Genomic DNA, 70,104 nt, shown 5'->3' with positions numbered 1-70,104 from the left:
ATGCTCGCAAGGCTCGTTATTTCGTTAACTTTATTGAGAGTACTAACCTTCTGGATTTGCAGTTTATTGGTCCTAGATTCACTTGGTGTAATAAGAAAGCTGGTACTGCTCGACGCTGGGCTCGGTTGGATAGAGGGTTGATCAATTTAGAGTGGTCTTCTCGTTGTCGCTCAACCAGATTTCAGCACCTCCCGAAGGTTTTTTCCGATCATGCTCCCCTTTTGGTGACTGTTAATCTTTCTAATAGTCATATTCGTAGTCCCTTTCGCTTTAATAATTATTGGTTGGATTATGTTGGTTGTCATAGTGTTGTTCGCAGGGCTTGGGCTTTCTCCCCTAATGGTACCCCTATGCATGCTTTTACTCACTTGCTTTTTAGATTGCGTGCTAATATTCTTAATTGGTGTAAAGAGGGTTTGACTAATCTTGATATGGATATTAAGAATACTGAATCCATTATTTCTTCTCTAGAAATGTTTGTTGCCTTTGATGATGGTACGCAGGGTCTTCTAGAGGAGATGTATGCCAAATATGCAATGTTGGAAAAGCAAAACACCAACAAATGGGCCCAGCGTGCACACTTGGCCTGGGTTTGCGACGGGGACACCAATTCTAAATTTTTCCATAATGCTACTCGTATTCGCAGGCACATCAACCAGATCACTCAGGTAAAGGATGTTGGTGGTAATTTATTTACTGAGAGGTCGGGTATTGAGAATGCTTTTTTGAATTTTTATTCTCGATTGTGGACTGGTTCAACTACTGATTCCTTTGCTGATATTATGAGTGATATCCCTAATGATCTTCCACAGCTCTCGGATATGGATTGTGATTTCCTCATTCGTGAGGTTACCCGTGAGGAAGTTAGATTGTCTGTTTTTGAGCTTCCTTTGGGTAAATGTCCTGGTCCGGATGCCTTTAATGCTGAGTTTTATCGTTTTTTCTGGGCTGATATTGAAGATAGTTTGTTTGAGGCTGTTAATTTTTTCTTCACCAATTCTATTATGCCTAATTCTTGGGGGAAATCCTATATAGCCCTGATTCCCAAGAAAGACAGTCCTATGTCTGTTACTGATTACAGACCAATATCTCTGTGCAATGTGTGTTTTAAGATTATTTCTAAAATCTTGGCCAATCGTTTGAAGCTTGTTCTCCCTAATCTTATTGGTAGTGAACAAGCGGGCTTTGTTTCGGGTCGTTGTCCCTTCGATAATATTATTGCTTTGCAAGAAGTTGCCCATACGATTGAAACTGATTGTAGAAACCCCCCTAGGATGTTAATCAAAATAGATATCGTGAAGGCCTATGATACAATCCATTAGAGTGCAATTCTTGCTACTCTTTCCAAAATGAATTTCCCTCCTATTTGGATCTCTTGGATAGAAGCTTGTATTTCGTCCACCTCATTTTCCTTTCTTATCAATGGGCAGCCTACCCCTTGGATTAGATCTTCCAGGGGTATCAGACAGGGTGATCCTATCTCTTCTTATCTTTTCATTCTTGTTTCTCAAAATCTCACCACTATCCTGAATTTTGCTTTAGTTAATGACTTTGTCCCAGGTTTTGATATGCGGCTTCGCAGTAATTTTAATCATCTTATGTTTGCTGATGATTTAGTCATTATTACCCAAATGTCACGTAAGGCAGCTAGATCTATCAAGATTTGTCTAGACTTTTATGGCAAAATTTCTGGACAGGTCGCTAATGTTTCTAAATCTGCTATCTATTATCCAACCTGGGCTAGTAAGCGGGTGGCTAGTCGTATTTGTTCTATCCTTAACTTCTCGGCTGCTACTTTTCCATTTAGATATCTAGGGATTCTTATCTCTCCCAAGCGCTTGGCTAAATCCACTTTTGCTGCTCTTATTGATAACATTAAAAACCGCTGCTCTCGGTGGGTTCACTCTAAATTGTCACCTGCAGCCAAGACAGTGCTCATCAATACCTCACTTCTGTCCCTTCCTATCTACTATATGTCTGTTTATCCGATATATGACTCTATCCTATTGGAGATCCATAGGATTGTTAGGAGGTTCTTTTGGAGTAAGAGTAGCAATGGAAAGGGCATCCATGTTGTTGCTTGGAATGATCTTACTATTTCTAAGACTGAGGGGGGTCTTGCAATCAGAAATCTTACTCTTGCTAAGCATTCCTTGATGGCTAAAAATGTTTTTAAGTATCTTAATTGTGACGATTGTCTTTGGGTTGATATTCTGCTCCTTAAATAATGCATGCTTAACTTATGGAGGGACTCCATCCCTTCTGGTTGCTCCTGGTTCTTTAGGGGGCTCTGCTATATAGTCATCAAAGTTAATCCTAGCTTAAGAATTAACTCTGTTAATCCTGATCATACCTCTCTTTACAATCATCCCTGGTGCTCTGAGGTTCCTCTCTCGTTGTGTCCTACCTATTTCAATGTTAATTTAAATTTGGACTCTCTTGGAGTCTCTGATTTTTGTAGTAATGGGTCCTGGGATTTAGACAAGCTTGGGCTGTTATTTGGTGATTGGTTGGACTGCTTTATTCCTAAGCTGGGTGTCATTGATTCTAATGGCAATAATCATTGGGTTTGGTCCTCTAAATCAGTGAATCAAAGCACCTCAGCTATTGTATATCATTATCTTAATAGCTCATCTTGTTGGATTGATGGTTGGCCGGGTTGGAAGAGGATCTGGCATTTAAATGTGGCTCCTCGGGTCCAACATTTCTTGTGGCTAGCTTTTAAGGGAAGAGTTAGTACTTATGATTATCTTTATTCCATTAATCTGAGTCCCAGGAATTTTTGTGCCATGTGTAATTTAATGCATGAATCAATTGAGCATCTCTTATACTCATGCAATTTGGCTCAAGCTGTTTGGGGTCATGTTTGCACTAAGCTTAATATTCCAAATCCCTTTTCTGGGGGTTTTTGTTTTGGCGAATGGCTCATCTGTGATTTACTTTCTCCATTCGCTAAGGCAGTCATTGCTTCTGCAACTTGGTTTTTGTGGAAGAATAGATGTGACAAAATTTTCAGGAGCTTTTCTGTCTCTAGCTTGGTCATTGTCTCCCGGGCTTTCTCCCATGCAAGGGACTTCTCCTTTGCCCATGCTGATAAATTTGGATCCCGGTTGATTCTTAACAATTTTTCTTTCAGGGATGGACTTTTCCTTTTCGTGGTCAGCCAATGGATTGAGGCATCAGAGGTAGAGAATGTGGGTTTTTACTGTGTCTCTTCTAATCTCTCTGTGGTGTTGGCAGGTGCTGGTCCAGTACATGCAAGGAGTGCTGAGGAAGCTGATCTACAGGCGATCATCATTGTTCTTTAGGTTTCTGTGGATGCTGGTTTATCTCTCACGCACTGCTTCATCATGAGCCCAGGTTCCAGCAGGATTATTTCGCAGAACTCTACACCTGACTACAGGCTTCAGACTTGGATTAATAGCATCAACTCCATACTTCAAGGGGCTAACTGTCCTTCCATACATCTCATTCCCAAGTCTTGGGCTTCACCCGCTTACAAGCTTGCATCCTTGGCCTCCAATTTGCATTTGCTCACTTTATTTTTCCAGGGTCGTGAATTGCCGCGTAGGGTTATGAAGGCTTTTTGCAGCGAGGGTTTTATTTTTTAAGCTTTTGTTGTTTTGGTTGAGTCCTTGTATTTCTTTTGAGTATTGTTTTATTTTGTTTTGGTTTTGGTTGTACTAATGAACTCTTTGTAATTTTTTCCCCCTATTAATAAAATAAGCTCACCGAGCTCTTCTCTAAAAAGCCACAAGAGGATTACCAAGCTCTAAAAATTAGCCTTACCTCAATAAACAAGGGTCTTACCTTGCTTTAATGAGATCAAGCCAGAACAAGAGTTCTTTACACCTTCACTCTTTCCACTCTCCAAATACAAGAGAGCTCACCCTCTCTATCTTTCTCTCTTTTCTCTCCTTACACAACACCCAACAAACATAACACTATATAAAAAAATAGAGCAATCTAGACCGTTGGATTTAAAGATATCAAGATTTTGGCTTCATCACAAGGATATCAAGCCAATATTTAACAATCAGTATACCAATATGTATGAGATTAAAATCATATATATCTTGGCCCATCATGTATCAGATTAGTTCTGTGAAAATCTTGGTGTATCACTTGTATAAGAACATTATTGATAATATAAAAAACCTAATGAGGAAAATTCCTCACTAAAACCATATTCTTCATCTACAATTATAAGTTGAGGGCCTTTGATTTGGAGAAGCAAGAATATTTTGTCTATTGGTCCTGGAAACACACTGTGCATGTGGAATTCAATAGATGGTTAGACCTCTGAGCTTACAACAGTTGATGAAGACTATAACCCTGTGACCAGTGTATGCATTAAAGTTCCCTAACTTATAGATGAAACAATGGGACTGTTTGGTTTTATAAAGCTATTTTTTCTGTATTAAGAGCCTGGTTGGTTCCAGTGTGACATCTGCAGGTTGCAGCAGTGGATGAAACACTCAGATTCTGGAATGTGTTTGGAACTGCCCAAGCTCCAAAACCTGGGAAGAAGACAGCTCTTTGCTGAGCCTTTCTTAAGCTTCAATCACAGTACATGTGGCATGAAGACTTGCTTCTCAAAGTACTTATAGGAAGACATCACTGAAAGCAGAATCAATGTTAAACATCTGTTTGTTACTAACTCTGAGCTATATGATGTTCTCAAGATAAACAGACTTCATCAAGATTGGAGAGCTGATCAAGGGTTGAAGATGCTTCAGAGCCTTCTTGTGATTGCTGGGAGTCCTAAAATCCAAATTATTCCTCACAAATGGGGTGGCATTGCATTTAATTTGGTTGTTCATGGAGCTAGCATGCATGACCTAACTCTTTTTCACCAAGGCAGGGACCTTCCAAGATGGATTATGAAATATATTACAAACCTTGGTTTTCATTTGTAGTTTGTTTTCACTGTTTTATTTTCTTTTTCTTTTTGCTGTGTTGTAATTTGGTAGCTTGTTTTTCTTCTGTTTTCTGTATCTGTTCCTTGTTTTGGTTCTTGTTTCTTTTCTATTTGAATAAATAGCTTTTGAGCTCTTTATATATATATATATATATATATATATATATATATATATAAGTACTTACAGGAAGACAACAACAGTGTTTTGATTACAATGCTTTAAGGGAATAATTCATTCATTTCCTGCTACTTCAAATTAAGAAGATTGAAGCCATTGATCAATTGATTTGAATCTTTTTTTGCATATCAAAATTAAAGTTGAGGGTCCATCTTGTATTTAGCTGATTTACCAATTAACCTTGATTGGAGTAATCTTCTTTGTGTTGAAGCATCAAACAAGTCTCACATATGGGTATGTTTTGGCTTTCTTTGTTTTTCAAATGCAATATTCTGGATGCAAATGATTTAAAAAAATTGTATATATTTTCCATGTGTCACATGAATCAAATGATCTACGAAAATGTATACTAGAAATTTTTACTAATCCACTATTGATTTTGATAAAGTCGATATGAACTCGAAATCTCTTGTATTTTGTTTTGCCTTGCTATTTGATTAAGTTCTTTTCTTTTATATCTAGAAGTTGATTGAGGTGATCACATGTTTGTGCAGGTTTCTAATCTCCATCAAACTAATCTTCATAATGTTGACATATGGACCTCAATCTTCACCAAAAAATGATGTGAAGCTGCTCCCTGTTGCATTTGACTTCATAATTTTGTGATTTATATTAGAGGTATTTTGAAACATGTTTTATATGTTAAAGAGTATTTGTTTCATGTCCATTTTCTGTGGGGTCAAGAGAGTTAAAATCAAAATGAGACATGGATTTCAGGTCTTCGTTTTAGGTAAGCAAATTTACAACAATTAGATTGAGACCTTATTTTCAATTGCTTGGGGAACACTTTTTGGTAGTTAATAACTTGAAGCCAATTGCAGAATCCTATCTTGATGTTCTTGTTATTGTGTTCTAGAAAAGTAGTACTTTGAAGTTTGAACAACTACTCAATTAAGTACATTGAACCATATACACAGTCATAAATTATGCTAATATTTTAAATAACATGATGTGTGATTGTCACCTAAACATTGAGACCAGGAATTATTGAATGTTTGTGATTTAAAAATGCTTTCAGATATTGATTAACTATAACTTGCTCTTATGAGTATGATTAAGCAGTCCTCACCAACAAATGTTGTGCTGTTTCAGCCTTTCAGGTGCTTCAACATCAGCTAACTTTCTCACCTGAACCCTAGAGAAGACATGCTTTTGGTTAAACTATTTCTTCCTCTCTTTTTTTTTTTTTATTTTTAATTTTCACATATTAAAATTATTGTTGTTATTCTTATAAAACTTTACAATTTTTATATATATAAAATAAATAAAATATAATTTATTAAATAATGGAAACAAAAAAATAATAGTCTAAGAGTAAATAGAGCTCAACACAACAGTATAGAAAAAAAAAAAAAGCCTACTAGTCATGAAATACATTAAATAACACAAAAAAAATTTAAACTAAAATGCATTCTAAAGAGTCCTGCTTCCCTAGATGGTCCAACAGAATACGGAACTTTTGCTTCTTAATCATTCAAGCAATAATTTTACACAATTAAATGCTTTGAATTTATTTTTTAATACTCTTTTTAATTATTTTTGAGAAACGTGAACCAGAAGTTTTGACCAATGTTACTTGTTGCAGAAACCCTCTGATGTGGAGACTGTTTGTGTTTAATTTCAAACTTCATTTTCAAACCATATTTGAAGGGTGGGTTTAACATTGCACGTGTTAAGCTTGTAAACAGAACTTAATTAACTTTGTTATTAAGTTTAAATAAATAAAATATAAAAATTAAAATTGAAATTTCAGAAAGTTTTTATTATTCACTTAAGACCATCATATAATTTTTATTAGTGAGAATTAATAATCAGTTAACCCAGTATATATTTTTTAAATAAATATATAATTAAATATATATATTAAATATTCCTTTCATTTTTTTTATTTGTTATGGTTAATCGAATCTCACAATTTAATTATTGTATATTTTTTATAAAAAATTCGATATCTTTTTAAAATTATCCCTAATTTATATTTTCATATTTTTCTTTCATATTTAATTTCAAAAAATAATTTTAAAAAAAATAATAAATATTTTTAAATATAAAAATATGACAGAAAAAAAAAACATAAATTTATGATAAATAAAAAGAAACGAACGGACATAAATGTATATACATACAGCCCTCATCAGTCAAATAAAAAAAATAAATAATAAATAACAAAACTAATACTAAACCAACCACTACCCAAGAACCAAACCACCAACAACCCCACTGACGACCAAAACCCGCCAAAATAACGACCCAAAACCCAAGCCCAACCCCAACCCTGCGTCACTAGTATCCATCTGCTGCACCGTCGTCGCCGGCGCCACTCCGGTGTAGTTCGGGTTCTTTCCGTACAAATTCTGGATCCCCACCACGTCGTCCTCCGCAAGCTCCACCTTCTTCGTCTTCGTCTTGATGGTCGGATACATGATCGCACTCTCCACCGACGTGTGCCCCAGCCCCAGCAAGTGCCCGATCTCATGCACCGCCACCGACTCCAAATCTATCGCCGCGTCCGAGCTCGCCGTCGTCACATCCCCCTCCGCCACCCACTGCTCCGCCGCATCCAGATGAAACCTCCCATCCGTCGGTGAGAACGCATGCGCCAGCGTTCCCAAAACCCCATCAAACGGTTCTCCATCACCGTGGTCCCCGGAGTAGAATCCAATGGTGATGTCAGGGTCGGACTCGGATCCAACCTCGGTGAAAGTTAAGGTCGTTGTTGCCGCCCAGCGAGAGAAGGCACGAGAGATGACAGTGCTGAGAGTGGAGGTGGAGATAGACACGGAGGAGGTGGCGGTGAAGGCGTAGGTGAGCTGGGATTTGGACGAAGGCCAGCGAGGATTGCCGGTGAAGTAGGTGTAAAGTTTGCGGCCGTGGAGTGATAAGGCCATGGTTGAGGTGCCATTGATGATGTCCGGCATGCCGCAGCGTGGGAGTGTCATTTGGTTGATCGTGGATGGGTCGAGGAAGCCGGTGATGTTGAGTTTGAAGTTTTTTTGGTATGTTTTAATTGCGGCTTCAAGATCGTCATCGAAGGAGTCTGTGAAGTTGGTGGGGGGTGGGTTGGAGATATACCCGAAGTCGTGGAGGTATTGCTTGAGGTTGGAGATGCCGGGGACTTTGTCGCCCGGGTGGCAGCCGGAGAGGTTTTGGAAGCCTTCCCATGGATTGGTGAATGATGGGATTGGTGGGAATGAAGGTAATGGTGGGAAGGCAAAAACGGAATTAGTGTATGTGAATGGCAAGACAAGAAAAGCAAAGAAAATGAAGGGCATCATTGTGAGATACAAGAAAGGAGATGAAAAATGATGAAAATGAGATTGGGGTTGGTTTTATTGGAATGAGAGGGAGGGAGAAGAGTTCAAAGATTGATAGCCGGCAGAGTTCGGCAGGAATGTGCCTAAGACTTTGGGGAAGAGGAAAAAGAAAAATTGTGCTTTGGAAACTTCTGATGTTTGAAGTTGGAGTAATTGATTGATAATTTTATTGTAATGATGATGTGATGTTGTTGAATGTTTCGTTTGGATTGGTGTGCAAGGGGGATGACAGTTTCTATAGTCAATTGTGATGATTTTGAGGATGAAAACTTGGGAGAGTTCGTCAAAGTTCAGATTTTTTGCTGTTGATTAAGGCAGCTTCTTATGTTGTTTCTGATCTTAATTTGTTGTTTATATGGATTAGTAATTTGTTTTTATAGTAATTTAGTTATTAAAATGTAAAATTAGTGACCTATATATAATTAATTTTTATGAAAGAAGGTTGACCTTGAGGATGATCAGAAAGCGTGTCTGCAAATTAATGAGGGAAAGAGAGGACTTTGAAAACTAGCAGAAGTGAATTTACTGTTTACTGTAGTAGTTGTCTTTCATTCCCTTGTTAGATTTGGTATGAGAGTAAAATCTACAAGACTATGATTTATTTCATGCATTCAAATCCCTCATTTATACAGCCATGATGTAGTCCCTCCTTGAGGAATTAATTGCAAATATAAATGATATTTAACATAATTATCAGAAATATGTGGCTTCTAGATTAACTTAATTAAAACAAAATTTGTCTTAATTTATTGGGTTACGTGAGGGAGTCAATCTGTTGCTTCTTCTACTCTTGCTGAAATTATATTATGTCATGACTCATGAATGGGCCATATTTTCAGGGAAGGAAAGATTTCTACGGTAGAAATAGACTTTGGATTTTTTTTAAAAAAATAAAAAAATTATAATTTTATTAAATTAATAACAGAGCAAGGAAAAATATTTTTATTTTTATTTTTAATTATGAGCATAATTAGACCAAATCAACACCTACTTGTAAATTTGAAATATTAAAGTGTTTTAAAGAATGAGAACCATGGGATGACAACAACAATTTTTTTTTCAAGAAATATGAAAAAGAGTAACCTCGTTGTAAAAAAGAGTCAATATAATTAAAAATTAATGCTTTATCTATTTTGCTAGTAAGTGGATAAGCCATTTTTAAAAGAGTACGAGTGTTTTAAATCTACCACGTGTTCCCACTCTATGAGCAAAAGATTTCAAATCATTTGTGCACAGACCAAGTTTGGTATGTGTTGAATGGAAATTCAACGCGCAAACCCCTATACCCCTATAGAGAAACTTAATCATTAGGTCAATCCAACATTGGTACTCATTACATTTCATATTAATTGTCACATTTGAGTTTTTACATTTTATATTAATTGTCACATTTGAGTTTTGCACAAATACTAAAGTTGTCATTAAAGTTTTTAAAATTAAAAAAAATTATGATAAAACACTTTACTATTGTTAGACTTATTTAGTCATATTAATGCATACATTTTTTTAAGAAGAAAAATATTAAAATTTTAAAAAAATTAACTTGTATATAACTCTTAAATGTAATAAATAATTATTTTTTTAAAAAAATAAGATAATTAATATGCAACGGAGGGATGAGGTTCCTTGGTGGCGCTCGTGAGGGTTATGGTGGCTATCGGCAAGTTCACGGTGGCGCTCGCGGTGGTTATCGCAACAGCTCTCGCAGAGGAACTCTGGGAGGACTGCATCACAACTTCACCCTCTCTCGTCATGCTCGTCCGTCGTCAACTTCCTCTCCGCTTCCATCTTCCTCTACACAGCTGAGGTCCGTGTTTTGTGTATCTCCCCGGTGAAAGATGGTGTATCCTTTGCCGAAGCGGTTAGAAGCTCTCCACCTCTTAGTCATCTCCAGTCCTTGTCGTCCACTAAGCCGTTCTCTTCTGTCAAACGCCGCCGATCTCCGAACAGCGGAGAGGTTTGTAAGCGGTGCCTGCATCCAGGCCATGACGTGGGAGACTATAGACATCAACTCGCATGTAGAAGATGCTCAGGTATTGGTTATTTCGCTGTCCATTGCCCTCTCCGTACACCATCCCCGAGCCTGTCCTTCTTTTGTGAAGGTTGCTCCCAACACCAAGAAGCATTCTTTCACTAAAGATAAACCTCTGAAACCTCTCCTTCATGTGCATGTTCACCCTTCCTCCTCATCATTAATACAATCAAAAGATGACCTTAAAAGAATGATCATCAGTAAAGTTCTCTCTGGTAATGCAAGTGTTAAATCACTACATGACTTTCTTCCTCAACACTTGAAAACAGATCAATGTGAGCATATAACCCCTTACGGAGATGATTTCATCCTCACATTATTTTCAGCTAAGGCAATAGCTTTCATTGTTAAGAAAAGCCCGATTTCTTTACAAACAAACCTTGGACAGTGCTCTCTTAAACTATCACACTGGACACCTCAATTCGGATCCCATGCTATTGCGGCTGGCAACTACAATTGGATAAGGATGTCGAACCTTCCTCTTCATTGCTGGAACTGGAATTCTATCGTGGAAGTTCTTCGACCAATTGGTGACCTGATCTTTGTTCAAAAGAAGGAGGATGTCTTGAACATCTAAGGGCATTGGTGAGGCTTAAAGAAATTATCAATTTTCCTTTAAACATGATTGTGGATGTTGGAGTTAGGAGCTTCAAGGTTTGTCTTGAAGATGATGGAATCCCGGTTCTTCATTCCAAAGTTGTTCAAAGATCCAACTCTCAACCAACACAGACGAAGATCGCTATTAATCTGGATTCTTCTAAAGACTGCTCTCAGTCTAATGTCTCTAAGCTAGCTATACTAGCCCCTACTACCCACAGCACACACTAGATTCCTTCGTCAGCAAAAGGAAAGCAAGTCCTCGCATCTCTTTCCAGAGTCGATACTCACGATGAGACCGTTGAGCTTGTCTCCGGTCTTAACCTCTCAATGGGAACGAGGAAGTTGGTAACCTAACTAATCGAAATACACCGCCGGAAACGACAAATATCGTTGGCGAAATGCTGCTAGATGATCTGAACCGGAGCTCCGGTGATAAACCAGTCGAGGCTCCCCAGATTCCTCCAGTCTCTCACAAGAGAAACGAGGAAGGGGACAGACTATTGCCCAACAGGGCCGACATGAAGCATGGTTGCTCATCAACCTTTGAATTGCCTTGAGATGGTAATTCTAATTCTTTATTTGGAGCCATGCACACGTCCCATTCGCCTCGTGATAAGGCTACTGAAGATTCTTTGACCAACGAATTTCAAATTCCTTTGAATCACCCAAAATCGTTGATCAACTCAATAAGCAGCCCTTTGAAGAGAAATTCACCTCGGGATAAGAACTCAGATGATGGACTCATAAGGGTTCATTAGACTTTCCCTCTGATGATGAACTTGTTGACTGGGGAGAAGATGATGACTTTTTAACTGAGGAGATAGCGGAGGATGAGCACTTTCTTGAGGAAGATAATATCAATCCATCTGATACTGATCTTCACTCAGACGCTCTTCTTTTGGAACAACAGTTTGATCTACTTCCCAATCAAGATAGGATCGACAAGGATCACTTGGAGGCTGTTGCTCAGGATATCATCCATGATCAAACTTCTACCGATATTACAACAAGGCAAATTAAGAAGTGATCGAAACAAGAAACCTTCAGGCCGCTGGACTGAAGAAGCAGGGTTTGTTCCGCACCCTCCTAGGTCTACTAAGAAGAAAATTCCTGAAGTCCCCAGAGAAGGTATTCCTAACCCCTCTGATTCTGTCTTATCTGCTTGGACTGATACTCAATTTTTTAATTATAGCAATTCTTGTGGCATTAAATTCTTGGGTTCACCGAATCACAAATACAAATGCCTAGATAAAATTCGTTCTTTGGAAAAGGATATAGTTGCTAATTTCAAAAATTCATCAGACTCCATTCGGAGATCTGATAGCTAGACCATTACTGTTATTATGAAAATCCTTAGCTGGAATGTTAGAGGTCTTGGCAGACCCTATAAACATCATTTAGTTAAAGATGTCATTCTCAGTGCTAATGTAGATATTATCTGTTTACAAGAATCCAAACTTCAAGAAATTCATAGCTCTATTTGGAGATCCACTGGTGGCTTGTGATTTAATTCGTTCGATTACATACCTGCACAAGGCACAGCGGGGGGCATAATCATTGCTTGGGACCGTTCTCAGGTCTTAGGAACTATTATTCACAAAGGTTCATACTCCATTTCGATTACTTTCAAAAACATTCTTAACAATAATATTTAGACTTGTACAAATGTTTATGGACCGAATTCTAGAAACCTTAGATTGGATTTTTGGGACGAACTTCGTTTAGTGAGAATTCTTCACAATAATCCCTGGGTGATTTGTGGAGACTTTAACACTATTTTCACTCCCGAAGACAAAAATCTTGGAGATTTTAATATCAGAGATATTATTTTTGCTCAAAACTTCTTAAGTAATTTTAATCTCCTAGATCCTCCTTTACAAGGTCGTAGATTCACTTGGAGTCTACCGAGAATTGGTTCTGACCATTCTCCCATTTGTTTGGACTTTGGGGATCACCACTCTCAACCACGAAGATTTCGCTTTGAAAAATTTTGGTTTACCAATTCCCATTTACCAGATCTAATTGATGATTGCTGGACTGAAATCAACCCTGAAGGTTGTGGTGCCTTTATCTTTACCAAAAAATTGGCTTATCTGAAAGATAAGCTCCGCAACTGGGCGAAAATTACCTTTAGTAATACCAACCATCAAAAAAAGATTCTCTTGGCAGAACTTCATTCTCTAGATATCATTGGTGAAACTAGACCCTTTTCTGTTGATGAATCCTCTCGTTTTCACAGTATTCATCAAGAAATTTTTACTCTTTTAAACCAAGAAGAGATTTACAGGAAACAAAGATCTAGAATTACCTGGCTTAAGGAAGGGGACGCTAACACAAAGTTTTTTCATCAAATAGCCAATGGTAGAAGGAATAAGAATTTTATCTCTAGAATTTGTCATCAAGGACTTTGGATGGAAAGTGAAAAAGATATTGGGAAAATTTTCAATAATCACTTTCAATCTATTCTGGGCACTCCAATATCTAATAGATTCATGTTGGATTGGCAACTCTTATTTGGTTACAAAGTAAGAGTTGATCTTTCTCAACTTGAGCTACCATTCACCATGGAAGAAATTAGACTTGCTATTTTTAGCCTCCATGCAGACAAAGCTCTAGGTCTTGATGGTTTCCCTATGTTTTTCTTCCAAAAAAACTGGAGCATAGTTCAAGACACCATTGTTAATCTTTGTGATGATTTCTACAAAGGTACTATTAATTATGAACATTTGAACTGGGTACACATTGCTCTTATCGCTAAAAAATCTGCGTCCTCAGATGTTTCTGATTTTCACCCTATTAGCCTGATAAATTCCATCTGTAAAATTGTCTCCAAGATTTTTGCTTCTAGATTAAGCTTGGTGATCGGTGATTTGGTGGATGAATCACAATCTGGCTTCATTAAGGGCATGTATATAGCAGAAAATATCATTGTCGCCCAAGAAGTGATATTCAACCTTCAAAAATGGAAAATACTTGGTTATGCTTTTAAAGTGGACTTTGCTAAAGCATTTGATTCTTTGGACTGGGATTTCTTACTCGAAATCCTTGCAGCTAGGGGATTTGAATCCAGATGGATCTCGTGGATTCACATCATTCTTAAAACTACAAAAACTCAGATCATTATCAATGGAACCATTCAGGGTTATATTTGTTGTAAAAGAGGTCTTAGACAGGGAGATCCTCTGTCCTGTCTTCTCTTCGCTTTAGCTGCTGACGTTCTAAGTGCTATGTTTACCAATGCCCTTATATCCAGAACCCTAGTGTGAGTGCCCCTTGACCATTCAGATAGCATCTGCCACCTTCAATATGCAGATGATCTGATCATATTCTCTGCGGGAGGTCAGGAGGATCTTAACATCATTAAGTTACTTCTTTATCTTTTTGAAGGTTCTTCTGGACTTACCATTAATTACTCTAAAAGCTGTTTATACTCCACTAATTACGGCTTCCAACCCCACTTCACTTCTGCTATGATACTTAATTGCTCTAGAGACTGTCTTCTGTTGACCTATTTGGGGGTTCCTTTATCTGGTCGACGACCAAAAAACCATGACTGGTTTCATCTCATTGAAACTGTTCATGCCAGACTATCACCTTGGAAGGCCATTTACCTCTCTCTTGGTGGTCGATTAACACTTCTCAACTCTGTGCTTTCGACTATCCCAGTCTATTGGATGTCAGTGTTCAAACTTCCTGCTTGGGTGATTAAAAAAATTGACAAGATTCATAGGGATTTCCTTTGGAAAGGACCCGATTTGGGTCCCAAAGGCTTCAGGCTGGTTGCTTGGAAAAAGATTTGTAGACCACGAAACATGGGTCATTGGGGAATACTTAGTCTCCAGGATTTCAATTGTGCTCTTCTTGGAAAATGGTGGTGGAAAATTTATTCTAATCCTAATGGCTATTAGGTTAAAATTATTAAAGCTAACTATTTTCCCAGAAACCCTACATGTCCTCTTTTTCACCCACCTCCAAGAAATAAATCCTTTTTTTGGGCAGGGGTACTTTCTTCTCTGAATTCTTTTCACTCCTGCGTCTCAAAAACTATTAAAAATGGAGCCAATACCTACTTTTGGTATGATAGGTGGTACTCGAGAATTTCTCTGAAAGACCATTGGCCTCTTCTTTTTAATGATTGTATTTTCCCTTGGATCACGGTTCGTCAGGTTACCGAACAAATAAACTCCCCTGAAAATCTCTTCTTCAACTGTAATACCGATGAATTTTCTTCTCTTTTGGAGATGATCCCTGATTGCTTAAGTGGACTAGAAGACTTTTACACTTGGCCTCTGAATAAAAGTGGAACCTTCTCGGTAAAATCTTTTTACAAGTTTATTATCGATGGAGGAATTCGTTGTCCATTTTATAAGCAGTTTTGGAAAATTAGATGCCCAACAAAAATCACCTTATTCTGCTGGCTTGCTTGGGAAGATAAAATTCTCACCCCTACAAATCTCTTCAAAAAAAGCTGCAACTTACAAAATACAACTGATACTTGCGTACTTTGCCATAGAGCCTCTGAGACTGTATAACATCTTTTCATCGACTGCTCATATACTACACGTATCTAGTCCTTCTTCACACAAATTTTGGCAATACAGTCCATCCCCTCTTCCTTTTCGAAGATTTGGACCACTTGGATTACTTCCATGCAACCTCAATGCAACCTCTTTGGGACCTTTGTGTTAGAGCTATAATTTGGAATATTTGGCTTGAGCGTAACAATCTCATTTTTCAATTTTCTGCATTACCTACTCACTCTTTAATGTTTAAAATTGCTAATATGCTACTTTCCTGGTTTTCAGCGGCCGATATTAATCAACTACAGTCTCTGGCGGAGGTTTCTCAAAAAATCAAGCGCTCAATCAATTTCATCAGCACCAGGGGATCCAACAATTCTGGCGATTCTGATCCTAATCCTGCTCTGGAGTAGAGTTCTCCACTCCCAGCTTTGTTAACCTGTGCCCCATGTTGGTGGCTTTCGTCTTTAGAGCTGTTTTATCTTCTCGTTATTTGTTCCCCTTGTTATGTTTCTAGAAGTACTTGTGCCTCACCTCTAGTGAGAGTTTCTGTTCTTTCTTTTCTATCTGTTCTATGCTTGTGCGCTGTGTTTTATTTTCAATAAATCTGTGGTTTATCCACTTTTATCAAAAAAAAAAAAAAATGCAACGGAGAGAGTACTTAATTTGCTTATGCCTTTCATAAGTGCATGTATATACCAGTTATAGTGGCACTCCAATGTCAACAATTTGGTAAAGATTTTGGAAAGCTTCGTTGGCCTGGATTGGTGAACAACCAAAGTGTGCATGGACGTGGCGCTTTGAAGCCTGGGCCGGTACCGGTGCTGCTGTGTTTGGGCTTGTGGTGTGTTTTAGTGTATTTTTTCCTCATTTGGTACTAATAGTACAATGAATAATTAAATATCTCATATGAAGACTTCTTTGTCCATCCTGAACACTTGATGAATTACTTTTTAATTTCCACCTAAGCCACTATATAAATGTTATATAGATGGCTAATTGATAAAAATATTCCTTATTTATTTTGGTCATGCAAAATCCTCCTTTGGACAAATAGCACAGATATAAGCCTCTAATAGACAAAAATATCAGCATGCCGTGCTTTTTATTTTATTCTAGGCTTTGTTTAGCAATTTCAATAATTATATCTTAAATCACTACCGTACTTCTTGTGCATCAAAACAAATATCAATTCATACTGCATGCAGTCTAAAGAACCACTTCTTTCTCCCATGCATGCATCTTCTCTCTGCTGCCATCTTGAATATATAGCATATATTCAAACATAAAAAATATATATGGTGGATGGCTTGGCTGGAGAAGAACATATATACCCCTGGCAATTTACATACAGTCTGAAACCTTGGCTGGTAATAATCACCCGACTTTCCCCTCCCTCTATGCAACTTTCTGGATGGCCCCTTAGGGGCCCCCAAAACTTCCTTCCGTCTAGGACTGTCCTCTATTGTTACCTGGGATAACGTTGTTATCTCCGGACCTAAGCTGACCTTCAAGGCCACCCTCCTCATCTGAGAAGAGAACACTTTGAAAGAATTAAGAACTCTTCTATTGCTTCAATCACGATCGACAATGAACTATGGATGCAAGCCAAAAGAAGCATGTTATCATCTCTTTATGCTAAATTCCTGGGAAAGGCTCTCCCTCTAGACCAAGCTAACCTTGCCCTGGCTGATGCTTGGAGAGGGCTGGGAGCCTTCACTGTGGCAGATCTTCCTAATGGTTTCTACTATATTAAATGTGAATCTTTTGAAATGCAGGAGCGTTTGCTATGGAATGGCCTGTGGTCGGTTGCCAGACATATTTTGGAACTCTCCCCATGGTCGGAGAGTTTCAGCCTACATTTGAGAAGCTGTCGACTGCGGCTATTTGGATCCAAATATATCACCTGCCCATGGAGCCCTGGGGTGGGGAAATTCTTGAAATAATGGCCTCTCAGTTTGGCAGTGTTCTTAAAATTGATGAAGATACTTTTGATTGTTCACGAGCAAAATTTGCTCGTGTTTGTGTGGATTTAGATCTAGAGCAGCCATTGCAGCAAGGAACCTGGGTGAAGTATGGTGGTTTTTCTGTCTTAATTCTTGTGCTGTATGAAAAACTTCCAGTTTTCTGTTTCAGGTTAGGGAGGGTCGGTCACGGCAAAGCAAACTATTCTTTCACCGGTAGTCACCTACTCTCTGGTTTGCATGTGTCATCTTTTCTCGTTGAGACGAAGCAGGTGCAAGATGAAACGGAGATGCAGGTAAATGGGATCGACAAAGGATAGGAGGATATCGCCATTGACATAGATCCTCTGCAACAACCTTCTGAAAATGATAATGAGTTTGGTCCATGGCTGAAACCACATTGGCATCACGTTGCTTCCCGTGGTAGGGGAGGAGGCCGCGGTGGTAGTCACAGCGGTACTCATAACCCTAACCCCGGTGAGCACTGTAGGGATGACGAACCAGATCCTGACCCGTGGCCTCCTGCTTAGTCCTCCAAGCAACACGTGGCTGAAAACCCTCACATGCAAATACCATGTGGCATCTTCGCAAGGAGAGGTGGGAAGTTGCTCTCTCCTCCATGCTCATTGAATCATACAAAAGCTAATCCCGTGGCTTTTGTGACCATTGAAAATTAGCCCATTGGTCCCAATATTGGTGATAATGCCCTTGTTGGTCCCGAGGGGCTGCCGCCCACTATTCCTCCTATTAGCTATCCTATTGAACCATGTCTTAAGGCTTTGTCGTCCTTACTCAACTCTGACACTCATGCAGACATCCCCAAAAAGTACCTCTCGCTGGCTCCCGAAACTTCTCTGGGCGGTGGCATGGGGAAAAGTACCAGGTTTGAAATTAGAAATTCTTCCAAAGAGACTGACAACCCGATGGAACCGATGCTCATCTCTTCTGTTAACCTTCATCACTCCTCTCATAACCCCTCTCTTAAAGATAAACATCTAATGGCGGTGGAAAAAGTTGTTGATGCTCTTGCTGTTTCATCCCCAAGTGATTAGAGTATGGATAATTCCTCTTCCGATGATATGGGTTCAGTGCAAGATGTAGATGATGATATGATTCTAAGCCATTTCCAGATGGATGCCAAATCTGAAGCTCTTACTTGGAGAGCCCTTTCAAAGAGGGGCACGAAACCAAAGAAAGGGAGAAAATCTCCTTTAACCTGATCTTCTTTTCTTTCTTTTTCTCTCTTTTTGATTTTTTTTTTCTTTTTTACTCCTTTTCATGAACTTAAAAATTATTTCTTAGTACTTTAGGGGGCTTTCCAACCCACATACTGTGGATCAAATTCAAGATCTTATGAAAAATCGGAAGCCAGATTTCATCTATTTAGTTGACTAAATCTAATGTCCCTAGAATTCATCGTTTTTGAGCTATGCTTAACCGTCTCTGGGATTGGGCTGCCATACCTTCAAATGGTCTTCCTGGAGGTATTCTGGTCATCTGGAACCAATCGATTGGTAATGTCATAACTATTGTTGTATCTAGATGTGCCCTACACCTTGTAATTTCTTCAAACAGTGATTCTTAGATCTTGACTATAGTCTACAACTCTCTGGTGCTTTCTGAACTTAAGCGACTTTGGAAATCTCTTCCTAAAATTACTTCTTTAAACTCCTCTTGGCTTTTGAATGGCGATTTTAATGCCATTACTGGCCTTGAGGACCATAGGGGTAGAAATTTCAGGAATTATGCTTCAAAGTCAAACTTTATCTCTAACTTTATTTTTGAAAATAATCTCCATGATCTAAGTTTCTTGGGTCCTAGATTTACTTGGTGTAATGCTCAAAGAGGCCATGCTCGTAGATGGGCTAGACTTGATAGATTTCTTGCTAATACGAGCTGGCTTCTTAATTTCAAAGAATTTTCAAATCATCATCTCCCTCGCACTAACTCTGATCACTCCCCTTTGTTTTTGAATGCTCGGAATTCTTCCAATTTTTCTAATAAAATTTTCTGTTTTGAAAATATTTGGTTAGATTATGAAGGTTGTCATAATAGTGTTATTCGAGCCTGGTCCGATAATCCCTCTGCTTCCTCTATGCATTCCTTTAAGCATTCTATTACGCGTACTAAACATAACATTCTCAGGTGGAAAAGAAAAGGTCTTAGTCATATTGAGGAGGAAATTATTAATTTTCAGGCTGAAATCAAGAAAGTAGAGGAGGATGATGCTTCTACTCATGATGATTGGCATGCAACCTGGCTCAAAGCTTTGTGCAATTGACATAATGCTTTACTTTGGCAACAAAGTATTTTTCGGGGTCAACATGCAAAGCTTCATTGGAAGACAAATGGGGACAATAATACTCACTACTTCCATAATTTAGTTAAAGTTCGCCAACATAGAAACAGAGTAACAGAAATCAATGACTTTTCGGGTAATCTATTTTCAAACCAAAGTGATATTGAAAACTACTTTATGAATTTCTTTAAGAATCTCTGGTCTTCTTCTTCTGCTCATAATTCTGATTTCTAGTTTAATTCTTTACCGGATGATTTGCCCGTTCTTACTGACATGGAAGAGAGGTTCTGACTAGTCCCTTTCTCCAAAGATGAGATTTTCATAACTTTAATTTCTATGCCCCGTGGTAAGAGTCCTTGGCCAGATGGTCTTAATGTTGAATTTTATATCTACTACTGGAATCATATTGGTGATCATTTTTATAAAGTGGTTTCTCATTTCTTCAATACTGGCCATCTTCCTTTCTCTTGGGGTAAAACCTTTGTAGCCTTAATTCCTAAAAAAGTCAATCCTCTTTCTATAACTGATTTTAGGCCTATCTCTCTTTGTAATGTTTGCTATAAAATCATCATAACATTGCTTGCTAATCGCCTTAAATTAGTGATTCACACCCTTATTGGCCCGGAACCAATTGGGGTCATCCCTAGGCATGGCGCTTTTAATAACATTATCACAGCCCAGGAAATTGCTCATAGCCTAAAAATTGAGATTGGTATCCCTCCTAGGATGATTTGCAAAAGTGACATTGAAAAAGCCTTTGATACAGTTGAGTGGCTTGCCATTGTTACTACCCTTCGGAGAATGCTTTTCCCAGATGTTTAGATTAAGTGGATTCATGCTTGTCTCTTTTTTACCACTTTCTCTTTTATTGTTAATGGCCAACATACTTCTTGGTTCAAGAGTAGTAGAGGGGTCCGTTAAGGTGATCCAATTTCTCCTTTACTCTTCCTTCTTGTCTCCCAAAATCTCACAACAATTCTTAACAAAGCCCTCTCTCTTGATCTGGTCCATGGTTTCAACAACGATCTCCCCAGAAATTTCAATCACTTGATGTTTGTGAATGATCTAATTCTTGTTACCAAAGCCTCTAGGAGATCGGCCAGAAACTGTCAAATGTGTCTTAACCTTTATCAAACTCTAACTGGTAAAAATCCAAATTTGATGAAATCCGCCATATAAGTTCCTTCTTGGTGTGATCAGAAGTTGGCAAATGCTATTATATTTCCAAACAAATTGAAAAACATTATCCAAGCTTGGGTTCTTTTCCCTTTATTTATCTTGGAATTCCTATATCTCCTAGAAAGTTGATGGTTAACCAACTTTTGTTCATTCCTAACAAAGTGAAAAACATTATCCAAGCTTGGAACCACTCTTCTATTTCCATAGCCGGCAAAACTATTCTCCTGAATAGTACTGTTTTTTATATTCCTAATTATATTCTGTCAGTGATGAATTTGCTTGTCTCCATTTTGGACTACATATCCAAGCTTGCGAAGAATTTCCTCTGGGGTAGGACAAGCAACAGGCATGGTTTTCACTCTATAGGTTTGACAGTTACTACTCTTAGCAAACTTGAGGGGGGTCTTGGCATTCAAAATCTTAGGTCTATCAATCACTCTCTTATGGTGAAAAATATCTTTTCCATTCTAAATTCTGAAGACAAAATTAGGGTTGACATTTTCAAATTTAAATATAAAGACTGGCATTTTTGGAATCCGATTAAAATTTCCAACTCTTCTTGGTTTTATAAATCAATCTGCAACTCTGCTAATGTCTTGAAACCCAATCTTAATCTTCTGTCTTGTAATCCCACAAAGGTTGATTTTTGGCAAAATCCCTGTATTTTTGACCTCCCCATTTCTCAAAAGCCTACTTTTCTCAACATGACTCTTGATTCGGAAGATATCCATTTTTTTGATCTCCTGAATTCCAATGGTTTTTGTTCAAATACTCTAGAGACTATGTTTGGTTGCACTTTGGATTGGGAAGGGATTGGTAGGATCAAAATCAACAGTGAAGACTCTAATCTTTGGATTTGGAGCCACCATTCTAGCAAAGCTTCTATCTCCTCTGCAGTTTATGAGACTATTAATAGGGATATTTCTTTTCTTGATGCCTGAAATGGTTGGTTGGCTGGCTATTTGGAGACTTCCTGTAATGCCTCGTATTAAGATGCATATTTGGAAACTTCCTGTAATGGCTCGTATTAAGATGCATATTTGGAAACTGCCTCATGGGAAATTGCCAACTGGGAACTATCTTTATAATCTCAACATTGGCCGTAATAATCCTTGCCCTCTGTGTGGTTTGGAACCTGAAACGGCTAAACATCTTTTCTCGAATTGTTCAAAAAATTTAGGTTTTTGGCAAGAGCTATTTGTTAAACTTGGTCTTAATGCTAATCTGATTCCCTCTCTTAGCATAGGTTCTTGGCTCTTGGAGACTAATGACTCTTGGGCAAAAGCTTTAATTGCAATTGTGGCTGGCTTATTTGGAAGCAATGATGTAATGTAATCTTTAGAAATTGCACTTTTAATGCCAGACTGGTTATTCCCCAAGCTTGGTCTCTTTGCTTTCACTTCAACAAAAAGCTCTCAGGGAGTGTCTTAAACTCTGTTCTAACTCAAATATTATTACAATCTTTACTGACGCATCTTGGTGTGCAACCACAAATTCTGCTGGTTTAGATTCTTAATTCTCTTGAATCTGAATTGTGTTTTGATTGCACGAGCCCATGGCCTTTTGACTGATTCTCCCATCCAAGCCGAATTGGCAGCTGTCAATCTTGCTCTTCAAACTTGTTTATCGAATGGTTGGTCTCTGACTCGGCTCTTCTATGACTGCCCGGGGATTGCTTAACTCGTGAAGCACTACAATCCCTGCATTGCTTAGCACGTCAGCATTGATTATCAGAGTTTGAAGTCAAATCTGAACTTGTTCCCCAATACCTCCATGGAAACCATTCCCGTGAGGATAATACAATCGTTGATGCACTTGCAAATTTTGGAAAACTGAACCCTCAATTGTCCCTCTTCTATCCGGGGATGGACTACCCAAATTGGCTCGAAGATCTTTGTGCGCTGCACAATCTCAGTTTTTAATCTGTTGTTCTTTTTTTTCCTATCTTAGCTTTATAATCTTTTTGTAAAAAAAAAAAAACCACATGATGATAGGAGTCAAGAAGCAGTTATGGCGGCTATCACTGCCTTTCATTATTTCTGGGATAATTGAGAAACTATAACTCAGCTCATCTCCCACTCATTTGTTGGTCATCTTGGAAACCTTCCCTCTTTGCCGCTCATATATATGGCTATTTCTTTTGCTGCATGTCATTGATTATAACTTTGTTAATCACATATATATTAATGTATTAATAAAAGACAAAATGTCATATATGCGGATGCTTTTAGAGTTATTGCTATCTAAGGATATTTGATGATAACCGTTATCAAACAACCGCTATTGCTTATACAGGAACTATTATCTATTGTATATGACTATTGTTTAGCTATTAAACATTGTTCGATACTATGGATGAATTGATAGTAGTCGTTAGATGCAAATCTAACAGTTACCGTGACCTTATCCATGCAATTATGCACTCTTCAAAAGTAATTGCCTTCTTAATAAAAAGCTATATTAATAAAATGCTAAATGTCTCACTAAAGCTATTGAGTTAGTGAACACACCTCCACATATTCATATTAAACACACTAGAATGCCACAACTTGTTATACTTGAACTTTACATGTATGATGCTTTATATAGAGCTAGAAATCAAGTTCAGAGAAGATGACTGTAATCATATTTTAACTCAAATTAATTAATTTTAATTTTAATAACTAGATAATTCCTTCACCTTAAATTCCAACAGCTTTCACTGGTTTAAGTTTTTAGCATACCATTCGTTCTATTTCTTCTTATTACAATTAGACCAAATTTTAATGAGATTTCATTAAAATAATTAAATTAGACTCCTACATGTTGTTTTGCATTTTAGTTTTGATTGGAAATTTAAGTAAATGTTGTCTTTTTATTCTGATTTGGTTTTGTTTCTGATTTCCCTAGCTCTCACTACCTGTTGTGTGCCGGCTATATAGTCCGCTTCCAGATTATTATTTTATTTAAATCCAACTGTTCAATGTTGTTGCTTTAGATATATATATAGATAGATCTGTTAAATTTCCTTTAAAGGGATTCCTTATCATAGAGTTGATCACTTGGACTTTTGTGCATCACTTGGACATCTTTTATATTCCCCTTTCTAATGTGAAATCTGATTCAGCACTCAATACTGGGAGATATGACTTCATTATGTAATTTACTGCTTTAATTTGTTATTATCATGCAATATTCAGCTCATCATGATCCTTGAAAAGATAAATATTTCTAATAGTACTGTAGACAAGATTTGAGATTTACCTTTAAAATTACTTATATATATATATATATATATATGCAACATCTCGCTCTCCTTTAACCTTTAAATAATTGAGATTGACTGCAAGTTGTGTTTACTGCAGAAGATTAAGAACTCTCAATTCAACTTCCTATCTTGTAGTTTTAGTGATCATCTATCTTACTTGGATGGGACTATTGTATATGGTTTACGTCTCTTATTTCACATCTTTGCTTGTTGGATTTTGATGGTCAAAATTAAGGTTGGCTATCTAGATGTTGTAATTGCCAGAATTCACTATCTGATATATATATATATATATATATATATATATATATATATATTCAAGCAAACGTGGATTGATTTCTCCTACAGAAGCTTTGCATGTTTTCTTAAGTTTGACTAAACTTGCTCTTCCTTCTGGTTTAATAATTTGATGAGAATTTCAATGGGAGAACATGAGCTTATTTTTTAAATTAGTTCCGTTATTGCTAAACTTTCTGTTTAATTAATTTAATACTAAATTTGGAGTATTGGTCATTTATGTTGTATTTCTTAATTTCTTCGTAATCCAATCCAAAAAAATATCAATAATAACAATATAGTAAGATAAAAAAAAACTTTTATTTTTTTTAACAAAGGCAATGCGAGCAGCCTCACAAAAGGATTATAAAAAAACAGGCATGTATAAAAGTACACCAGTTATAATGAACGATCTTTTAAAAATTTATCATGTAATGCAAGCTAATATGTGGGGGCAATGAGAATCAATCATATACCCATGATGACCATTGCTGCACAGGTTTCTACGGTTAGTTTAACACAATATTGCACAACACGTACACTTGTTCATCAACTTCAATCTCTACATAGCCCCATCAGACTCCACTAGTTCTCCCAGCTTCTCTCTAGTGCTCTTTGTGAAGACCGTTGACCATAGTTTTTAAGCCAAAAGACCAAGAAACACCATAGTGCAACAATGGCCGACGCCTTAGCTGGAGAAGAGCATACCCTAAGGAAAGGCCATATCATCACTGAAGTAAAGAAGCAGTTATGGCTTGCAGGGCCTCTCATTGTTTCTGGAATACTTGAGAAACTAATTCAGGTCATCTCCCTCTCATTTGTTGGTCATCTTGGAGAGCTTCCCCTCTCAGCTGCTTCTATGGCTACTTCCTTTGCTATTGTCACTGGTCTAAGTTTATTGGTATGCTTCTCTCTCCACTACTTCCCAATAATCTAATTACACCAAATTTTGTTAGATTTCATTAGAATTATCAAATTATATTTCTACATGTTTTTCTTTTTTAGTTTTGGTTGGAAATTAAGTAGATGTTATCTTTAATTGTGATTTGATTTAATTCAAATAAGGGTGTGAAGTATTTATTAAATAGTAATGGTTGAATTTATTATTTAGATATTGATGTTAAGCTTTGAAAGGTTAGAATTATTGGACAAACTTACGAACAATTTTAACTTAATTAATACTCTAAATTAAATAAATTTATTATTAAATATGTTTATTAAATACTTATTTGTTTTAAAAATTTGATGGGTGCCCATTGCAAACATAGTGTCCAATATATATATAGGATTAATTTTTAGAGAATTTTGTTGAGTTGACTTGGAATTTTGGACTTTTACTAGCCATTTTTGTATGCATCTTGAGAGATGTTGGCTTTAATAATTTTGTTTAGTTGCTTTAATTTCCAATAGATATAAATTATTCACTTCTAATTAGTAGGTTGGAGCACTTGCACATAATGGAGTTTTATTTATTTATTAATCTTCCTTGAAAGAGCAAAGATTGTTAGTGGAGATGAGCTTTATATTAATTTGTTAATATATTAAGATTTTCTTTTAAAATTAGTTTAAGAAATATAAGATCTCTGTCTCCTTTGTTCTTATAACAAAATAAAGTGGCTTATATTTATGCAAATATATATATATATATTTTAAGATGAACATCTTCGGTGTAATTAAACTTTAGCAATTCGATATTTGCTTCAAAGTCATATGTTAGCATCATAAAAAATTCTAAATTGGATTTTGTAGCAGAGTTTTTATCACACACACACATATATATATATATATATATATATATTTGATAAAAATTTATCACATATATTTGTTATTTAGATGAAAATAAAGTATGTTTTACTTTTCTTTTTTCTTTTTTTCTGATAAAAAGTATGTTTTACTTATTCTCTCAATTTATTTAAAAAAATAATATGTTTTACTTATCCTCTTAATTTCTTTAAAAAAGTAAGTCAGTTTCAAAAATTTAATATTACTTATGTATTTATGTGGTAATTTTTAGTCTCCTCTCTCTCAGTCTATTTTATTACCTAAGTGATGTAGATCCATTAATTACAGTTTCATGAAGTCATAGTGGGACCATTATCTTTTATCTACTAATTATGATAAAGGGTGTTTGCCATTAAGATTTCTAAAAATAATATAATTTAAACTCTTTTATTTTTCCCCTTTTTTTTTTTAGTGCTAAAGGGAGAGTAAGGTTTTGAATTGTTTCTAAGTATTACTGCTTTTGCATTATTTATGCAATATACATTTAAATCCAATAATGTTCAGGAGGGTCTCATATGGGAGAGACAGTAGTTTTATCCCTTCATAGTTGCAGTACAGGGGATTTTTCGTAAGTTATTGTAACTAGTACAAATTTGTATATATTTGTCTTTTTGACAATCCCTTATATGAGGAGTGTTTGTTGCCTATTAGTCAAAATAATTTAAACTCTTGCTTTATACATAAATAATTGAAAAAAATTATTAACTTAACAAATTGGGTTCAACTATATCTGATCATTATTCATAATATTTTATTAACAAAGTTATTATTCACAAATTGAGTACTCATTTAATTTAATGTATCATTTTGCAGCTAGGGATGGGAACTGCATTGGATACTTTATGTGGCCAAGCTTATGGAGCAAAACAATACCATTTGCTTGGAATATATTTACAAAGAGCAATGCTTCTTAATATCATTGCGAGCATTCCCTTTGCTTTCATTTGGGCCTTCACCGGTAGAATCCTGCATGCCACAGGTCAAGATAAAGAGATATCCATGGCTGCTCAATTATATGCTCGGTGCATGATACCGCTTTTATTTGTCTATGGCCTTCTTCAATGTCATTATAGGTTCTTACAGGCTCAAAATATCGTCATTCCTATGATTCTAACTTCTGGATTCACAATTTTAGTTCACATCTTTGCATGTTGGTTTCTGATTTTTAAAATTAAAGTTGGCTACATAGGTGCTGCAATTGCCAATTCTGTATCTTACTCTACATCTTTAGCGTTAATAGCGGCATATGTATGGTTATCTCCAAGATTCAAGAAGACATGGATTGGCTTTTCAAGAGAAGCTTTGCATGATTTGTCAAGTTTAATCAAACTTGCTGTTCCATCTGGTTTAATGATTTGGTGAGAATTTCAATATATATACACACACATATATCTATATATTCTTCTATTATTATAGAGCTTTAATTTAATACAATTTTTATTTTAAGTACAGTTTAGAGTTTTGGTCATTTGAAGCTGTCGTTATTCTTTCTGGTCTTCTTCCAAATCCCAAGTTAGAAACATCAGTACTTGCAATCTGGTAAGTGCTTCTCTTTAATTGTTTTGTTCTTTTATTACTATATGAATATGCTTTAAAGATATATTTGTTTTTTTCACAGTCTTACCACTGTTTCATTGGCATACATGATCCCATTTGGTATTAGTGCTTCAGGAAGGTTAGTCATATCATTTTTTTTTTATTAATCTTTCTTTCTACTTATTTTTTCTACTTATTATATTGTGACAGCACACGCGTTTCAAATGAATTGGGTGCTGGAAATTCACAAAAAGCGCGCTCAGCTGTATACATTGGAGAAATTATATCAATTATTCAAGGTTCAATTATAGGATCCATCCTAATTTTAGGACATAACATATGGGGAAAACTTTATAGCAAAGATATTAATGTTGTGAAACATATTGCAAAAATGATGCCTCTTCTATCATTATCCATATTCATGGATGCTACTCAATGCGTCCTCATGGGTATTAATGTTTTTATCCTCTTATTTACAATAATCAAATTATGCAAATAGCTCAAGTGCTTTGTGTTTAAAAATTATAAAAAATTAAAATTTTCTGGCATTTAGGCACTGTTAGAGGATGTGGTTGGCAGAAACTCGTCGTTGTTGTTAATCTTGCAGCTTTTTATTTGGTTGGCCTTCCTTCTGGTATTCTGTTTGCATTTGTTTTTCATCTCAGAGAAAAGGTCAGTTTAATGTTTGCATCTTCTATTATTTTTATTGTCATGCTATTTTTAACTAATAAAAATTAAATGCTTGAACCTTTTATAATAAACAGGGCCTTTGGTTAGGAATTATATGCGGTCTCTCGACACAAGTCATATTACTCCTAATTATCACTCTATCAACTAACTGGGACAAAGAAGTAAGTCATCTTTCATTCAATTTATTAGTATAACATGGGATTATATTCATGTTGGATCCATGACAAAAAATTAATTGAGATATTTTAATATTTTGCTTATGTACATTAAGTTATGATGACTTATATATGATTTTATTCTTTGCAATGTTGTTAGGCAAAGAAGGCTGAGAATAGAATTAACAGTTCCATCAATTCCATTGGCATGATAACAAGAAGGAATGAGGAAGTAAGAGTACTGGATGATGGTCACTAGTGTTCATGGTTGATAATAAAACATCATGTTCTGCATGTTGCACCATTATATTGTGAGTGTTCTAGTTTTCTCTAATTGGCCTCTTTGAATTTATCACTTCCCTTGTTGTGAAGTCAATATTATTATTGAACGCTTTGCTATATCTCATTGTGTGTCAATCTTAAAGACATATTATGAAAATTAATATTTTTTCAAAATATTTCTATATGAACTAAATTATCACGGTAATTTAATTAGAGTGGTTCAGATATTACTAAACTTTGTAAAAGATCGAGTTCCTTTAAAGATAATTTAAACCTTAATATAAATAGTTCTTTTTATTTCATTATATTAGAATAAGTTGCATGCTTTGACTGTCTTTAACATGACAATTTTTTTTTTAAAAAAAAGAAATACATACAAATAAGATAAGACCATTGGCCTACCTTTGGTATGACAGGTGGTTTTCGGGGAAAACTTTGAAAGACCATTGGCCTTCACTCTTTAATGATTGTATTAATCCATGGATTACAGTTTGCCAGTTCTCTGAACAAATAAGTTCCCTGGAGAATCCCTTTCACTCTACTTCCACTGAAGAGTTATCAACCTTTATTGAAGTTATTCCTGATTGCTCTAGTAGTCAGGAAGAGTTTTACAGTTGGCCTCTGGAAAAAAATGGAATCTTCTTGGTAAAAATTTTTTATAAGTTTCTTATCGATGGAGGAATTCGTTGTCCACTTTACTCACATTTCTGGAAACTAAGATGCCCAAGCAAAATTACCTTATTCTGCTGCCTTGTTTGGGATGATAAACTCCTCACTTTAACAATTTTCTTTAAAAAAGGGTGTAACTTCATTAATGCCACTGATACATGTATGCTCTGCCATAGAGCGAGACTGTAAACCATCTTTTTCTCAATTGCATTTACTCTACACGTATCTGGTCTTTCTTCACACATTTAATTTTTTTTTTGAGACAAATTATAATTTTTCTTAAAAGAGAGTTATAATCATGAGTAGTGATCCCACGGACTCGAGTCCGTGGGATCTGAGCTGCATCCGAGACGTGGCTGCTGTGCAGCCACGTTTTTTCATTTTTAAAAAATATTTTTCCCGGATTTATTTGAGATTTAAATTTTAATAAAAATAAACAAAGGGCAGTATGGTCATTTACTTTGACCATACTGCCTTTTCTTCTTTTTTTCCCTGCGTCTTCTTCTTCTTTTCGTCCAGGCTTCTCAAATATTTGGATCTCAGGCTTCTCAAATATTTCACAACAATTGTGCCTAATTAAACAAGTAAGCTCTCTCTCTCTATATATATATATAAATATATAGATGCAAACTCACTCTCAAATTTTAGGAGATATTAATAGGGTTTAGTATTTTATTTGCCTAGAAAAACAAGGAGGTTGAGTTTGATTGAATCTGGATCGGCGAAGGAGTGTTGAAACCAAGCCTTAATTTCCACAACCTTGAGGAGCTCGGTGCTCAACCGGCTCTCACCCCAGCCACACATCCATAGTTCAAGCGGATCAGCGGATCGCATAGACCATAAGCTACAAGATCGGGGCCATGGAACACTGCAGGGAGATCAGCATCAACATCGTCGGCTTTGAGAAGCCTGAGATCCAAATATTTGAGAAGCCTGGACGAAAAGAAGAAGAAGACGCAGGGAAAAAAAGAAGAAAAGGCAGTATGGTCAAAGTAAATGACCATACTGCTCTTTGTTTATTTTTATTAAAATTTAAATCTCAAATAAATTCGGGAAAAATATTTTTTAAAAATGAAAAGACGTGGCTGCACAGCAGCCACGTCTCGGATGCAGCTCAGATCCCACGGACTCGAGTCCGTGGGATCACTACTCTATAATCATCAGGCACTTCTTCAAAGGAGGAAGTAATTAAGAAGTACTTGGTGGCATACAATCACTGATTCTCGTGCTAAATTGAAAATTATACTATTTTGAATTTTGGGTGGAAGTAACCCGAATAAAATTTCACAACACAATCCGTTCCATATATTGATTGTAATATATTGGACTTCATTGTAATTCCTAGAAGCTCAACAACTCAAGGCAAGGTTATTTAAACCTTATTCTTTAGTTGTCTTTAATAGACCATGTTCTTTTCCTTGTTTTTTTCCAAACCACATCCATCACCCAACTGTCGATTAACTAATTACAACACAATGAAAATGAAAATTTTCAAATCAGAGAAAAGAATGTGGCTTTCTGTGATTTAAATGCACTAGTTTTACACTCCATCCGTTCCTTCTTACTTGTCATATTTTTTTATTTTTTTTTTGTTCATTTTTACTTATTCATCTAGAAATTTTGTGCAATATTAAATAAATACTGTTTTTTCAAATTTACTCTTTATATTTAATGTACTTCTACAATTTTCAATAAATTATATTCAACTATACATTTTTCAAAACATATTTTAAATAAGGGTAGCATTGGAAAATTGGTAAAATTTTTATAAATTTTAAGTTACTAACTTTAACTAATGTTTTTTAATAGTGTGAATTAAGTAAAATTAAAAAAAGGAATATACCCAAATAAATACATTCATACACGCATACATCATTTGCAACACAGCACCAATCTTTCACATCAAGTCCAACCCAAGACCACTCCATCAGACTCCACTCCTCTCACCTTTATATCTTATGCTCTTTTTAAGCACCATAATCTGTTAGCCAAGAAAACAAGAAACACCATAGTTCAACAATGGCTGATCATGCCTTAGCTGGAGAAGAGCATACCCTCGTGAAAGGCTTTATCATCACAGAAGTAAAGAAGCAGTTATGGCTTGCAGGACCTCTCATTGTTTCTGGAGTACTTGAGAAACTAATTCAGGTCATCTCCCTCTCATTTGTTGGTCATCTTGGAGTGCTTCCCCTCTCTGCTGCTTCTATGGCTACATCCTTTGCAGCTGTTATTGGTTTAAGCTTGTTGGTATATGCTTCACTTTCTAATTAGACCAAATTTTGCATTTAGTTTCTACTTGTCTTTTCAGTTTTAACGCTGATAGGGAACAATAACTGTTCCATTTATTATTTTAGATATAGACATCATTGAGTTGAATTGGAATATTAAACATTTATTCCCTTGTATTTGTGTGTATCTGATTCAGCACATAATCGTGAGAGATATTGTTAGTGCAGATGAACTTTTTTATTTTTAAATATATTAAGATTTACTTTTACAATCAGTTTAAGATAATGTAGGATTTTGTCTCTTTTTGTTCTTATACCAAACCATAATGGCTTATATTTTCTGTGAATATTTCTTTTTTTTTTTTATGTCAAAAAGCACATCTTTAGCATAATTAAAACTTCTCCAACAATTTGATATTCACTACAAGGTTATATTGGCATGTCAAAACTGAACTTTGTAGCAGAGCCAATGATTGGTAATTATATAAAAATGTTATTTAGTTGACTTTATTAAAGATGCTAATATATACCAATAAAAATGACAATATTACTTAGCTTAATTATATGAGTCAAATTATATCTGATCATTATATGTAAATCAAATTAAATACTTATTTGGGTGTATAATATCTGCAGTTGGGAATGGGAACCGCATTGGACACTTTATGTGGTCAGGCATATGGAGCAAAACAATACCATTTGCTTGGTATATATTTACAAAGGACCATGCTTTTGAATGCTATTGTGAGCATTCCCCTTTCTTTCATTGTGGCCTTTGCTGGTAAAATCCTGCATGCAACAGGTCAAGATAAGGAAATATCCATGGCTGCCGAATTATATGCTCGGTGCATGATCCCGGTTTTGTTTTCCTATGGCATCCTTCAATGCTATTATAGATTTTTACAAGCTCAAAATATTGTCATTCCTATGATTCTGAGTTCTGGCTTCACAATTTTAGTTCACATCTTTGCTTGCTGGATTTTGATGGTCAAAATTAAGATTGGCTATGTAGGTGCTGCAATTGCCAATTCAATATCTTACTCTACATCTTTAGTATTAATAGCAACATATGTGTGGTTGTCTCCAAGATTCAAGAATACATGGCTTGGCTTCTCAAGGGAAGCTTTGCATGATTTCTCAAGCTTGATCAAACTTGCAGTGCCATCGGGTCTAATGCTTTGGTGAGAATTTCAATATATATTATTATAGGTTTATTTGATTTAATATTAAATACACATATTATTTCAACATACAGTTTAGAGATATGGGCATTTGAAGCGATTGTTATTCTTTCTGGTCTTCTTCCAAATCCAAAATTAGAAACATCATTACTTTCAATATGGTAAGCGATTCTCCCTGATTGTTAGTTTGTTCTTATTGTATGAATTTGTTATATAAAGATATAAAATTATATTTTCACAGCCTTGTCACTAGTCTATTGGGATATATGATCCCATATGGTATTGGTGCTTCCGTAAGGTTAGTTGTATTAATTACAATTTTTATTTATTTTTAATATTTTTTTCTTCCAATTTCATCTTCTAATTGTATGTTGGTAGCACTCGCATTTCAAATGAATTGGGCGCTGGAAATTCAAGAAGAGCTCGCTTAGCAGTATATATTGCAGGAATCATGTCAATTATCCAAGGTTCAATCCTAGCATCCACTCTAATTTTAGTACGTAATATATGGGGAAAATTTTATAGTAAAGATATGGAGGTTGTGAAGCATATTGCAAGTATGATGCCTCTTCTTGCACTATCGGGCTTCTTTGATGCCACTCAATGCGTACTCTTGGGTATTTTTCTTTTTTCTTTTTCTTTAATATACGCTTTTTCAAAAGAAGTGGTTTAGATGCTCTTAACTTAATATTTCAAATATTTATAAAAAATTTCTTAAATTTAGGTGCTGCCAGAGGATGTGGTTGGCAAAGGCTTGTTGTCGGAATTAATCTTGGAGCTTATTATATGGTCGGTCTTCCTTCCGGTATTTTGTTCGCATTTGTTTTCCATCTTAAAGAAAAGGTTAGTTTAATTTTCTCATTTTCTATTATTATTATTGTCATACTATAAGTTTTCACTAAAACAACGATAAATCTTTTATGATTAACAGGGTCTGTGGTTAGGAATCATATGTGGTCTTTTTACTCAAGTCGTGTTTCTTCTAATCATCACTCTAGTAACGAACTGGGACAAAGAAGTAAGTCATCTTTCGCTCAATCTAGTACAACACTAGATTATTTATATGTTGAATCCATGACACAAATTTCATCTAGTTATTTTGATATTTTGCTTTATCGTTTTTAATAACTAAATATGAAACCGCCTTTGTGCACACGAGTAGATTGTTATATATTGTCTTCGTGACACACTTTTACTGTATATGTGTTTGTCATGTTTGTAAAAAAAAAAAAAATTATAATAATTTATGCATGATTTTATTTTATTTTTTTCAATGTTTTTAGGCAAAGAAGGCTGAGAATAGAATCAACAATTCCATTAACTCCATTGACATGGCAACAAGAAGGAATGAGGAAGCAGGAGTACTTGATGGTGGTCCATAACGTTCATGGCGACAATAATACATTATGTTAGTTATGCATGTTGTATCATTGTATCGAGAGTGTATTTGCTTTCTCTGATTCCCTGAATCTATCACTTCCTTTACTATCAATAAAGTTAATATTATGGTTATACTTTATGTCATTGTGTCGCAACCTTTAAGCTTATCAGTTGTAGCAAACAAACACTTTAAACACACACACATTTATATATATATATATATATTATGGATTTATAAAAAGAGGAGACTAAAGACATGAAATACAAAAATATATATCCCAAATATTTTATATAAATTTAACTAATAATGGTAATTTAGTTATAGTTGTTCGGATATTACCAAACTCCCTTCAAGTTAGAGGTCATTCATACCTTAATCTTCATAGTTGTAATTATTTTATTATATTTGAAGAGGTGAATTATTTTGCTTATTTTTAATATGATATATATATATATATATATATATAATTGATAAAAGTGGACAAGTGATTGAATATTGAACCACATCAGAAGGGAGTCTAGCTCTCAAGTTTTTCCGAAGTTTGAATTAAAGTAGTATTTGGTATTTTCATTCAAAAATATTTTTTTAAAAAGTGATTGATAGAAAAATGATACTTTGGAGTTAGAATTCTGGAAAAGTAAAATCATAAAATTTGATATATAAAACAATATTGATTAAAATCCATAAAAAGTTACATTTCACTGCTTGGAAGTTAATTTCTTAGTTTGCCATTAAACTAATCAAGCCATATTTAGAAGTTAATATATAATCATATCAAATTTAAATGAAGTGTCATTTAAATCTCAAAACATAAAACATCTATTTAATCATATTTTAATTTTTTTAATTAATATTTAATTATGCTTTGGTATTTCTTATTAATTTTTTATTTTGAAAATTTGATATTGTTTTACATGTGGACAAGATTACATGGACTTGTAATAACTAAAAGTATTCAATTAGTTATATAAACAATCAATTAAACTTAGCTTTTGAAATTTTTAAAAGAGGTTTTAACTGCAGGTTTGCTAAAAATACAACAAAAATTTTATAGCTAAATATACAACACAAAATGATTTAATATAATTACTAGTATAAAAAGATAAAATCAATATTTAACCATTCAAAATATTTTGCACAAATTGTAAAATAAAAAACCCCACAAAAGAGAGAAGACAAAAAGACAAATTAAAAAAGAAAAAGAAAAGAGAAACCAGTATTAAGTTTTTATTAACTATGAAGGTATTTTAGAAAAAATTGAATTTTTGTGTTTTTTTTCTCTCAGTTGGGAAAGTTATTCTAAAAAACAATTCTATGGGTCAACCATTGGATATAGCACAATGATATGACACCAAAGTGTAAAAGGGAGGATCATGAGTTCAAATCCCTCCCCCGATAATACTGTTTATTGTATTGTTCATTACATTCGGGCTCCAGTACTGTTCAGTACTGTTTATATTTATAAAAAAGGTGTATGTCACCTATTATTCAAAAATTCTATAGACCAACTCAAAAAATAAAAATTAAACACCCAACTATAGAAAGTATTACTTTCTATGAAAAGTGAGAACTTTCCTTAGTACCAAAACCCAACTTAAGGAGAGGAGCAAATTGAGCTTTCATCTTACGAGATAAATAATTAGGTTTTAGATTTGTTTGCTTTCTTTGTTACTATATTTTTAGCCTTTTTGGCTTTGTTTGCTTTCTCGTTTTTAATAAAATTCCCTTGGGATCTTTCCAAAAAAAAAATAATAATTAGAGGAATTTTTTATAATGATTTTGGAGTCAAGGGAAGGTCGTTAATTTGATTAAATAAATAATTAGGACAAACTTAGAGAAACAAAAACAAATGAATGCTAATAGTCAATAAAATCCACATTTACTTCCCACCTATATGAAATCTTTTTGTATAGAGGACATTTCCGTGCACAAGGTGTAGATTTCAAGAAATAATTTATACTTAATAAGGGGAAGAAATCAAGATATTTATTTATTTTTGGACGACGAATGTCCATATTTAAAAAATTATCAAAAGATAAATATGTTTCAAAGTGCACCAATTAAAATAATTTATGGACCTTTTAGAAAAATCTTGTACTTTGTGTCATACTATTCATTTTTAAATAGTAAACATTCATATTTAAAAAATTAATTATCAAAGGATAAATAGGTATGAAGCGTATGAGCTGAATAGTAGAAGGGAATGATTCGAATTTTTATTCTTCTGTTTTATATTTTTTGTCATAATATTGGATTATCCAATATTTGACATATAGTTATTTGTAAATATAAAAAAAAAATATTAAGAGTTATAACTTATATGCAACAAATTATTTTTATTTATTATGCTTTTTTAATAAAATATATGTCTCGCACCGAACCATGAGGATACATCTCCAGAAGTATACATGCATAATTTATGTTTGAGGTGTTTGTTTATTCTTCATTATTACAAATTAGTTTATATAGAATAAAAATTAAAAAAAAAAATTACAAACATTTATCGGTTAAACCCGTGATTTTTATTAGTTAGGATATAGCATATATATATATATTAAAAATTATTTATACAAATATATATTTTTAGAAAATATTTATAAAAAATTATTATTTAGCCCCTTTATTTTTTATTGTCTTGTATAAAAAAATTATAAATATATTGTTTTTTTGTGTGTACCAATTGGATCAGCCAAATTACGATACATATGTCATTCAACTAATCTAATTATATTTTTTTAATTGAAAAAACTTTAAAAAACTTTTTCTGGACTCCACCTATTTTAAATATAAAAAAACCCCACCTCCATTAAATAAGGAAAAAAAAACAGTTGCTTTTATTTTCCCATTCTTTAGCCCGTGAAACCCCTCTATCTTTTTTCCAAAAGCCATGAGCCTTCTCTTCCATTTGTTTCTTCACTAATCGGAACTCCCCATTCCTTAACCTTACCATTAGCCATGCCATCGCCTTGGGTGTGGAGCTTCAAAAAGGTGATTCGGCGGTCAAAAACTTCATCTATCTTCCTTTGTGCCTCCCTTGCTTGGTGAGCCGATGAAAATCAGACTTTTTCCCTTGCATGCCATGGAGCTGAGAGCGGCCTCAAGGGCTTGTTGTCAGCCTAATTTTCGCCATCCAACCTTGTAAGCCTTTTGTTTGAAATTTTTTCCTTGTTCTTGCCAATTAGGTTGCCTATCTTGTGTGTAAAAAGAGATGATGCTAGCATATTATATTTTTTTTAGTTCTTCTTTGCTTTGCTAGTAAAGGATATTAGTTTGTATTGAATAGCATGTGTCTTATTTGTCTACTTGGCTAATTGCTTAGTTTTGGTTATACCCACAAAGTGTTTGTTGAAATGTCATTTCCCTTTGAACATGATTTTTGGCTATGGTATGACTAAGTTATCTTGTGATTAGATGTTTAGTGTTAGATAGAGTAGAAAGTGAGTCTTTAAATTTTGGCATGGGTTTTGATCCATGTTTTGGGTTGTGTTAAATTATTCTTTTGAGCTATTAGATTTTGATTATTCTTTTAGGGTTGTTCAAGAAGGATTGATCTTGTCTTCGAGTGGGAGTTAGATTTTTGGGATTTCCAGGTAAGTACACCACATATAAATATGTACATATATGTATATGCAAATTTTTGATTCCCAATAATCATCTATGTAATTATTTAATTAACTTGGGTTTTACTGTTAAAATTATTCCAAGGCTATTTCGTTACTATGTTTAATCATCATTTAGTAATATTATTTATTTATTTTATTTGTTTTATGATATTCTGTTTAATTAGAGATTTTATGTTAACTCACACCAAGAGTTGTTAATTTAATCATTATATGGATTCATGATATTTTTTTTAAGTTACTTTATTTATTTAATTTATGATTTCTTGGATTGGTTTGGGTTGCTGGAAAAGTGTTTATCTATATAATGTTTTCCTGATTAACTATATTTGTTATAATGGTGTTTCCAAATTTAAATAAATTTTTATATTGTGTGGAATATCGTGTGAATTGATAAATGATTATTTGATATAATTGGATTAATTTTGTTAGAAAATGGGATCACTAAATTTTCATATTATTGCGTTGACGATAATTTTGGACCCAACATATTTTGTTATTGAAACTCGTAGTCCCCAATTAACTGTGCAATAACCCTGTCACTGGGGGTTAAACACTAACCATGTCGACACGTACTTCTGACATAGAAACTATAGTTTTGCACCGTTCCGTCGGTGAAAAATAACGGCTTCTGACATTCTGGCTCGGGGTCACCGAGGGTAAATCTATGAGTTCTGAAATCCGACCCGGGTCACCGAGTTTAAATAAATGAGTTATGATATTTTGTTTTGGCATTAGTTGTTTGGGGGACATATATGCTTGTTATTTTGGTAAACCAAATCTGTTATGATTTATTTCTGATTTCTGGATTTCACTTTGATATTTATTCCGCCTTGTTACATTTTGTATGTTTTTAGAAATTATTGAATTTTTGTGACCCCGATATTTTTAGTGGTTACTTATTGGGCTGTCAAGCTCATAATCTTGTTGTTGATTTTTTTTCAGTTCAGGAGTGAATAGTACAACAAACATCTAGTGAGCTAGCGAGAGATTATGATCTTGATTCTTTATAAGTTTGAGTTGTTGTTCTGTCTGTGTGAGTATGTGTTTTATTTATAGAGCACACCATCTTGTACTTGATAGTTGGAATTTTGAACTTTGTGAATTTCTATTTTTGACTTTTGATTTTACAGCTCTGTTATATTATATGTTCTGCTTTGGACCAGGTTTCGAGGCCTTGCATGCCTACTTGGTTTCGGCCTTGTAGGTGTGCGGTCGTTTGTCAGCACACTGGGCCTGGTGAGCCGGGTTCGGGGCGTGACACTTTTTATAATTTTTTATATAAGCACCTCTTTTATTTTTGCTTCTAGTTTGACCACTGTTGATGATGATACTACAATTATTGATATATGGTAGACCAAAGCATTTATGAGTAAAGGGAGATATTAACTAAAATTAAATATAATTATCTCAAAAGATATAATACTAACATTTTTAATATTATATAAAAAAAATATTGAACTCTCAACATCTGTCAAAGAATCTCCCCAATAGTAAAATTATAAAAAAAAACGTTACTCCCTCTCTCCCATCCACATCTTAATCAAGCGCGCAGGGGGGGTACATTTGTCAAAATGGGCCTAACCCGTCGGACCGGCCCGCCCCGCCAACAGAAATTGACGGGTTGGGTTGGCCTTTTGTAGGCCCGTTTGGAAGTGGGCCGAAACGGACCAACCCGTTTGGGTTAGGGTCATAGGCTAGCGGGGAGGGACGGGGCCGGGGGGGTAGACCTGTCAAAACAGGCTTGACCCGTCGGACTGGCCCGCCCTGCCAACAAAAATTGACGGGTTGGGTTGGCTTTTGTAGGCCCGTTTGGAAGCGGGCCGAAACAGACCAACCCGTTTGGGTTAGGGTCATAGGCGAAGCGGGGCGGGCTAGCCTGCAGCTATTGAATCAGAATATACTTTGAGGAAGTCATTTCGATGAAAAAATACGGTAAGTTTCTCAATTTGTTATTTCCACATATATTTGCGGGAAACAAGACAAACTATCCCATATTCCTTTTGTCTTAAAAATCTTCTTCCCCGGGCCCCCGGAGGTTGTTTAGTGGATCGTCCCATTCATTTGATAGGCGGCATTTATCATGCGAAAGTTGACCAACTTCTTGATCAATTGTTTTTGCTCACCATCCAAGTCCCCCATATAGCTGAGAATTTCCGAGCAATTGGAAGATGACGAGGCCGAAAAATTGATATTACGCGATCGTTACTGGATTCTCGGATACGAAGATATCAAATGGGATACATCAAACTCGCATGCCCGGCGACTCATGTGTGGTATTTGAAACAAGTAAGGTAGGGCGGTTCGCTTGAGTTGCTCAACCGGCCCTTTGCCCGGTGCTCATGACGCTACGGAACCTCCACCCTGCCGGGGGACCGCCGCCCCTTTAATTTACTAAAAAAAATTTTTTTTTTAAAAGCTTAAATGAGGATAAATGTTTTAGGTGCTTTATGTAATATCATGGTATTGATATTTCTCTTAACTATAGTTGTTCAATTCATGTAGGAACTTTTGAATGTTGGGTTAATTGGTTAACTTGGTTGGATATGTTTTAATTTACTTGTTTTATTATTTTAGTTGTGTGATATTATTATAACCTCATATGTAAAATATTTTTTGAAATACGTCTTTTGTATTATGTTTTGTGCTTTAATAAATATCTTTTGGTTTGGTTTGGTTTGTTAAAAAAAATAATCAATATATAAAATATAAAATTTTTAAATGTTTTATATTTTTAGTGGGCCAGCCCGCCCAACCCGCCAACCCAAGGTGGGTTGGGTCAGGTTAGCATTTTGCCAACCCGCCAAATGGCGGGCCGGCCAGCCCCGCCCCGTCAAATGGTTGTTCTGGTAGCCCCAGCCCTGCTTTTGACAGGTCTTAAGAGGGTCAAGGGGTGCTTGAGCACCCCCTTGGCCCCCAAGTTAATAATGTCTATATATATACATATGTATCAATTAATGGTGTTTATATATACACACACATACATATGAGGCTAGTGGTAGGAGCACCCTCCTTTTTCCTTTTCTCTCTCCTTTTTTTATTTTTAGTTTTTTAAAAATATCAATCATTTTTCCAAACTATTACTGTAGTCTAAAATATAATATTTTGAAAAAAAAATTTACAAAAACTTTATTATTTGACCTATTAATATTTTACAAAGTAGTTTATCTAGTAAAAAAAAATTTTTTCCAAAAATCTATTATTTATCCCCTTTGGTTTTTTTACAAATTAATTTATACAATATAAAAATTATATTTTTAAAAAATTTTGTTAAAATTTATTATTTGACCCTGACTTTTGTAACTATGATAACATATAAAAAAATATTTTTTTAAAAAAATATTTATAAAAAAATATATTGTTTATGTTTTTTTACTTGCTCAATCTAAAAAAAAAAAATTATAACTGTTTTTATAGTCTTTATAACCCTCAATGTTTTTGGTTTTTTTTTTTATTAAATTGGATGGATCAAATAGTAATGACATGTCATTTGACCAATCTACAATATTATATATATATATATTGATTTTTTTATAGGAAACATTCAAAATTTGTTTTTAGTTCTTTGAGTCAAGCACCCCCTTCATATTCCTCCTAGTTCCGCCACTATTGAAGACTAAGAAAAACTTTTAGATTTAAGAATTTTATATATATTTATTTTATTTTTTTATAATACACATGGTTTTTTATTTTTTTATTTTTAAAAAATTGATAAGTTTTCATCACTCCGCACGCCACACGAGAGACTTATTTTAATATCGCTAACCACTTGAACCAAATAACTTTGACACGTATGATTTATTTTCCATCCAATAATTCTCTCATTTTTACTCTAGTCTTCTTTATTAAATGCATACTATTTAATTTTATGCATATTGATTTTTTTTCTTGAGAGCAAAAAAAAAAGGTTTTTATATATATACACTTCATTAAAATTAATTTTAGAAGAAAATGTAACTTGGCTTTGTTGATTATTTTATTTGAAAGGCACATTTAATATAACAGTGGTGGGGATAATATATTTAAATAAATTTATAAAGATATATTTGAAATTTTAAATTTTTTTTTTTCTAAAAATGGACAGATAAATTAGGTGGAGGTAATATAAATGTAACTTTAAAACAATCCTGAAACGAATCTGTCCTTGTCTTGTCAATATTGATTTCTTAAATATTAATTTATTTTTCACGTGTCCCTTGATTACACCAACATGCAGTTTTCAATAATAATTTCGTTTGAAAAAACACAAGTGGTCCATAAACAAAGTACAGTTTGACTTTTCAAACATTCAGACTAGGCCACATATTTCCAATAGTTTAGTTAGTTATACAAATTTGTTGGCTGTACTTAAATATATTTTTTTTTTAAATAGTATCTTAATTTCTGAATTACAAAATATATTCATTTTAATTTTTTTTACAAACTCAACAACGTGTTACTCTCACTTGATGTAGATTTCAATCTCGAGACCTTTTCGCAAAAGACTCAATACTAATATGCCAAGCACTCGTTGTTGATATTTTAATTTTTATCCAACCCATTTAAAATAAAAAAAGAATTAAAAAAAAAAACTTACACGTAAACAACTAAAATAAAATTTTTATGTACTTTCACCTTTATTTACATTGAAATAAGTGTAAGTTTTTATTTTAAGTGGTTGCATGTAAAGAATTAATCAATTCCAAGATTCCCAAACCAACACACAACCCTCGTTTCCAATAAAATTTGAAATCCATCGTCACTCCACCACACTCCATTATTATTCCTCCCTTCTTCTCTCTGGTGCTTTCTTCCTTCAACCCAAACAAAGCTACAAAAATGGCGCATGTCTTGGCGAGAGAAGAGCATAACTTAAGGAAGGACCATATCATCACTGAAGTAAAGAAGCAGGCATGGCTATCAGTGCCTATCATTGTTTCTGGAGTGCTTGAGAAACTAATTCAAATCATCTCCCTCGCATTTGTTGGTCATCTTGGAGAGCTTCCCCTGTCTGCTGCTTCTATGGCTACTTCCATTTCTGGGATCACTGGCATAAGTATATTGGTACGTTTTTCCCCATTTCTCTCCCAATCAAATTTATCACTAATAAAAATATATATATCAAATTTTTTTATCAATAATACTGTTTATTTACGGTTTATGATTCTTGTAATATCTCAATATATCCCTCGGCTATTAAGTCACCGTAATTTATGTCTGTTTGTCTTTTGATATCTCTTAAATTTTGAATCAATCTCTAATAGACTAAATGGTAGTTGACATTTGAAAATAAATTGTATTTTTTTCTATTTTCTTTGAATTATAGGATGAGTTTTTTTAAAAAATTAAATAAATTATTAATGAATACTATTTCACCAATTTTTTTTTAACATATTGTAGTTTATTGAATAAATTTTTAGGTGGGAATGGGAAATGCATTGGATACTTTATGCGGACAAGCTTATGGAGCAAAAGAATACCATTTGCTTGGTATATATTTGCAAAAGGCCATGCTTGTTATTACCATTGTGTGCATGCCTCTTGCTTTCGTTTGGGCTTTCGCTGGTGAAATCCTCCATGCAATTGGTCAAAATAAAGAGATATCAATGGCCGCTCAATTATACGCTAGGTGCATGATACCAGTTTTGTTTACTTATGGCCTCCTTCAATGTTATTATAGGTTTTTACAGGCTCAAAATATCGCCTTTCCTATGATGTTAACTTCAGGCTTCACAATTTTAGTTCACATCTTTACATGTTGGCTTTTGATCATCAAATGGAAGATTGGCTACATTGGAGCTGCCATTGCAAATTCACTATCATACTGTTTATCTTTCGTATTAATTGCAAGTTATGTGCAGTTATCTTCAAGATTCAAGCACACTTGGACTGGCTTCTCAAAGCAAGCTTTGCATGATTTCTCAAGTCTCCTTAGACTTGTAATTCCTTCTGCTTCAATGAGTTGGTATCAATTTCTCTCCATACTTAACATAAAAAAACATATACATATGCATCCCCTTATGTTTATTTATTTATTTTTTATAACTTATTTTTTCCTTCTTTTCAAATTAATGATATGTTTTTTTACTGCAGCTTAGAATATTGGTCATTTGAAGCTATTGTACTTATGTCTGATTTTCTTCCAAACCCAAAATTAGAAACATCAGTACTGGCAATTTGGTAAGTGCTATTAAAGTCAATTATATATATATATATATATATATATATATATATTTCTTTTAAATCATATTTTTAATTCTTAAGTCCAACTCATATATAATATGATAATTGAACATATAAAAAAAATTCATTTTTGATCTACAAAATAAATTAGTTAATTTAATTTAATATCAATCATGATGTCAATTCGTAACGAATACCACTCATGCTCTGTGAATGTGGCATTGATGAGGTTAGGTATCAACTAACATGGGATTTTTTTTTGCAATTATCTTTTGCTAAAGTCATCACGAAATCAATAGCTCAATGTATATATATAATTGTTTAGATGCTTTCATAATAATTACATTTATGTATATCTCTATATATTTATGTAACTTATAGATAACATTAAAAAGTAATAAAATTCCCACAATCAATTAAAGGAAAAATTTATAAATAGAAATTTTTTATGTTAGTTGATGTGGCATGAGAACATCAACTTCATGTGTGCATCCTTGCCGTATCAAACAAAAAAAAAATCTTCATAATTAATTAGAATGGATATTTGGTGTTCTCCGTGCTAGTAGTAAGGTTGGCATTAATTAGTTCATGCATCTCAAAAATTATAATTAGTTTTATAATACATGTTAATATTTTTCTTTTTAACTAATATAAAGATACTATTTCACTTCCACAGTCTAAACACAGCTATAATTACATACATGATCCCGATCGGTATAGGTGCTTCACTAAGGTTAGTGTGTGTATATATATATGTGTGTATTTGTATTAATCTTTGGAATTTTTCAATGTTTTAACAACCTTTTATATCTTATAATAGTACACATGTTTCCAATGAATTGGGGGCTGGAAATCCACGAAATGCTCACTCAGCAATATATGTTGCCGGAACAATAGCAATTTTTGAAGGGTTGATAGTAGGATCTACTCTTTTTTTAGCACGCAATGATTGGGGCAAAATTTTTAGTAATAAATTGGAAGTTATAAATTATATAGCAAGAGTGGTGCCCTTACTTGCTCTGTCGCACTTAATTGATGCCTTCCAATGTGTGCTCTTGGGTATTTACTTTGTTCATGTTCTTTTTAACAAAAACAAAATTTTCATAATATATGTAATTTTTACACAAAATAACGCTTTTTAAATTTTTTTTTTTTCCAAATATTTAGGTATTGTTAGAGGATGTGGTTGGCAAAAATTTGGAGTTGTTGTTAACATTGGTGCTTTCTATATAGTTGGGCTCCCTTTTGCTGCTTTATTTGCATTTTATTGGCATCTTAAAGCGAAGGTAAGTTCAATTTATCCCATATACAATTATGTTTTTATTTTTATTTATTTTGAAAAAATTAATAAATCACATTCATTCAAAACAAAAGAAAGTACAAAAGAGAGCAGTCCAGTACTAGTCGTGGAGACTGACAAAGAGCAATAAGGAAAAAATACTATTTGTCAGACTATTTATTTATTTATTTATTTTATATCTTTTTGTTTGAAAATACTTTTTTTTTTTTATGAAATGCAGGGTTTGTGGCTTGGAATTATATGTGGCCTATCTACACAAATATTTTTGCTTTTTATCATCACTCTATTTACTAATTGGGAAAAACAAGTAAGTTATCTATTTTCCATACAATTTATTTATATGGAGCACTAGATGAAACGAAGGATTGATTGTTTCATATAATAATTTCATTCCTCTGACTTTGTTTTAGGCAAAGAAGGCAGTGGATAGAGTTAACAAATCCACTGTGGCTGTGGGCGTGGTAACAACAACGAATAATAATCCTCAAGCTGATAGTTCACTGAGGGAGGAAGTACAAGCATCTGATGATTGCCACTAGTTTTGTGATTGATAGTGAACATTGTGATACATTATTTGGATCCTTTAGATGAAGATATATATTATAGATTTCGAAGAGCTGCGCATAATCACAAATAAATACACTATACTATCACTGGCTTATGTTCAGTGGTATGCCTCCTATATGTTTTTGCTTAATTTTTTTTAAAATCTATACATATATTTAATCTAGATGTATACTTTGTTTCAAGAGGGTTTCAAGGAAAATTTTTAATTTTTTTTAAGAGTTTATCCTATGGCGTTTAAGCATTTGTTTGTATTAAATGTGATATTAGTAATGGATGTGTTTAATTTCATTTATTTGTTTGCATTAAATGTTCCATTAAATATATTTCCAACAAATTATAATTATTAAAAAACATATTTATTTTATGGGGGGAAAATATATGATAGTTTGCAAAATGTTTATAGTCTAATTATTAGAACTAGTTCAAACATCAAGCTATGTGGGCATTAGATTAAATAGTTCAATCTTTGAGTTATTTAGGTAAATATTAGACTGATAAAAATATTTTTAAATATTATTTTAAAATTATAAATTATTTTTTAAATAAATTTGATATATAAGATATAATATAATATTTATTACTATTTATTAATTATAAAATAAATAATTTAGAGAAAAATAACAAATTGTTAATCACTTAATTGTACCTATAAATTAAAAAAAAAACTTAACAAAGAAAAGGTTAAACCATAGTTATTTAAAAAGCTAAGCACTATTTTTTTTTACAATTTTTTCATTTAATTAAAATTACATATTATTTTTTCTTTAACATAAAAACTAAATATCATGAAAGAATTAAAAAATTATTTTAAAAATAAAATATTCTGCTCTAGGGCACAGGAATCTCAACAATTCAATGGGTTTGGTTGGTTCAAGGTGATCAAGATAGGTTACACAGGATTAATTACATAAGTTACCTTGGTCGGCCGCTTTAAGTTCATTAACTATATGAAAAATAGAAATTGGAGTTTGAGGGTCGTATCTTTTTATTAATGGTGGATATTGATTATTTTTGGATTTTATGAAAAAAAGATATGGATATAGCTGAAAATTTGAAAATGTTGAAATAGTGAAAAAAAATGGAAAAAGAAATGTGAGAAATCAAATGATTGAAGTTGTTGGAATTTTATAAACATAATGAGTTTCTTAAAATAAAGTGTATTAGCAAAATTTTAATAAAGAACACTATAATTTAGAGCCGGTTTGTTGATGATCTGATTTAAAACTCAAAATAATATATCATGGTTTTGATTCTTTCAATGTGGTGTCAAAAAAAGTTATGAAATATATTATTATTTAATTATATTTATTTTAACTTTTTATTTTTCTTCTAAATATTATTTTCATTTTAGTTTTGAGTTGTTCTTATACAAGATATTGTTTCATTTATAGTTATTTTGTTAATTTTCTCCTATGTATTTTATATATAATATTAGAATTTAAATAATTAAATTACTTTACAGGAATTTAATGTCAATATTGTTTAGTTTTTAATTGTTTTATTACTATTTACTTGCATCATTTTATTAAATTTTTAATTGAAAAATTTTAGGGTTAATAATATGTAGAAAATTATATTAAAATTTAAGGTACAAATAAAAAACATACTCCAAAACTATTACAATTTAAAAAATCCCAACGCATAGATAGCAAGAGAATTTATCTAGTTATATACAATTTCAAGTGTATAATCATACCTCCTCAAAACACAAAATAGTATTGACATCTAATTAAACACAAGAACATCAAAAGGAACTTAGTGTCCATTTGCATTGGGGTTATTAGTCCTCTGGAATGGGAATAGACACATACTTCTAAAACAGCACCAGCTTGGATATGCATGAGAATGTGAATAGGATCCCAAGCGAGGGGAATGGAGGGCTGGTTTCCATTACCCTAAATTTGAGGGTAATAGAGAGGAATTGAAGGCTATTGACTAATTTATCCATTCTCATAATTTCCCCATGGTTTTTTTTTAAAATTTTTTTTTAGGGTAATGGAGTGTGTTAGCTTCTAAAATTTTTTTATTTTGTGATAGGTATAAAAAAAATGTATTAGTTATAACAAATAAAATTAGTAACAATACTTATGCAATGTATTTAATATACATATTTAATTATAATAATTAAAATAATTAATATTTAAATTATTTAAAAATGAATAAGTTTGATCCATTTTTTTGTTTATTTTTAAAAAAATCAACACACAAAATGCTTAAAATATATACTTAATTATAACAATTAAAATAATAATTGAAGTGAATTATTTAATTAATACTTGATGATAATTTAAGTAATAAGATATATAAATCTTCTTACAAATTAAAAAAATTGTCATAAATAATATTTAAATATTATTTATTTACACTAAGAGCGAAATAGTAACTTTATCACACTATTTTTTATTTTTATTTTTTTTTTGTTCCCAACAAATTATACGTACTTCCAATCAAATATAGTTTTTATTACCATTTCCATTACCATCAATTAAGTCAAATACTACGTTAAATATACGATTTATTCACTTTATTAAAAAAATAATTATTATAATAATATAAAAAAATGGTGAGAATACAAAGAGTGTTTTCTCTTAGCATAATAAAACAATTAAAGTTTTTAAAGCTCTATAAATAAAACAATAATGTTGAGATCAACAACGAGGCTATGTAGGTATTCTGGCATGGCCTCTCCTCAACAAAGTTCTTTGCCATGGCCTCATCTCCTGCACCAAAGGAGCTAAATTTGTGATCAATGGCTTAGATGCATCCCACTTACTGCTATCCCTTTTGCTTCTCTTGCTACTTCTTGCACTACTTTTCAAATGTGTATGAAACTTAGAAAAATATTTATTACACTCCATGCAATAAATTTCTTCCCCACTCATCTCCTTCTTTTCTTTTTTCTCTTCATCACTATCAATCTCATTCCATTGACACTTCCCATATTCCATGTGACACATCATACTATCATTCATGTGGCATGTCATCTTCTTCTTCTTCTTCTTCCTACTCACATTATCATCATTATTATTAGAATCAAGTTCAGTCCCTTCACTTCTCCTTCTATCCCTTTCCTTCTTCTCTTCATCATCATCACACTCATCATAAATCTCATTTTCTTTATTTGCTTTCATCCTCTCAGACTTCTTCTTCTTCTTATTCTTCTTCTCCTGCTTCTTCTGCATCTCTTTTATCATTGCTTGCAACTTCTCCATTGTAAACTTCGTATTCGTGTTCCTTTTCTTTCGAAGATTATCGACGAACATCTTCTGATGAGCGGAAAGAGTGTTATACCAAATCCCCTCCTCCTCCATCTCCTCCTCCTTCAAATTATCAGCTTCTTCTTCTTCTTCATCTATGTTTTGATTTTGATTCATGTTGTTCTTCTCAAACTTCTTATCTTCTTCTTTTTTTCTCATTGCCTTTTCCTTCTTCTTTAATCTCTTCTTCTCACGAAGCTTCTCATCCTGCTCACTCTCCTTCCCCTTCAAATCAATGATCCTCTTATCCAAATTCCTAACAAGCACCACCAGCTCTCGAACCAACAAATTCCGGTCATTCTTTGCTTCCTCTTGATCATAAACCCAATCGAAATCAATCACAGTGGAAAACCCTAACCAGTAGTCGTAGAACGCCATGAATTCGGAGTAAGGGCTGTAGACATTGCCAATTTGAGGAGGGCGATCAAACCCTAATCCCAATTTTTTGGCGAAGTAGAGCTCTTGAGAGTGGATCAGAGTGAAGACATCGCCGTATACCTTGAAGAAACCCTTGCCCGAGTCGGAGAAGCCAGAGAAGCATGACGGCGAGAAGAAATTCTCTAGATCGAGATTGGAGTGACGGGAAAAGTAAGAGGAGCGGGAGGGCACGGCGGACTTGGGATTGGAGGAGAGGACCTGAGATCGATGAGAATCGTACCATGAGCGCTCCTTGGGATCAGAGAGGACCTCGTAAGCTTGTAGGAGATCCTGGAAGGCGGCGGTGGCCTCAGCGATCGGGACACCATTGGCGGCTTGCTTGTCAGGGTGGATCCGGAGGGCGAGGCGGCGGAAGGTAGAACGTATCTCGTCGTCGGTAGCGTTGATTGAGACGCTGAGAACCTCGTAGTAGCAGCGCCTGTTCGGCTTCGCCATGGATTCCGGCGAGCTCGAGGTTTACGATTAGGGTTTCGCTTGCTAAGATTTTGTTCATTAACAAAGGACGAGTGCGGCTGGTGTTACGAAGGGGACTATTTATAGATTATTTTATTTTTTTTTATTTTGGCGCGTTTTTTTTTTTTATTTTGAGTCGAATTAGAAGTTTGCTTTATATCAAGATAGGTATAATTAAAAATAAATAGATTTTTTCAAATTCTTTATATTATATAGTTATATCTAGATAATTTTTTTCTTTAACGAAAGATAATTATTATTTATTTTTTTAAAATTTTATATATTATACTTTAAAATTATGATTAAAGCTTTGGTTATTTTTGCAAATTTAGCTCCAATGCATTGTTAATTAACTTAATTTATTACATTTTAAAACTTATTACTGTTCACGATTTGATTTTTATATCATGGCCCGAGTTCTAGTTGAATCACTGGATGCGTCTATTGTTGTGTTTAAAACAAAGAAATAGTTGTATGAAATAATATTTTCAATTCTATTTTTATTTTAAAATCACCGCCAAAATCATTATTATTATCATCATCATTGTTATTACTTATTAATAAAAAAATTATTTTTTTAATTACTTGATAAAATAATATAATAAAATACTTCTCAACCAGTGCCGATCTTAGTAATAATATACTTTTCCTATTTTGCCATTATATTTTTTTTTGACATTAAAAGGTTAATTATAAAATATAATTAACGTTTCAGAAATTTTAATCGTTATACTATAATATAAAAGCCACAATCATATTAGTCATTTTTTAATTATTTACATTATAAATTTCAACATATTTATTTAATAAAATTTTAAGTATCATTAATAAAATAATTAAATGATATATTTTAAGATTCATATAAATTATTATATAATTTTGAATTTAAAAACAGTGAATTAAAAAATATATATATATATATATTTTTTTAAAAAATCCAATGAACCTCACAATCTAAACGACTCAATTGAAGTATTTTTTAAATATGAGTGAAGCCATTGAGCGCTGAACACTTCTAATGACAGCTCAATCTTTTAATCGCTCATTGAGTAAAAATTGAGTGATCATTAATATTACGTTTAGTCTATTAACACTAATATTAAAATAATATAAGTTGTTTGTGTAGTGCTTAAGAAATGGTGTAAAAACTCACGGATTAAAATCATAATTAAGATATTAACTTTATATTTATATTCTCTCTCCTTTATTTTTATCTATGATTTCACATACAAATAATAGTTTTTTTATAAATTTTATAAAAAAAAAATTTAAAAAAATTATCTCTAATTAATATTTTTATATTTTTTTCATATTTAATTCTATAACACATAAAAAGGACAAAAAAAAAAATAACGGAAATAATCCTACTTAAAAAAAATTAAGGTTAATACACGTAATAAAAAAAAACAAAATCAATAAAAAATATATCTATAAAAATAAAATAAATCTAATCCAATGCGCGGGCACGATTCGGTGATGAGCGCGACTCTCCCACATGTTCGTTCCTGGGTTCCGGCGATTGTCGTGATTCTTAAAAAAATAAAAAAATAAAAAAATAAATCATGCATAATTTCTATATGTGGCGGCCTTCCAGTTTCTTCTCCAGAGCTGACCGTTGAAAACTCCCTCTACTTCTTCCAATCCCGGAGCTCCCGAAGATCTAGCCATGGCGGGCCTCTTCACCTACTCCTTCGCCGGCGTCGGCTTCCTCGCCATCGCCGCCCTCGAATCTCTCTCCCCTTCCCTCCCCTCCACTGCCCGCCCCTCCCTCCTCTTCCTGCGCTTCTTCTCCACCGGCGTGCTCTCTCTCCTCTTCCTCGCCTACTCCTTCTTCTCCACCATCTCTGCCCTCTTCTCCCACGACGACCCGATCGGCGCCTCCCTCCCTCTCAGCACCCTCGCCGCATCCTCTCTCTTCCTCCTCTACTCCCTCTGCGGCCTTCTCTCCCTCCGATCCCTCCTCCCTGTTCCTCTTGAGCTCCTCGATCTCCTCCTCCTCTTCGCCTTCTCCCAGGAACTCCTCCTCCTCCGCCTCGGACTCCGCAAAGACACCGACGGCCTCGAGCACCGCTACACCGAGCTCCTCCTCGTCCCCGTCCTCATCTGCGCCATCTGCACCCTCCTATCCATCGCCCGCCCTCGCCACGCCAGCCCTCGCTTCATCCGCGCCGCCGCCCTCGCTCTCCACGGCACTTGGCTAATCCAGATGGGGTTCTCCTTCTTCTCCAGCGCCATGGCCCATGGCTGCAATCTCCAAACTCGCAGCCGCACTAACTTCACTATCCAATGCCCCGGCCATGCGGAATCTCATCGAGCCAGCGCCATCGCCACTCTCCAGTTCAATTGCCACCTTGCCTTCCTAATCGTCATCTCCTCTGCGGTCTACTCGGTTATCTCCGGCGGAAAGAGGCTCAATGGGTCCAGAGGGTACAGACCTCTGAATAAGGAATTGCAGAGGTTGAACCATGTTTCTCCTTCCCGATTCACTTTGCTTGATGATGAGGTGACGGAGGAGATTGCCGTGATGAGCGATGCCAATGGGCATGATGTTGTGCTGCCTGTGCATGAGGCGAATGGTTTCCATGATTCTCACTGATAAGGTAAGCAAGATGGTTCTCTCTCTCTCTCTCTCTCTCTCTCTCTCTCTCTCTCTCTCTCTCTCTCTCTTGTTTTCTTCTTCATTGATGTTTCTCCTTGTATGTTGCCCAATTTTTAGTATGTGTACAATTCTTTTGTGCTTTTATACTCAATGTAGTTACTAGTAACTTCTAATTGAAATCCACTTTTTTTTTCTGTTGATGAAGCAGCAGGTATGATGATTTTGTAGAGAAAATTTTCATCATAGCTTCTGATTAAATTTGGATTCTTCATCAGTGTTGATTAGAACCTTTAATCTGTTTTCTTGCCAGTTAAAATGGGGTTTAATATTGGTTAAAATACTAATCTAGTGTCATATGCTTTGTGTTCAAAATATAAACCTTTCTGATGTTTTTAGTTTTTAATAAATTCAATGTTTTAGGAAATGATGCATCCTGTTTCACATGCCCATATTTTCTCCTTATGCTTTTTGTATGGTTAGATTATGAGTTTTACATGTATGTTTAGGGCTGCTATACTTTGGCTGTACTTTTTAATATTTTATCTCAGATCTTACTCTTGCTGCATTAATAATTTCTGCATAAATTTTCAATGAGATTAGCCACTCTATAGATTTTAGATCTTGTGTTCTCTAGAACCTTTGGGATAATATCAATTAAAGTAAATCGTGGCCTTGAGTATTGATTTTTCTTGTTTCAGTTGAATGTGATCTGATTTGAATTCTTTAAGCCAAAATACATAGACATGAAAATCGTCCAAAATTTGTGGGTCAGCTTCTTGATGTAATAGTTGAGTCAGGTGGCTAAACAGACTCGTTGTAAACTTGTAATGGTGGGGAGATGAAACTCCTCAGTTAAGCTTTTAAAGCATCATTGGCGGCTGGTTAAGGGTTACATACAAACTAACCTAGGGCAAAGTTCAGATCTTTCATTCTTAATCTTGTTTATCCTGTGTGGTTCAGTTCTTTGCAAATCTGGAATAAGCATGTATTGGGTTTGGAACTTATTCTAAATCCGAGTGTTAATCACCAATAGTAATCTAATGTTTCTTTGCACCTGTGATTTCTTTTGGCATTAGTTCAAGTATTTTTGTATCTAATGTGTTGAATCTTTGATATATCATTTTTGCATTTAGCAATTGTCATGAAATTATCATGAAATTAATATGGATCTGAAATAGTTGAATTTGGAAGTTTTAATGTACGACTCCTGTGTTGATGGGTTGTTTTGAGGTTATTGTGATCCGTTTTAGTGGTTGCTTGTTTGTGTGTACTGAAATTTTTTTTTTCTTTTTGAAGAGGATATTTTTTGCATTTAATAATATATGCTGTTTATTTAGCTTTCGTCATTGAGCATTGTGCTTCTTTATTATTATCTGTTTAAAAGCATTAGCATGGTCTGTAACTAACGATGTCAAGCAATTAGGCCATGATTTATTTTCACATCAAAAATTAAAGCAACCCTAGCTGCTGCAATTTAAATAGAAAGAGCTTTACAAAGGTACCTCAAGGAGCAACCATACTTGTACAAGAGAATTGAAGGATGAACACTTACACTAAATCCGCATCGATTGTGATCTTATTCAACACCATTACTTGATGCCTTTGGCCTGATTCAGTGGCTTCTCGTCAATCTCATCAACCACTTGGGTTGTTAAGCAATAATTAGAAGTGTGATCCTCAATCATTAAAATGTCAGATTTCTTCAACCACTGCAAAGGATTGTTCTTAATTTTCTGAATGATTTTTTATTTGACATGAACATTTCACGAATAGTCTAATTTGATTAAGTCAGGAACTGGCTTTTATATTCCTTATTTTTGGGCGAAGTTTTCATGGACAAAATAATTAGATTGTTTTGCAGCACTGTTTGGATGTTTTTGGTTTCCCTTGTGTAATATCACAATAATCCTAATTGATCACATGTTGTGGTGGAAACGTTTAGCTCTTTTGTGCATGATTTATTTATTAACGGTGAATGAAGCCTCACTTAAGCAGCCGCAAACCATCAGGAACAATATATTCCGGGGTTAGTTTTGAATAACTTCAAGGTTTAATGAGAGTACTCTTTGAATGGCTATAATTTTATGATGATTTTTTATCAAACCCTTCTGCAATAAGTTCTCAATTAATTTATTATCAAAGGTATGTTTCAAATAAATCTAATTCAAATCAATATAATCAACGAAGATAAATTCTATACCAATTTCACTTTATTCTTTTTCTCTCTGTTTCATCCATCTCCTATATAGATATTGGCATTGTAAGAATATTTGAGCTTTGCGAGTTTCAAACACAATCAAAGTTAATATAAGTTTCATATGCTTATATTTTTGTAAGTAGTACAGTGTTGTCTGTCACTCTGTGGCTTATGACTATTATTAGGGAGACTTTTAGGTGTCTCTCCTAAATAATTACTATAAATAAAATACCATACAAATGGTATTAAATATCAATAATGTTGCACTGCCACAGAAAAATAGTAATAAATCTCAAAACACTTTCCAGTCCCAGACTCTAAGGCTTTACTTATAATCAACATCTTGCAGGCCTCACATAAGTTGGTGGCAGTGAAGGGCAATTCTCATTCATCTTTGCATAAGGTTCTATAGTGTTATACTCAGGCAATTCCATTCTATATTCTCCAAGTATTTGGCAGAATGAAAGACTTTCATCAGTGCACCAGTTTGGCAACCGAGTTCGGTTGTTTTCGAATATCTTGAGCATATACGCATCGCGAATCTGAGAAAAAATAAATTGTTATGAAAATTTGATACGAGAAAAAAAAATGCAATCATCAACAAGGAATGCAAGAAAGAAGGCATTCATGTTTTGAATCTGAAAGCAAGTGCATAAACTATTTAGGAACTTATCCATCAAGTAATGAAGATCAAAACCATTTAACTAAATACAATTCTTTAGTTCAGATTTATCAAGATAGGTCTCCAATTATTGAAAGAACTTATAGAACTCTAACTTCACGAGACAAATAAGAATAGGTTGTACTTACAGTGAATTCAGTAACCTGAATGGAGTTGGACATAGGTCCTAATATTCCAGCTTCTTTATACATCTCTAGAATGAAAGCAACACAAGAAGTTGACTTGCCATCACTATACACCCAATCATCTTGTTCAGGAATGGTGAGTAATTGATCAAAAGTCATTCCTCGCCTTTCTGTCTCTGCAATAATCCCATGCAAGTCCAATTCCTACACAAATAAAAAGATAATCTCTTTCTAAGAATTTCCTTGTGGGCATGCAATAGAGTAGATAATAAACCAAAGGATAGTGTGATGCATCCACCAATCCTCACCAACAGTGTTTATGTTAACAATGGGTGGCATGCCATCTTTTATTTAGCTTTTATTTAAATGTCAGATCAAAATGAATTAAATTTCAGATTTGGAGAACATGACCAAGTGAGCATTGAGTCATGGATTTTAGGGAGATATGTACAACTATGATCAGGGAGTTAATTGTACTAATGGAAGATTTGCTAACACTTTGTTTTCTATGAGTTCAACCATCTGTGCCAAAATCATATCAATACTGTAGAAGAATAGAAGGCTATGATATTGATAAGTCGAGTTGGCAGAGCAAACTAAGCAAAGGGGAGAAGAAAAACAAAAAAAGAATGAGCGCATGTGATAGGAAATAACATAAAAAGGAGTAGGCTTACATAATTCTTTTTCATGAGAATAATAAACCTTACTAATAAACCGCGAAGAAAGTTTAAAAGAGACATTTGAGCAGCGTCAATCATGAGGAGAGGAACTTCTGGTTCAATAAAGTTATTACCTCAGTCCCAAGCCTCTTGTTGAGGGCTTCATTCCACATGTTAGCAGCATAGGAAGGTTGTATCCTGGTCCACATTGACATAATAGACATCACCTGACCAAGAAACAAAAATAAATATGAGGATCCACAGAAGATATTTATGAAAATCTTAAGCATGGAAGCACCATACTTTTGGTGGACATGGGTTAAAAAAACAAAACGCGCGAGGCATACATGGTTTAAAACTGCTAATTTTGGTTAATGAAGATGGTGATAAAACCTAATTGAGGAATTACTAGGTACATACGATAGATAATGGATCTCACGGTGAGTTTAAAGAATGGCAACAAACTGACCTGAGGAATGTGCTCAAATTTTTACCAGCAAATGATTTAATTGATACTAATAAATGAGGTAACAAAATTTATGTACGAAGCTGAACTTTCACAATGAGCAATATAAAAGACCTAATTAAAATGAACAAGAGCTCAATGTAATTAAAAAATAAGATGCTTAAGTTATGAGTAGCTCTAGATCAATACCAAATTAGAATCAAGAGGTGGTGGGTAGTTCTCAGCTACTGTATCAATCCAACTAAATATCATGTTGTGGTATCCATACGGCTTGCCAGACATGCTCCTGGCATAAGCCCAAGCTGCACTTTCATTGAACTTCATCCTCATTTCAGGGTGTAATGGAAGCAGAGCAATATGAGGGTTTGAGCTATCCTTTATTGCCAATTCCCACCACTCATTCCATGGAATTACTACAATAACTTCCTCACCCTGAAAACAATATAAGTTTACTGAGTGAAACCACATTTCCCAATACAGAAATCTGAAGAATGCCATTTATACAAAAAATAAAATTAAAATTAAAAAAAATTATGTTTTAGATTCTTCTAACCACAAGGAACATTAATCTTCAGATGTAATGATAAAAACAAAAAATATTCATGTGTACCTTTTCACTAAAGATTATTTTCTTGCAGAGTTAAAACTCTTAGAATTCAGATTATTGTGAAAAAAAAAGCTCATGCCTGAGTAAGCTTATAAAGAAATAAATGAAGATGTTTCTCATATGGTTGCCATTACCAAGAACCTGAAGATTAATCCATGACTCAATTGGGAATGCATCCTTGTTTACCTTTTCATTTTCATGCCCTGATTCCCCAACCCATAGGTTGCCCATCTCATCCTTTAAGCAAACTGCTGTATGTCCAGCAAATGCACCTGTGACCCATTTCTCCAATGTCTCGAATCCACCCCAACGACCGCGTATTTTGGATACTGCTAGAAAATCACCAGAATGAACATCCTCTGGCTTGATATTTATATGCCAAGGTTGATTACGTTTCTCAAAAGAGGCTCCCATGTGCTTCTCCAAAAAGGCCATGTTAGCATTCTGACCCCAACCAGTGTTTGCAAATAAGGGTATAACATCAAGCAGAGATAACAGAGTACCCAGCATCCCTGATGGCATAAGGAATACTGATATGCCATGTTGCCTTACCTGAAACAGAAATGATGCATCAAATTGTGCCTCATCTCATTTGGCCAGTAAATTGGGATAAAATATTAATGAGTTAAAACAGACATATTCCATTTCTGCTGGTTCTTCCCATGACTTTATCTCTAACATGTGTTCTTGGGCAGAAAAATAGTAGTCCCACATTATCCTATATGGCGTTGCAAATATATAAAGATCCATACACGTCCAGCTGTGAGCTGCACTGGTCTGTAAGAGAATAAATCAATAAATAAGCAATTGTTATAATATCTCAAAGAGGTCATTTGTAAGAGAGAGCCATGGGCCTGCAAGCAAACAGTCTTGATGAAAGACAAATGCACAATGAGAAAATGAAATTGGACATGAGGTTTTGAAAGTCGGCTTTGTTAATAAATTTGCCACCCTCCAACATAGTGACTGACAGAGAAAATCTAAATACTTTATCCGATCACTTGGATTTTTCTTTTTTTCTCCTTATTTTGAAGCGATAAATGAGAAAGACATATATAACCATCGCGCACAAAATGAATCACATTTGAAGTCCTAAAAAATAAAATAAAAATAATAATAACATATACAAGCAGACACACACAGTGAAGTTGAGATAGTCTCACTAATCTTACTACCTCACTCCAGATGCCTGCCCCCTTCGTAACAATTAGAACACACATAATCAAGGACATGAAAATGGACTTGCGGTAGGTAATTATTTTGAACCAAACAAGAGAAGTTCAAATCTGTAAGTTCAGATACAATGAAAATGAACCAGCCATCCACCAAATTAAAGCATGTGGAGTTTTGCAACTCTAAATGATTGGAAAAGCACGTGCATCATAAATTTTATTTTATAAAGCAAAAAAATCTTATAAATTGCCTTATAGTACACAGCCCCCAAATTTGACAACATATATATAATGAAAAAAGCTATAGGTCAAAGAAATTTTGTGCAAGTACAGGTTTTAGGAAGGAATTGAAGGCTCAAAAGTTAATAATTCAAAAGGAGAATACCATAAATTTAATAATGTTAAGAATATATATGTTATAAATGTAAAGATAGTAATAAGAATAGAGAGCCAGAGTATTTACCAAAAACCCAAAATCCCTGAAGAATTAAGTTCTTCTTCTTCTTTCTTCTTTTATTTCTCTCTTTTCTTTCTCTTCTCTATATCTTCCAAAGTATATAAAATGAGGGGGTATTTATAGGGTTACAAGAGTTGAATAAACGGCCAGGATCGATTCGATCCGACGGTCCAAAATACCCTGGTTAGTGGAATAGTAACAGTACCGGCGGCTGCTACAGTACCACATGGGCGGCTGCTACAGTATTACGGCTGCTACAATCTACAGCGAAATTGTTACAGTAGACATCCATTAAAAATATTTGTTTATAACAAATAACTAGTTATTATTTAGGTCTGAACTACTTTTTTTCAAGAATAGTTGATTGTGTTTAGGTAAAGAGGTTGAACCAAAGTGATGACAGCCTAGCGAGCAGACAAAATGCTACAATAATCTCTCATCATCATGAAAACTTTAGTCACTCTCATCCAGAACTCCAGGCATCAATGCACTCAAATAAAGTTTTGCAAATGCTATATGACAGTCACTGGCTTGATACAAATTTTATCACTTTCTGCCAAATAATGCTACTTGCTCATAAAACCTACGCATTACAGTAAGATGTGGAATGTGGCACTATTTAATTTAAATAATTCTCACAATGCAGCACCCTTTATTCCCTTATAAAAATTAAACATCCTTAAATTACCCTTAAAGATCACCTGACTTCCAATTTACTTTTGAGGGGAAAACAGAAGGATGATACATTTATCTTTGTGAACTCCAAATCTCACATTTTTTTTTTTCATTTCTGATATGACAACCCAGCTCAATCCATTTAAGAAAATATCTACTGTAACCAATCCTACACACAATCCTAAATTTAATCAGAAACTGTGTGGGTTGGTTCATCCTCAAACTAACTCACACTTCAAAAATATGTGTCACCAATCCAGTCTAACCCATGTGAGGAAATTGTTAGCTTTAGCTTGTCCCATACAATTTTATCATTTAAAAAAGAAGTTGCAGAATCTCTCTCCTCTATTCCATGTGGGGCTATTTATTTCATCCCCTGCACATAATCATAAAGCTAAACAGAATGGGGGTTGCATATGCAATCAAATAGGCAGCACAACTCAAGGAAATGGGACAAAACTAAAGAACCAATAACTGCATTTGATAAACTACACCTTGAGATAGATCAGCATGAGAAAAAGCTTAAATAGATCACAATCAAAATGAAATCACACACACACATACACCAAAATCATGGAATCATACCTTAAGGTGAAGAATCCCTCCACCAAGGCCAATATTGCCACGATCGCCTTCTGCAAACTCAAGCCTTGCCTCATTCTCAAAGAAGCAAGCACCCTTCCACGCCACGGATCCCCCGTCCGGGAGAACAGAGCCAACGAAGGAGGGCAGCAAGTCAACGGCACTGTGAAGGTTGCTCAGCAATGGCCAGGAGACCTGGCGTGGGAGGATGGGTAGCACATCGTTGACGCGGAATGGGACTTTGAAAGCATGGGCACAACCAGAGATCAAGATCAATATAAGAACAACAAGGTTGATGGATCTGGAGATGAAGGCCATTGGCAATTTTGTTAGGTAGCTTGAGGTCAGGCCTGGTAGGGAAACGGCAGAAGGGGATGATGCCAAAAGCACATACAGTACGGATGAGACAGTTTCTCTCCATGTCACCATCAAGACCAATACACGTATGATAATATAAATATTTTAAATTTTCTTATGTTATACTATTTTATATGTGATATTTAAGCTAAACAATTTAAAATAAATAAATAAATACTAGTTATTGAATAGCTCAAGAATATTAAGTCATTTTTAACAAAAAAAAATAATAATAATAATAATAATTTTATCTCTTCAAAATTGTAGGATGGAAGATTTTTTTAAAAAATTTATAAATCATTGTAAATGGTATACATCTATACTTGCCTAGGCGACATTTATTGTCTAGTTTAAAAAAAAACTTTGGTAGAAAATTGAATACAAATCAAATTAAAAATCTGTGAAGGGAAAGGATAAAATAAATGAAGAATTTCATAATAAAAAAAAAAATGAACCTAATGCACACACTAACTAGACGTTTTTGTCTACATATGTTACAAGAAGTCAATGAATGTCTTGTTGATTCCTCTCAAAATCCATCATCTGAATCACTGTCAGAAGACTTTGAATTATCCGACATAAAATGAGCCGGCAAGTTAGGGAACCTGGCATGGACTCTTTTACCGTCAGATACTGATGATGAACTTGAGGACGTCCCCACTCCACCCACCTGTTTCTTCTTCTGCTGAACATTCCTTGTTATATCTACGCACACATTATCAACCATTCCCAAAAAGTCCCTCACTATCACAAACAACTTTAGAGGGTTAGCCCCTTTCTCCTTGGAAGCACCCACTTGGTAGTACTCCGTGGTCCTGTTCACAAGCTCCAACACTCTTCCCTGCTCCTCTCTCACCACCCTAAGCTCCTCATCAGCCACCTCTAAGAACCCTTTCATCTCCATCACAAACCCATCACTGCCACAAGTGTTCAAGAAGTCACCAATCTCCTTCACTTTCATCCCAAGTGAAGAACAAGTACTCACAAGAAGTTCATAATCAATGCCTGCCGCTTTCTTTACGTTTGAGAACTCAACACTAAGTCCCCCAACCACTGGCAACCCAAGCATCATATACTCCCTTTCTCTCTCTTCTCTTCTAGTTGGATCCGGATTGTTTGAGCCTGAGTTTATACTAGTGGTTCGTCTCATGCTCTGCTGGTTCCGGTTGATCACGCAGCGTTTGCCTTCAGATCGAACCACCTCTTGGACAACGAAGTGTAACAACGTCGTCCTCCCATCAGTGCTCTTAACGTCGGAGAGCTTACAAAGTGCAGTCAAATTGAAGGCCTGCGCATTGCCTCTCGCCGTGCCGGCGTTCATGCGGTTTCCGGCCTTGAGTATAGCTTCTAGAAGCTTCAAGAAGATGCCTTTGGTTTTCATTTCCTTGCATGCGAGTTCCAGCGTTTGCAAGGATTGTTTGGTAGCAAGGATTTCAGGTTCATAATTGTACTTGAAGAGCATTGAGTTAAGGCGCTCAAAAGGTGAAGGTATGGCACGTAGGATATGGTACAAAAACGACTCAGCGTCAGCGAGCTTAGATGGGTGTCCGGTGAATGCTAATATTAGCTTTTCCTCATCTTTAGTTGGGGCTGTTCTGCAGAGCTTCTCGAGAGTGTCTGAGCTGAGGCCGCGTCCTTCGAGAAGCGCGTCGAGGATTTCTTGACGGCTGATGGCGAGTGAGCGGAGAACAATGGCTATGTTCTGGGATTTGCGTGGGTCGAGAAGAGTGATTTGAGTGGGAGGAGTTGTTGAGCTGAATGACGAGTTTGCCGAGTCAGATGCCGTTTTATCGCCACCGCGTGGAGATTTGCGGTTTGTGGCCACGTAACCGAAGAGAGCTTCCATCATTTCATCATCAACTCTGCACGCATTTCCAAGCAAAAATATGGCATAAATAATTAAAACCCGCAACAGCAGCTTTGGCCTTTTCAACCTTCACCCATAAGAAAAAAAAAAAGCAACTTTTCCAATTTGGAGTACTATGATTACGGCTAAAAGTGCTTTAAGTTGAGCTGGCTAATAATAATAATAATAATAATATATAATTATCAGTTGCCGGCCAACAAGAGAGGGTCCCACTATGAAACATCCTCCCGGCGCGTAACAACCCAAAGGCTTTAGATTTATCGAATACAAATTCGATAAATTGAGTGTATTCAAATCAAAATCCAACATAAAATAGATTTTTTATTTAAAAAATTAACAATCACGGCATTAATAAAATATCAAATTTCTCAAAGTTTTTTTTGGTGGAATGCCAGAAAAAGAGGAAGATAAGAAAGAATTTAATGTTGATAAGATCCAGTTTTAATTAATGCGAAATAAATGCAACAAAGAAAGAGGTGCAATTAAAGCAAAAAATTAAAATTAAAATTAAAAGTTAGGAAGGCGTGTGATCACGCGGAAGAGCACACGTACCTGAAGGAACCGCCGGAGATCTTATCCCAAACCATTGAATGCTCCGGGTTGATAGGCGACATCTTGTCCCAGTGCAAAGGCTTCAGCCTCGGGTGGGCCCTACCGCTGGTCGTCCGATTAGGTGTCGGCGGCAGTCGTGATGACGGCCCAGCACCGGCGCCGGGAGGAGGAGGTGGTGGCGCAGCCGGGTTCTTGCTTCCTACTGTTATTGGACGCGGCGGCGGAGGAGGCGGAGGTGATGGCGCTTTCATCACCGGTGGCGGTGGTGGAAGCGGCGGCGGGGGGGTGGGGGAGGTGCGGGGACTGGAGGAGGAGGCGGCGGTGGCGGCGATTTAGGAGGTCTTTGTGTGAGTCGAGAGAAATTAGGTCTGGCTTCGAGAGAGAGGGCGGTGTGGGACACGGAGGTGCTCCGCAGAGGGATTCTAGAATCTAATTCATCGTCGATGCGGACGGACGAGCTGACGGAGTTGGAAGGGAGCAATGGCATCTCCTGGAAGCTTCCATCGTTTCCATTGCTGGATGAGAGATCGTTGACGATACCCTGGTGCTGAACATCGGTGTGTAGATGCTTCAGGATCCGATTGCAGTGCTCGCATCGCTTATCAATGTCTTCATCGAGTTTCCGCCAATAGAGAACATCGAGGCCGTTTTCGTCGACGACGACGCCTTTGAGGCCACCGGCGTCGGGTTTGGGTCTCAAGAAACCGGGGGCGAGGGTCTTGGTGGGTCTCTGGGGAGAGGGAAGAGGGCGATCCCGCTTGAGAGTGTATTTGCGGAAGAAGAAGAAGAGGAGGCCGGAGAGAGCGAAGCTGGCAGCGGCGGTGGAGACGACGGCGGCGGCGACGTTGCCGGTGCTGCGATCGCTTTGTTTGGAGGGTTGGGGAGGGGATTGAAGGGGGAGGGTGGAGGGGAGTTTGGGAAAGCGGGGGAGGAGATGGAGGGGAAGAAGACTTGGATGTTTTGAGAAGGGGATGGAGTTAGGGAGTGGGATGAGGAGAGGAGGAGAAGGAGGATGGAGAGGGAGAGGGAGAACCATGGCCATGGAATTGAGACCATGGTTTGGGGAGAGGAGATGAAGAGTAGGGGTTGTTGGGTTGGGGGTGATGAGAGAGGGAGTTTTATTTTGTTAGTGGTTGGAACTTGGAAGGGAAGGGGAGAAGAAGAAGTGTTGTTATCATTTACTAGTTCCTTATTATTAAGGCTGACGGGTTCAAATGGAGCAAGTGCGGTGGGGGTCAGAGGGTGGTTGCTCTGTTGCAGCCGCGCCATTTTCATTGTGGGACGGATTTTCCCCTGCGGTGGTGCTAGTGGTGAGGTTTTGGTATGGATTGAAGAGAATAAATATTTATTGTGTTATTTCAGCACAATTGCGTGGAAATAGAATATCCGAGAAATAATTATATTAAAAATTAATATTCTTTTAGTTTGGTAGCACCCAATTTTATGTTTGTGTTTTTTATAAAAAAAAAAAATTTTTTGAACTGAAACTCAATTAGAGTGAGAGTATAAATATGCTAAGATAACAACTTCCATCTTTACCCGATTTGTACATATTTATAAAATAAAATAATAATTATATAAAAAATGAATAAAAATTTGATATATAAATTATAGCTCATGGATTTTTCATTTTTCTTGATTATGCTATATATTTGTACCCTCACTTATAATCAAGTGGAGTTTCATGTTGTATTCCTGATTTTATCAATCATGTTTTTATATTTTAATCAAATTTTTTTTTAATAAATAATAATAATATAAGAATTTTTTATATAAATAGACGGCAAGTACTTTTTATTTAGGGGCTGTTTGGTTGATAGTAACTAGGTGTAAATAGGAGTGAAGTAACTAATTTACATGTGATAGTTATTTTTTGGTATTTGGTTTAAGGTAAAAATATATTTCACATGTAATACTAGTTAACACTAACCCCCATTTTGCAGTGATTCAACTCACAGTAAAATTGGTTGTTAGTTGAAATACCGTAAAACATTTCATCCTCATGTTTAAAGTAAAAATATATTTCACATGTAATACTAGTTAACATTTCTTTATGTTTTAATTTAAATTTAGTGTAATGCTTCTCAATATTGACATAAAGATTGAGTTATTGTTGATAGATAAAATTACAAATTTGATTATTTTAGTATTTATTTTCTTTGCTGGCTTAAGTTAGTCATTAATTTATAATGGTTAAGTAATTTAGTAAAATTTTCCATTTGAATCAACAGTGAGAGATTTTTCCCAATTTTATCTAATGGTAGTAAAATTTTAATAATAAGTATTGCACTTGTGGCGGCCCTCCAATTGAACTAAAGTAATCACCAATGATGGCTTTCCCAAAAACTAAAACCTCTGTTAACTTGACATAATAAAATAAATATGCAGTTTTACAAATCCTTCTTCTCCCTCTTCTTCCTTGTTTCCCTTTTTTTCTTGAATATGTTTTTTTTATTATTCTTTTTTATTAAAGTATTTCATTTTCTAATTTTTTTTCTTCTTTTCCTTTTTATCTCATATTGCCTGTAAAACTCTGTAGGAAGGAAGAAAAAGAAAAAAAAATTGAGAGAAATGAAAATGAATCTAAAATAGTTTTTAAAAAAAATGGCTCAATGGCTAAAATTTTGGAAAAGAAGTATGAGTCCTTACTCACTTAAATTGAACAAAATAAAACATAAATAAAAATAGAAGACAATACACATTTAAAAGTTAAGAAAACCTCATTTATTATCCACATATATTCTTTTTAAATTTAAATATATTTAAAAATGGTAATATTTATACATATTATTATAGTACAACCACGGAATGTTTTAAAGAACATATTTAATTTTTTTTATTACATTTAAGTTATTTATATTAATATGATATTAATAATGAAAAAAATAATTATAATTATTTATTTACACAATAAATATGGATAACACATTTTCATTATATGGTTTTATACAATATTGTCTTAAAAACCTTATAATTATCAAAACCCAATGTAAAGCTTGAGAATTTATCTATATATATATATATATATATATAAACACTAATGATTTGTTGTCTTCCCTGAAACAATTTACTTCTAAAATTTTTGTTCGGAAAATGATTTGGTCTTCATGGGATACATTTTGACTGCTTTCAATATTGATAGGAACATTTACAGTTTCTAAGTAATCACATCCAATATGTTCTTCTACGCTTTAAAATATAGTCCTTGCTTGGTCAATCCTGTAATCCTTCACATTCATCATTTACATTTTGTCCTTTTTTGAAACAGCCAAAAAAGTCAGTTTAATGTACCTTATGTGGGTCACATTCACATATAAATGTACAATGACATAGTAACAACTAATAAGAGTTATTATTAATGAAGACAATGCTATTTGATTTCAATGTGGGTTAGCAAAAAATTGACATAGCAATATTAATCATAAAATGAAGGCAATGTTAGAGAATTGATGCAATCTGATTTAGTGATTTTAAATTTGAAGTCAACTTTGTACTGCTCGTTTAAGAGAAACAACCGATTTATATCTAAGAAATTAGGGGGAAAAAAGAGTTTAAAATAAATAAATAAAAGAAAAACCAATATGCATTTATTCCAACTTTCAAGTATACATAGTGATTGTGAATGTTAAGGTAAAAAACTAACGATACAGTTCTTTGTGAAAAATACCTTATGAGAATTTTTATTATTTAGGGTTCAAAATGTGTTGAGGAAAAAAAAAAAAAAATCATAGATATAGATGTAGATTTGTAACTTTATTCCTCATTTATTGTATGGGAGTGTATGACTCAGACATATGATTTATTTATTTTATAAAAATAATATATTAAGTTAAAAAATACATTAATTTTATAATATTTATTGTAAGTTGCAATGCCATTAATGCAAAACCTCCTGCAATATCGCATTTGATTTATTTTGCCAATAAAACCAACGTTATTATCATTCTATTATGCAAACTTCGAGTAAGATTGTGCGCTATTTTCTTATATATGTATATATATATATATATTTTAAAACTATTAAGAAAAATTAATTAATTGCGTATTATTTTTCTAATAACATGATTACCAAAAAGTTCTAGTACACTTCAATAATGTCCTACCCAAGATACTCATTGCTAACTTGCTAAGGCACCTTGCAGTGTGGGTTTAAAAGGAAAAATTATTAAGTAATATGTCCACGTTACTTTCTTTTCCCTCACATTTTGTTTATTATGATTTTCATGAAAGGGCCATTTAAAAGTAATAATAATAATAACTTCAACTTTTATGATCAATATTATTTAAAAAAAAAAATGGAGGACATTCTCGGGTAAATTTTTCATGTGATTATTATATTATGGGTGATTTTTATTTTGGACATTTTATTTCAATTTATATCTTTTTAGTCATTGGATATTGATTTGTTTTCACCCGGAGGTATTTGGGGTTCTCCAGTCAATTTTAAATGACGTGGCAGCTAGAAATACCACGTCACTTTATTTAAATATTTTTTCCCATCCCAGCAAGAGAGAGCACATCCGCCGGATGCTGACTCAGCTTACTTAATCCAGAAAATAAAGTAAGTGACGTGACATTTCCGGCTGCCACATCATTTAAAATTGGTCCGAAAACCCCAAATAACTTCCCGGTGAAAACAAATCAATATATAATGACCAAAAAGATACAAATTGAAACACAATGATTAAAATGAAAAGTCATAACACGGTGACCACATGAAAAATTTACCCGGACATACTCCCAACAATAAATCCTAATTTTTTTTTAATTTTTTTTTGGACCCATCCACAGTGCAAGGCAAAAAGTTGTGCACAAAATGTCTTGACCCACGGAACATTGAGGAAGATCACTAGCTTGGTTCTCATCAGTTTCATTAGTGATTTATTATTATTTTGTTTTATTTATATTCACCCGGTGACTTCTTAATTTTTATTCTCATTTTTGTTCTATTTATTGCTCCTTAGTTTTTTTTTTTTTATGTATTAAGCCTGATTTCCAATTTTGTAGTGCAAATCTTTGACATTGTTCATACTTTTGAATTTTTTTTTAAATTTTTTTTAATATTTATCATGTCGATTATTTTATTTAATACAAGAGAATACTTATAGTTTATTGGTGCCGGAGTGACTATCTTAGCCTTGAAACTTGAAAGCTTGATCCTCGAGTGTCCAACCATGTGTTGGTGAACATAAGAACATTATTAAAAGCAATATATATAATTTCATCTGAATTTATATGTAAAAATAAATCATTTAAAAAATAGTAACTTTTTAAAGATATCAAAAACCTTGGGACTTCCTATAAAATTGAATCATTTTGGAGGGACCTAGTGCTGCTTTTCTCTAAACATTATTATCGTTAGAGTGATGCAATAAAAAGCTGAAGGTTTAAATTTGTTTAACCTCATGACCAAATGGAGAATGAAATATACTAACCCAATAAAATACTACAACAAAAGATGGAAGGGCAACCAAAAGGCTAATAAATTAATAAAAGTAAGATATTCAAAAATTTTAAACCCAACCAAAACTTCATGAAAATCGTGGTGATAATTGATTATTAATTATGAGTATGGGGTTAATAACTCAAACCCCTCATCTCAAATTGAAGGCATGAAGAGTGCACACGTCTTGACACATAGCTTATTCACATTTTGGAAAAAAAAAAAATTTGAAGGGTATAGTTGGTGCCTCAACTCCTTGTTTTGTTTATATATATATATATATATATATATATATATATATATATATATATATATATATATATATAATAAATGAAAGGTATAATTGTCATAATTTTAAAATAATTTAAATAAATAGTCTAAATTATAATGTTTTTCTTTTTGAATTTTCAAATGTTCACATCTTAACAAATAAATTTGAATGAATGGTTCATGTTTTTTTTTAAATGGTATCTATTTTAATTTATAAATTGCTAAAGATATTTTTTTAGATAGTGTTTGAATAAATGTAACTACAAATATAGTAGATTTTTAGTTACAATGAAAATATTTAGATTTTAAAATACAATAAAACTAAATCTAGTGTTTGGTTGAACGTAATTGAAAACACTGTATTATATGATATTGGGTTTGGTTACATGAATTTATAAATCTAGATGTGAAAATAGATATTATTTTAATTATTATAATTATGCTATTAAATTGTTTTAATTATTAATTTTATGATTAAAATAATTATTAAAATTATTAACTAGAGATTTATTTCTATTGTTTTACTTATTCAAAACTTAATTATTGTACAGTGCCATCATCAATTGCATTTGCATAAAGAAAAAAAAAATCATAGTTCTGATATTGTTTCATGAACATATGGTTAAAAAATCAATTCCTTTTGGAATGCCCTTTATACTCCTCTAAAAACACAAAATCATATGAAAAAAAGAAAGCACAAAGGAAGCTTAAGCAGGGTCAGGGGATCCATAGCAACGGAGAAAGGATGGATCTTCAGAGAAGAGAGCAAGAGAGTAGGATGAAGACAAGAAAAGTGATGATAAACTCTATGAATGGATAATATTTTTGTTTAGATTGAATGTTTTTCTTGTTGGGAGAGGTTGTTGATGATGATGCCCTGGCTATTGATCTTACCAAAGAGATTAATGGAAGAAAGGCATTACTTGAGAGAATAGCTTGTCACCGGAGGTGATCATGTCAACCACCAGAGGTGGTGGTGGGTTGAGACGAGTTTGGTCTTATGAGTGGGAAAGCTGATGGATTTGGTTTTATATCGTTTTGGCCGGAAACCAAATACACCAAAAATGAGTTTAGTGCATTCTCATTTACACCAAGATTTAGGAAATCAACCAACCAAACAAAGAATTTTCATAAGTAACTCTAATTACTTGTAAATTTAAATA

General features: G+C 34.3%; 9 protein-coding genes across 15 annotated transcripts in view; 5 read left to right on the top strand and 4 right to left on the bottom strand.

The window, feature by feature from the left end:
- LOC120267185 overlaps window positions 1-4,546 on the top strand; it is a 4,922-nt gene extending 376 nt beyond the window's left edge. The window contains exons 1-5 of the mRNA XM_039274882.1: window positions 1-1,167; window positions 1,561-2,176; window positions 2,249-3,185; window positions 3,241-3,324; window positions 4,457-4,546. The exon at window positions 1-1,167 is cut by the window's left edge and continues 376 nt beyond it. Of these exons, the coding sequence (XP_039130816.1) occupies window positions 1-1,167; window positions 1,561-2,176; window positions 2,249-3,185; window positions 3,241-3,324; window positions 4,457-4,546 (2,894 nt within the window). The remainder of the gene's footprint in view (window positions 1,168-1,560; window positions 2,177-2,248; window positions 3,186-3,240; window positions 3,325-4,456) is intronic.
- A 2,687-nt stretch (window positions 4,547-7,233) lies between these two features.
- Window positions 7,234-8,759, bottom strand: LOC120266648 (metalloendoproteinase 2-MMP-like). Its single transcript, XM_039274290.1, has one exon. It carries the CDS (start codon window positions 8,372-8,374, stop codon window positions 7,289-7,291), a length of 1,086 nt encoding a protein of 361 aa, XP_039130224.1. The 5' UTR covers window positions 8,375-8,759; the 3' UTR covers window positions 7,234-7,288.
- A 16,335-nt stretch (window positions 8,760-25,094) lies between these two features.
- LOC120266662 (protein DETOXIFICATION 16-like) lies at window positions 25,095-29,542 on the top strand. 3 transcript variants are annotated; one of them, XR_005538224.1, is made up of 9 exons: window positions 25,095-25,431; window positions 27,126-27,670; window positions 27,765-27,851; window positions 27,931-27,987; window positions 28,059-28,297; window positions 28,402-28,520; window positions 28,613-28,699; window positions 28,854-29,004; window positions 29,392-29,542. XR_005538224.1 is itself a non-coding variant. In XM_039274302.1 (8 exons), the coding sequence occupies exons 1-8, from the start codon at window positions 25,207-25,209 to the stop codon at window positions 28,950-28,952; spliced, it is 1,308 nt and encodes a 435-aa protein (XP_039130236.1). In that variant the 5' UTR covers window positions 25,095-25,206; the 3' UTR covers window positions 28,953-29,089. The 3 variants fall into 3 exon arrangements, 2 of the variants coding, with proteins under 2 accessions (XP_039130236.1, XP_039130235.1); XM_039274302.1 differs by lacking the exon at window positions 29,392-29,542 and having other exon boundaries at window positions 28,059-28,147; window positions 28,854-29,089; XM_039274301.1 differs by lacking the exon at window positions 29,392-29,542 and having other exon boundaries at window positions 28,854-29,089.
- Window positions 29,543-31,637: 2,095 nt separating this feature from the next.
- LOC120266675 (protein DETOXIFICATION 16-like) lies at window positions 31,638-34,554 on the top strand. Its single transcript, XM_039274312.1, has 8 exons — window positions 31,638-31,891; window positions 32,509-33,053; window positions 33,128-33,214; window positions 33,295-33,351; window positions 33,432-33,670; window positions 33,778-33,896; window positions 33,985-34,071; window positions 34,337-34,554. The coding sequence occupies exons 1-8, from the start codon at window positions 31,664-31,666 to the stop codon at window positions 34,433-34,435; spliced, it is 1,461 nt and encodes a 486-aa protein (XP_039130246.1). The 5' UTR covers window positions 31,638-31,663; the 3' UTR covers window positions 34,436-34,554.
- Window positions 34,555-42,872: 8,318 nt separating this feature from the next.
- On the top strand, window positions 42,873-45,449 carry LOC120267183 (protein DETOXIFICATION 16-like). The gene is made up of 6 exons (XM_039274881.1): window positions 42,873-43,097; window positions 43,454-43,998; window positions 44,127-44,213; window positions 44,893-44,949; window positions 45,037-45,133; window positions 45,384-45,449. Exons 1-6 carry the CDS (start codon window positions 42,873-42,875, stop codon window positions 45,447-45,449), a joined length of 1,077 nt encoding a protein of 358 aa, XP_039130815.1.
- A 2,389-nt stretch (window positions 45,450-47,838) lies between these two features.
- LOC120267182 (DNAJ protein JJJ1 homolog) lies at window positions 47,839-50,226 on the bottom strand. Its single transcript, XM_039274880.1, has 3 exons — window positions 49,503-50,226; window positions 49,095-49,403; window positions 47,839-47,871 (listed from the first exon to the last, which is right to left on the bottom strand). Exons 1-3 carry the CDS (start codon window positions 50,211-50,213, stop codon window positions 47,839-47,841), a joined length of 1,053 nt encoding a protein of 350 aa, XP_039130814.1. The 5' UTR covers window positions 50,214-50,226.
- Window positions 50,227-51,822: 1,596 nt separating this feature from the next.
- Window positions 51,823-54,644, top strand: LOC120266389. Of its 5 annotated transcripts, none has more exons than XM_039274013.1 (2): window positions 51,823-52,831; window positions 54,329-54,644. In XM_039274013.1, the coding sequence occupies exon 1, from the start codon at window positions 51,898-51,900 to the stop codon at window positions 52,825-52,827; it is 930 nt and encodes a 309-aa protein (XP_039129947.1). In that variant the 5' UTR covers window positions 51,823-51,897; the 3' UTR covers window positions 52,828-52,831; window positions 54,329-54,644. The 5 variants fall into 5 exon arrangements, with proteins under 5 accessions (XP_039129947.1, XP_039129945.1, XP_039129948.1 ...); XM_039274011.1 differs by having other exon boundaries at window positions 54,254-54,644; XM_039274014.1 differs by lacking the exon at window positions 54,329-54,644 and adding an exon at window positions 53,529-54,244.
- A 488-nt stretch (window positions 54,645-55,132) lies between these two features.
- Window positions 55,133-60,857, bottom strand: LOC120267972. Its single transcript, XM_039275654.1, has 7 exons — window positions 60,456-60,857; window positions 58,203-58,343; window positions 57,753-58,118; window positions 57,149-57,391; window positions 56,628-56,720; window positions 55,838-56,038; window positions 55,133-55,569 (listed from the first exon to the last, which is right to left on the bottom strand). The coding sequence occupies exons 1-7, from the start codon at window positions 60,768-60,770 to the stop codon at window positions 55,363-55,365; spliced, it is 1,566 nt and encodes a 521-aa protein (XP_039131588.1). The 5' UTR covers window positions 60,771-60,857; the 3' UTR covers window positions 55,133-55,362.
- Window positions 60,858-61,246: 389 nt separating this feature from the next.
- Window positions 61,247-64,608, bottom strand: LOC120267738 (formin-like protein 4). Its single transcript, XM_039275417.1, is given in 3 exon segments — window positions 61,247-62,671; window positions 63,229-63,512; window positions 63,515-64,608. Coding segments are annotated over 3 exon segments (2,373 nt in total). The 5' UTR covers window positions 64,271-64,608; the 3' UTR covers window positions 61,247-61,338.
- Between the last annotated feature and the right edge of the window lie 5,496 nt (window positions 64,609-70,104).

This window comes from Dioscorea cayenensis, chromosome 8, assembly GCF_009730915.1.
Source record: "Dioscorea cayenensis subsp. rotundata cultivar TDr96_F1 chromosome 8, TDr96_F1_v2_PseudoChromosome.rev07_lg8_w22 25.fasta, whole genome shotgun sequence".
Taxonomy (NCBI): Eukaryota; Viridiplantae; Streptophyta; class Magnoliopsida; order Dioscoreales; family Dioscoreaceae; genus Dioscorea; species Dioscorea cayenensis.
The sequence above is the reverse complement of the archived record's forward strand: the minus strand, read 5'-3'. Positions and strand labels throughout refer to the sequence as shown.

Coding starts and splice junctions, on each gene's coding strand:
- LOC120266389 (XM_039274013.1), top strand. CDS start 51,898: ATGGCGGGCCTCTTCACCTACTCCTTCGCCGGCGTCGGCTTCCTCGCC.
- LOC120266675 (XM_039274312.1), top strand. CDS start 31,664: ATGGCTGATCATGCCTTAGCTGGAGAAGAGCATACCCTCGTGAAAGGC. Junction 33,054..33,127: donor CCATCGGGTCTAATGCTTTG/GTGAGAATTTCA, acceptor TTCAACATACAG/TTTAGAGATATGGGCATTTG. Junction 33,352..33,431: donor GGTATTGGTGCTTCCGTAAG/GTTAGTTGTATT, acceptor GTATGTTGGTAG/CACTCGCATTTCAAATGAAT.
- LOC120266662 (XM_039274301.1), top strand. CDS start 25,207: ATGGCCGACGCCTTAGCTGGAGAAGAGCATACCCTAAGGAAAGGCCAT. Junction 27,671..27,764: donor CCATCTGGTTTAATGATTTG/GTGAGAATTTCA, acceptor TTTTAAGTACAG/TTTAGAGTTTTGGTCATTTG. Junction 28,298..28,401: donor TACTCAATGCGTCCTCATGG/GTATTAATGTTT, acceptor TCTGGCATTTAG/GCACTGTTAGAGGATGTGGT.
- LOC120267972 (XM_039275654.1), bottom strand. CDS start 60,770: ATGGCCTTCATCTCCAGATCCATCAACCTTGTTGTTCTTATATTGATC. Junction 56,039..56,627: donor ACAAGAGGCTTGGGACTGAG/GTAATAACTTTA, acceptor TTATTTGTGTAG/GAATTGGACTTGCATGGGAT. Junction 55,570..55,837: donor TTCAGGTTACTGAATTCACT/GTAAGTACAACC, acceptor ATTTTTTCTCAG/ATTCGCGATGCGTATATGCT.
- LOC120267182 (XM_039274880.1), bottom strand. CDS start 50,213: ATGGCGAAGCCGAACAGGCGCTGCTACTACGAGGTTCTCAGCGTCTCA. Junction 49,404..49,502: donor GATTAAAGAAGAAGGAAAAG/GCAATGAGAAAA, acceptor GATAATTTGAAG/GAGGAGGAGATGGAGGAGGA. Junction 47,872..49,094: donor CTAATAATAATGATGATAAT/GTGAGTAGGAAG, acceptor TTCCCATTCCAG/AGGACTAATAACCCCAATGC.
- LOC120267183 (XM_039274881.1), top strand. CDS start 42,873: ATGGCGCATGTCTTGGCGAGAGAAGAGCATAACTTAAGGAAGGACCAT. Junction 43,999..44,126: donor CCTTCTGCTTCAATGAGTTG/GTATCAATTTCT, acceptor TTTTTACTGCAG/CTTAGAATATTGGTCATTTG. Junction 45,134..45,383: donor CAATTTTTGAAGGGTTGATA/GTAGGATCTACT, acceptor CCAAATATTTAG/GTATTGTTAGAGGATGTGGT.
- LOC120266648 (XM_039274290.1), bottom strand. CDS start 8,374: ATGATGCCCTTCATTTTCTTTGCTTTTCTTGTCTTGCCATTCACATAC.